Source organism: Oncorhynchus nerka, unplaced genomic scaffold (assembly GCF_034236695.1).
Source record: "Oncorhynchus nerka isolate Pitt River unplaced genomic scaffold, Oner_Uvic_2.0 unplaced_scaffold_1557, whole genome shotgun sequence".
Taxonomy (NCBI): domain Eukaryota; kingdom Metazoa; phylum Chordata; class Actinopteri; order Salmoniformes; family Salmonidae; genus Oncorhynchus; species Oncorhynchus nerka.
This window is the reverse complement of record NW_027039758.1, coordinates 14,666-86,498: the sequence shown is the minus strand read 5'-3', so window position 1 is coordinate 86,498 and position 71,833 is coordinate 14,666. Positions and strand designations below refer to the sequence as shown.

The 71,833-nt window shown below is 41.9% G+C and overlaps 2 protein-coding genes, 1 long non-coding RNA gene and 5 other non-coding genes across 8 annotated transcripts in view; 2 read left to right on the top strand and 6 right to left on the bottom strand.

Moving 5' to 3' along the window:
- LOC135568484 (uncharacterized) overlaps nucleotides 1-1,064 on the bottom strand; it is a 1,342-nt gene extending 278 nt beyond the window's left edge. The window contains exon 1 of the long non-coding RNA XR_010462644.1: nucleotides 1-1,064. This exon is cut by the window's left edge and continues 51 nt beyond it. This is a non-coding gene — a long non-coding RNA (uncharacterized LOC135568484).
- Nucleotides 1,065-14,551: 13,487 nt separating this feature from the next.
- Nucleotides 14,552-20,237, top strand: LOC135568486 (cilia- and flagella-associated protein 251-like). Its single transcript, XM_065015272.1, has 2 exons — nucleotides 14,552-15,245; nucleotides 18,053-20,237. The coding sequence occupies exons 1-2, from the start codon at nucleotides 14,825-14,827 to the stop codon at nucleotides 18,061-18,063; spliced, it is 432 nt and encodes a 143-aa protein (XP_064871344.1). The 5' UTR covers nucleotides 14,552-14,824; the 3' UTR covers nucleotides 18,064-20,237.
- A 15,739-nt stretch (nucleotides 20,238-35,976) lies between these two features.
- On the top strand, nucleotides 35,977-40,799 carry LOC135568485 (gastrula zinc finger protein XlCGF17.1-like). The gene is made up of 2 exons (XM_065015271.1): nucleotides 35,977-36,555; nucleotides 39,668-40,799. Exons 1-2 carry the CDS (start codon nucleotides 36,231-36,233, stop codon nucleotides 40,513-40,515), a joined length of 1,173 nt encoding a protein of 390 aa, XP_064871343.1. The 5' UTR covers nucleotides 35,977-36,230; the 3' UTR covers nucleotides 40,516-40,799.
- Nucleotides 40,800-43,518: 2,719 nt separating this feature from the next.
- Nucleotides 43,519-43,600, bottom strand: trnal-uag (transfer RNA leucine (anticodon UAG)). Its single transcript has one exon. It is a non-coding gene; the product is annotated as a tRNA-Leu (tRNA).
- Nucleotides 43,601-44,326: 726 nt separating this feature from the next.
- On the bottom strand, nucleotides 44,327-44,408 carry trnal-aag (transfer RNA leucine (anticodon AAG)). Its single transcript has one exon. It is a non-coding gene; the product is annotated as a tRNA-Leu (tRNA).
- A 727-nt stretch (nucleotides 44,409-45,135) lies between these two features.
- trnal-aag (transfer RNA leucine (anticodon AAG)) lies at nucleotides 45,136-45,217 on the bottom strand. Its single transcript has one exon. It is a non-coding gene; the product is annotated as a tRNA-Leu (tRNA).
- A 732-nt stretch (nucleotides 45,218-45,949) lies between these two features.
- On the bottom strand, nucleotides 45,950-46,031 carry trnal-aag (transfer RNA leucine (anticodon AAG)). Its single transcript has one exon. It is a non-coding gene; the product is annotated as a tRNA-Leu (tRNA).
- Nucleotides 46,032-46,754: 723 nt separating this feature from the next.
- Nucleotides 46,755-46,836, bottom strand: trnal-uag (transfer RNA leucine (anticodon UAG)). Its single transcript has one exon. It is a non-coding gene; the product is annotated as a tRNA-Leu (tRNA).
- Nucleotides 46,837-71,833: the final 24,997 nt, after the last annotated feature.

Below are 71,833 nucleotides of genomic sequence, written 5' to 3'. Positions count from 1 at the left end.
AATTGTAAATATGAATTATCAAAACCAAATGTACACCGCTTTGTTAATATGTATTGGCAATACTTCACTTAATGGTGAGGCATGAAATAATAAACATGTATCTTTTGTCAGGCTGAATGTTTGAAATATGAGGTGATTTGAGACATGCTTCTTCAGTAGTGGAATAAAGACAATTAGCACTTGAATGTTGTCAAAAAATACTGGAGTGATGTCAGATTGTTAATAAAATTGATTATAGACTCAATTTATTATACTGCGTCCAGGCTGCAAGTACGTTGAAATTAAGTTGTTTTCAAGTCATTGAAAAAAAAAACGACCTGAAAAGACATCTTAACTTTCACTTTCAACCGAACATATATTGGACTTCGGGCATCTTTTTAATGACATTTTGGGGTGTCCAAATCAATAACCAATATGCATTAACAGTTTGATGAATTGAGAATCATAAAATTTAAACAAACGTGCAACAATAATCATTTTACTTCTTAAAACAAGCTCCACAAGCACCAGAACACTGTTGTTTTGACAGTAGCAATAAATCACTGATATCGATTAGAAATCAGGTTGTACATGATGTTGGAACTGACACATACAAAAAACACCTGGAAATGGGAGATATCTTTTACCTCACTGGTTAGAGGACAACCTGCAGAAGACAGTCAGCTACATTTTGGAGTGTTGCATTTAAATGTAGGGGTCGCTAAACAAAGGAACGCAACACTTATTTGTCATCACTCATCGATATCACGTTGAAATCAATTGTGCCGAGAGGGGGGAGATGAGGCTGCAAGACCTGTTAAAACTAACGCAGCAAAAACCACACGGAATCTGGGAATAATGTGCACACACTGGTTAGAGGACAATTAGGAGAAAACAGACAGATACATTTTGAAGTGTTGCATATTGAATGAGGTGGGTCACCAACGTGGTAAGTGGAACAACTCTTTTTTTGTTAGTCACTTTTTGTGACCAATTCAGGCCTAGATTTCCCCCTGAGGCTAATATCCATATCATGTTGAAATCAATAGAACAGAGGACAAACATTTAGGGTTCTACATTGTGACGTCATTTGGATGAACGCAGTGCCCTTGTTTGGGTGTAGGGCCTGATCAGAGCCTGGAGGTACTGAGGTGCCGTTCCCCTCACAGCTCCGTAGGCAAGCACCATGGTCTTGTAGCGGATGCGAGCTTCAACTGGAAGCCAGTGGAGAGAGCGGAGAAGCGGGGTGACGTGAGAGAACTTGGGAAGGTTGAACACCAGACGGGCTGCGGCGTTCTGGATGAGTTGTAGGGGTTTAATGGCACAGGCAGGGAGCCCAGCCAACAGCGAGTTGCAGTAATCCAGACGGGAGATGACAAGTGCCTGGATTAGGACCTGCGCCGCTTCCTGTGTGAGGCAGGGTCGTACTCTGCGGATGTTGTAGAGCATGAACCTACAGGAACGGGCCACCGCCTTGATGTTAGTTGAGAACGACAGGGTGTTGTCCAGGATCACGCCAAGGTTCTTAGCGCTCTGGGAGGAGGACACGATGGAGTTGTCAACCGTGATGGCGAGATCATGGAACGGGCAGTCCTTCCCGGGAGGAAGAGCAGCTCCGTCTTGCCGAGGTTCAGCTTGAGGTGGTGATCCGTCATCCACACTGATATGTCTGCCAGACATGCAGAGATGCGATTCGCCACCTGGTCATCAGAGGGGGAAAGGAGAAGATTAATTGTGTGTCGTCTGCATAGCAATGATAGGAGAGACCATTATTATTGATAATTATTATTATCATTATTATTATTATCATTATTAACATAAGTTAGGGAACTCAACAGTCCAGTTCATTAAGAAGTCAATAGTAATCATCCGCGAGTCATTTAGGCTCGTAACTATTTATCATAAATCATGAAAGACTACAAACAGTGAATGGTTATACAATCTATAATCCCCATGATCAAAGTCAATCAGTTAGCAAACAATGACGTTTCTCATTTCACTCTTTCAATTGTCTTCATGTGTACATATAATTAATTTCAATACACATGAACCATATCGATTACATAATTGGCCTATGAGGATCCTACCAATCAGGTGTTTGACGAAATTATTCTTCAGACGTCATTGATCACGTGCTGCTGATAAAGTGAGACTGCTTTGAATTATACCGCTTAGCGACTTCAGTACATGCCTCAGCTAGCTCCAGTCTCAAACTTAACCACGTTCCTGCTGAAGAAGAGACGGTCTCTGGATGGAGAAAGAAGCTCTCGTGAAAGAGGTGGAGGAAGAGGAGGCTGTTACAATACAAAAACAAGTAGAGGTTGAGGCTGTTACTGTGAAAGAAGAAGAAAATGACGTCTCAGTTAAAGAAGAGGAAGACTACGTTTCAGTGGAAGAAGAAGAAGAAGTTTCAGAGGAGGGAGGGGAGGTGACGGTCTCATCGAACAATGAAGAAGAGGAGGAAACTGGATATCTGGGCCCGGTTTCCCAAACGCATCTTAAGGCGTCCGATGGTTCTAACGATGAACCGGCCCTGATTAACACTAGTAAGTACTGTCTTAACAGAATAGTACTGTCTTAACAGAAGCACAAACTCTGCAGTTGTTGAACTGATGTGTGGTGTTAAAGGGGAAATTTGCAATTGCTACATCCATATTTTGACTTTTAAATTTATTTATAGGCATTGATTCTTGGAGAATATAACGCATGCCTTATGAGCTTAGTTCAACTGTTTACCCCATCAGATCACCAAATAAGCTTTTTTACTCCAATGTTTAGAAACAATGTAAACCAACACTGTATAGCCTCAACATGGTTAAAACTATAATGTTGATATCATGGATGGTCAGTCCTTTTATCCATAGGTCTGTCTATGAATTTGAGAGTAGTTACATTTCCCATCATCTTATTACCAAAATAGTGGTGGAATTACAGCTTTGTTATTGGTTGAACTGCAGATTGGTTGATTGATTGTTGTGTTGCTTTTTTAAAGGGGCAACCTAGTTTTTAAAAAACAAAATGGCTGCCCAGAGACCTGAGCTGTGTTAGAATACTCATACTAACTGTACTATTTGTGATGTTAATGGTATAGTATGATGTAGTTAGTATCCTTACAAAACGCATAGCATATCTTTCAGCAAATGTATATGTTAACTAACTACCTAACGTTAGTTGGCTAATGCATTCATCAAAATGGTACTAAATTCACCAAATTTTCAGATATAAGAAAATGAAGTACTTTAGGGCCCGTAAAATGCAATTCTTCAAAAATGGGCGTGACTTCAACGTTTTCAGATTTGAAGAAAATGACTTTTCAATATATGCATACGTTACACGTTATGTTAGCTACACTATCCTTACAAAACGCATAGCATATCTTTACAGCAGTATGTATCGGTATGTTAACTAGCTACCTAACGTTAGTTGGCTACTTATACATCAAACTTGCCAGTTTAGTAACTATATTCTAACTAACTACCCAATGTTTATTGACTTGATTAGAGAGCAGAATACCTGATGAATTTAATAACGCTATGGCAAAAATCAAAAAAGCTCAAATTAATTTGTTGCCAATTAGTCACCAACACTCTGGATTGAAAACAGCCTATAGCTCTGCTAAATAAAATGGTAAGTGAGTTTTTCTTTTTGTGTCTATAAACTTAGCCAGTGTAGATTTCTTTACTGTTGTGAGGTCAAATTGTTAGAGCTGTTAAGTCATTTTATAACATTTTTGGTTTCTGACAAACAGTTAATTTATGTTCTATTCAAAATTACATTAAAGGGAAAGATTGTCTTTTTCTTAGCAAGGTGTTGCTCAAATAATGTTAGCTGCTAATCGCTAGTTAGCGGGCTCGCTAGCTGCTAAATGTATGAAGAGTCAGAGCAAACGTAGCTAGCTAATACTGCCTGGTACCAGTGCTGTTGTAGGCCTAGATAAGCATGTTTGTGCAGCGGTATCTTATCAGAAAGGAGTAGGCAAAGTATGAATATGTTGGCTAGCTAGCCAGGCTACATGAAGTAAGAAAACAACATGTAATGTAACATCTAATTAGGGTCAACTGGAAACAATGACCAACACTTTGGTTCCTACCATGTCTTCTTCTCTGAGGTTTGTCAGACTACACTCATCAGGTGTATTGCTGCCACCTACTGTAACCAAAAAAATAACAAAACAAAAAAATGGGATTAACAAATCATACTAATTACCTAAAATAAACACAAACCAAATTCACTCCACTACCCTGAATTTCAAAAAAAATGGTACTATTCAGATCCCCACACAGGTTCATGAACCTGAGAGGGCTGGAACTTCATTCAGTTCTCCCTGTAACATTTTGTCTGAAGTCCTGGAGATGGAGATCCAGAAATCCATTTGCCGCCTTCACAATGATGTCTAGCTTCTTAGATGTTTTATTAGTTTAGTATTAATGCAATTTATCCATGTGGCAGTGAGGGCAATGCAAACACAATTTTGTTGTAGAAACTCCTCCAAGCTAATGCGGAAACTGCTAGTTTTAGACAAAGGTTGCTAATAATTTATTAATGCAATTTATCACTTGCTGCTATAAACACAACAAAGTCCACCTTGTTCACTATTAGTGTGTTGGGATCCTTCTCCTGCATGGCTTCACTGCAGACTGTGGGACATCCACTACCTTCTCCTTCCTACTCCTTCAGCTATTTTCACTGCCTCCACATAGGATACCTGCTGGATGGGCCTGATCATCCTAGCTACTGTGACATCATTCATCCGTACAGTTGCACTCAACGGGAACTCGGGAACGTGATTCCTGATCACAATTACAACATGCTTCATCTGACTACGACATATTTATTCCTTCAACAAACACTTGCCACATGTCCAACCTCCAACCATCGTAAGTCTCACCAACTGCAGCACGCTTCAAGATAATCCCTCAATGCTTCCTCCATTGCTTTTTTACAATTGTTTCCAACACTGCAGCAGCTTCTGTATATCTCACTTACCCAGGTTTTACACAAGATGGGAGAACCACTTCACCAAACCACAGTAAAACCTTCAGTCTATCATTTGTTTTAATCAACATGCATCTTCCTGAAATGTTATCCCTAAACCACAATAAGCTTTCTCCTTTTGCGCTGTTGACACACAATCAGCATCATACCGCTCCTGGTCACTCGGTGATTCCACTTCACCATCTTTGAGACCGCAAACCATCACTGTGGATCTGTGATAATTCCCACTCTGACCATAAACTGGTGTTCATTACCAACTTTAGCCCTTTTCACTCCACTGTTCTTCACCATCGTCCACTCAGTATCGGTAGTCATTTAGGCAGATTACCTTAGTGTTCCATGTGCACAGGGACTATGGTGTTCTGCTTGAAGCATATTGGTATTAGACTCAGACAGGGGATGAAAATGTCAGTGAAGACCCTTGCCAGTTGGTCAGCGCATGCTTGGAGTACACATCCTGGTAATCCGTCTGGCCCTGCGGCCTTGTGAATGTTAACCTGTTTAAAGGTCTTACTCACATCGGCTGCGGAGAGCGTGATCACAAAGTCGTCTGGAACAGCTGATGCTGTCATGCATGTTTCAGTGTTACTTTCCTCGCTCTGCGAGCATAGAAGTAATGTTGCTCGTCTGGTAGGCTTGTGTCACTAGGCAGCTATCGGCTGTGCTTCCCTTTGTAGTCTGAATGTTTGCAAGCCCTGCCACATCCGACGAGGTTGGAGCCGATGTTCAAGGGGTATATCAATCTCCCCAGGGTAGCAGTAATACATTGAGATATTTGTCCACAAGGGGATACCCCTCCCATAGGTGGCTCATTATTGGGATTCATTGCTGATTCCTACCTGTAGCTCACTATGAAGTGTCTATTGATACAGGTAAAGGGCCCTGTTGGAGATTGGTGGTTGGTAGCTGAGTCGAGGGAACAAGCAGGGTTGGACACGGCCATGTTATTATCCCACACAGTCTCTGTGGTTCATATGAACCCCGTTCCTGGGAATTAGATTTGATTACAAATCGTCCCAGTCTGTTACCACAGAAGGGGGTCCGTTTGTCCCATTTCCAGCTAGGTTACGAGGTGCTTTGTCATTTCCAGAGTCAGTTTATTTTGGTACTGTCCATATGTAGCTTGTTTTTGGTCACAGAATGGCTGAATAAGTGCAACATTTTACCTGGAGCTAACTATGCAGAGCATAGGACATATTGAATGACTAGCTTCCCTCCAGGCCTGAGGGCACACGCTCTCCAGTAGGCTTAAATTAAAGATACGGAAAATAGGAGTGGCAATATAGTCCGCTATTATCCTCAGTAATTTTCCATCTAGATTGTCAGACCCTGGTGGCTTATCATTGTTGATAGACAACAATAATTTTTTCACCTCTTCCACACTGACTTTACGGAATTCTAAATTACAATGCTTGTCTTTCATAATTTGGTCAGATATACTTGGAAGTGTAGTGTCAGCATTCGTTGCTGGTATATCATGCCTAAGTTTGCTAATCTTGCCAATGAAAAAAATCATAAAAGTAGTGGGCTTTGTGATGAATGAGCCATCTGATTCAGTTAATGATGGAGCAGAGTTTGCCTTTTTCCCAACATTGTATGTAAGGTTCTCAAAAGCTTTTTACTATCATTCTTTGTCATTTATCTTTGTCTCATTTTGTCTTTTTTTTTTATTCAGTTTAGTCACATGATTTCTCAATTTGCAGGACGTTTGCCAATCGGTTGTACAGCCAGACTTATTTGCCATTCCTTTTGCCTCATCCTTCTCAACCATGCCATTTTTCAATTCCTCATCATTCCACTGGGATTTAACAGCTTTTACAGTCATTTTCTTAATGGGTGCATGCTTATTAGTAACTGGAATAAGCAATTTCATAAATGCGTCCAAGTGTCTGGTTGCTCCTCATTACACACCACAGAGCAGCAAATATTTTCTACATAATCAACATATTAATCACCCGTTTTTATTAAATAATTGAGACACACAAATGACTCGAGGGAACCAGAGATCAAAATAGCCTAACCATAAGAAAAAAAAACTCTTCCTCCTCCTGCTGCTGCTGGCCTTAAATTCTGACGTTATGCTCCTGAAGTTTTCAGTAATAGACTACAACAGCAGTCGGCAACCTTTTCCATTTGGAGTGCAAATTTATCTGACCATTTCTACTGATCTGGTGCCAGTTATGATTTTCATATTCACATTTTACTGGAACAGTTTAATTTATAATCTTATCTCAAAATCATTGTCTGTGACTAATCTATATTCTATATAAATAGAAATAAACATTATTTAGATTTATATAATGTTTTATTGCCATTGCCAACTATGTAAAAATAGCCTACCTAAAGCCAACAAATAAAAACATCTAGAAAATATCCAGATAAAAATAAATCACATTGGCTGAGCATGGCCTGTCTACATAGTTGATACACTGTTTAAAGTTCTATCACCTAGGTCTGTCTGAAACAACATGATAGCAACATTGTATAAAATATTCTGGGCTCTCAGTTTCCTGCACCAGTGAGTTTGGGACAGACACAGCTGTAGGCTATTTGTGAAAGGGATAAGAAGTAATCAGGTATTGTATGACATTTCCGCTGGATCAGAGCATTACATTTTTTCCCTTTCATGTCGAGTGGTTATCAAGAGTGAGAGCTGGAAATATTTTACTCTAATCAATAGTTCCTCAAAGTATTTGTAAGACTTTGTTTACTTGCTGTTTGAGGTGAAGAAAAATTACTTTGAGAAGCTCCACAAATCATTAGTGGTGGTGCGTAAATACTATCAGACATCCCCAAATAGGTGCATCGCTCTCTGCATCGCCCTCTGTTTGCTAAAATGCAATTTGGTTGCAGAAACTCCTCCATGCTAATGTGGAAACCGCTAGTTATCCCAATACCATAGACCTACTGTAGACTCATAACTTCACCTAACAACAACCATAGACCTACTGAAAGGTGCCTATATTGGAGACCAAAAGTTGTCTGGCACACTGCTTAGGATTTCAACAACTTCAAAAACGTATTTCTTGCATACAATCATCGATGTTACCACTAATGGGAAAACAAGACAAAATATGACTGTTGTTCACTTGACTGTCTTAAGACAAATGTCAAATAATTCACATTCATTCCAGACATCATTGTTTGAACAACATAATGGCTACGCTGTTGGCATCACCTTTTTACAGTGTATTTTTGCTGTTGTGGGCCTTAAACCACCTGTCTGACTTTTTGTTCACACAGGAGAGAGACCTGACTATCGTGGATCCTCTGGGGGGCCTCAACAACCTCATGATGCTGACAGGGCAGAGAAGAGTCTCTCCAAATCAAAACACCTCAAGAAACACCAGCAGAGACCCACAGGGAAGAAATCTCATTGCTGCTCTGACTGTGGGAAAGGTTGCAAATCTTCATCAGAACTTAAAATACACCAGAGAACACACACAGGAGAGAAACCTTATAGCTGTGATCAATGTGGGAGGAGTTTTGTTCAAGCTAGCCATCTGACTCAACACCAGAGAACACACACAGGAGAGAAACCTTATAGCTGTGATCAATGTGGGAGGAGTTTTACTACATCTAGCCAGCTGACAGTACACCAGAGAACACACACAGGAGAGAAACCTTATAGCTGTGATCAATGTGGGAGGAGTTTTACTACATCTAGCATTCTGACTAAACACCAGAGAACACACACAGGAGAGAAACCTTATAGCTGTGATCAATGTGGGAGGAGTTTTGCTACATCTAGCCATCTGACATCTACACCAGAGAACACACACAGGAGAGAAACCTTATATGCTGTGATCAATGTGGGAGGAGTTTTGTTACATCTAGCATCTGACATTACACCAGAGAACACACACAGGAGAGAAACCTTATAGCTGTGATCAATGTGGGAGGAGTTTTGTTCAAGCTAGCCATCTGACTCAACACCAGAGAACACACACAGGAGAGAAACCTTATAGCTGTGATCAATGTGGGAGGAGTTTTGTTCAAGCTAGCCATCTGACTCAACACCAGAGAACACACACAGGAGAGAAGCCTTATAGCTGTGATCAATGTGGGAGAGTTTTACTACATCTAGCCAGCTGACTTCACACCAGAGAACACACACAGGAGAGAAGCCTTATAGCTGTGATCAATGTGGGAGAGTTTTACTACATTTAGCCAGCTGACATCACACCAGCACACACAGGAGAGAAGCCTTATAGCTGTGATCAATGTGGAGGAGTTTTAACACACCAGAGAACACACACAGGAGAGAAGCCTTATAGCTGTGATCAATGTGAGAAGAGTTTTACTACATCTAGCCAGCTAACTTCACACCAGAGAACACACACAGGAGAGAAACCTTTTAGCTGTGATCAATGTGACAAGAGATACTCTGATAAAAGATCTCTGATCAAACATCAGAAAATACATACATGAAGAAGTTGTTTCATGATATCACTGAAATAATGTCACAATGTAAAATGTTTTAACATTGTAGTAGGAGTATTTTAATGATGTCACAATGTAGAATGTTTTAACATTGTAGTAGGAGTGTTTTAATGATGTCACAATGTAGAATGTTTTAACATTGTAGTAGGAGTGTTTTAATGATGTTCTACCTTATCGTTTACCCTGTTCAATTGATTGCAGCATGATATGGATATTAACCTCAGGGGGAAATCCAGGCTCTGAATTGAAAGAGTATTATTAAACAAAAAGTGACTAACAAAAAAAGCTGTGTTCCACTTCCTGTGTTGGTGACCCACTTTAATCAACATGCAGCACTTCAAAATGTAGTGAGCTGTTTTCTTCAAGTGGAAGAAAAATGCATGTAATATGATAATTGTTGCAGATGTTTGTGTATATATATGTGTATATATATATATACACACACACATGAAAGCAGTATAATAAATTGGTCTATAATCAATTTTATTAACAATCTGACATCACTCCAGTATTTCTTGACAACATTTAAATTCTAATTGTCTTTATTCCCGTACTGGGCAGTCAAAAATGTTTGCGTTTAGTCAGTGAGTTGCCATGGATCACAATTTATTTTGACTGCACGTTTTTCCTGTATTGGAGATTTAGTTTTGTTTGGGCTCGTTCCAAGGGGACGAGAGTTCTAGAAGCTAGTGAGTTTTAGGATTCTATAGAAAGAAAAATGAGAAACGATACGATTGTTTATTATTATTTAGAAATACGTGTTTTTTCTTTTTAATTGTTGACAGCCAGTAGACACCATGTTTATATTGATGAAGGTGAAGCATTGTAGTTGATTATTATGTAAAATGGGAGTTGTTTTCTGGGGGTGAGCAACACAAATATAGGATAGTGGTGGTGGAATGACAGATTTGTTATTGTTTGAACTGCAGATTTCTGGGTTGTGTGGGTTTTTTAAACGGCAACAAAATGGCTGCCCAGAGGCTTGGTTTGGTTAACTGCTGAGGGATGGGGGAAGCAGAAGTGTTTCCACTCTCACATTCTTAGAGAAACCGTAACCCAACACCCAGCGACCTCGTCAAGAAGTTCAGAAATCTTGGCGTAACAGTTCTAAGGTGTTGGCTTGACAGTTGCTGGACCCAGGTTTGAGTTCAGCCCAGGGCTACCCCCTGAATTCACTACACTATGAATACAAGGACTGGCCATCCATGAGGTCAAAATTATTTTTTAAACAGATTTTGAGGCTACATAGTATGTTCTATAATTGCCAGTGTAGATTTCCTGTGAGGGCAAATTATTAGAGCTGTTGATAAGTCATTGTCAGCCATTTTTTTCATGCCCTTACATTAAAGGCAAGACATACCTAGATTCAATTACATTCATGAATTGGTTTGAAACCTTTGTTTTGGTGCCTTGACGGATTTGTAAAATATGGTTTGTCAATGAATCACTTTTTTAAATTATTTAAATGTAACCTTTATTTAACTAGGCAAATCAGTTAAGAACAAAATCTTATTTACAATGACTGCGTTCCCTGGACGACGCTGGGCCAATTGTGCGCCGCCCTATGGGACTCCCAATCACGGCCGGTTATGATACAGCCTGGATTTGATCCACGGTCAACCAAGAGTCATCTGTAATTTCTATCAATCGCCCCACTTGTTTTTATAAAATCTATATGTACTGAACATATGATGCTTTAAGCACGCTGTTTGATTAAATAAATAAGACACACTAGTGACTAGAGGGAGGCAGTCGTCAATATACTATCTGACTAGGAGGGAGCCGGTCATCAACACAACCTGACTAGGAAGGAGGGTCATCGACACAACCTGACTAGGAGGGAGCCGGTCATCAACACAACCTGACTAGGAGGGAGCCGGTCATCGACACAACCTGACTAGGAGGGGAGGGAACCGGTCAGACCCGGTCGTCGACACAACCTGACTAGGAGGGAGGGTCGTCGACACAACCTGACTAGGAGGGAGCGGTCATGACTAGGACACAACCTGACTAGGAGGGAGCCGGTCATCGACACAACCTGACTAGGAGGGAGCCTGACCTGACTAGGAGGGAGCCGGTCGACACAACCTGACTAGACCGGTCACACACAACCTGACTAGGAGGGAGCCGGTCGTCGACACAACCTGACTAGGAGGGAGCCGGTCGTCGACACAACCTGACTAGGAGGGAGGGAGCCGACACAACCTGACTAGGAGGGAGCCAACCTGACTAGGAGGGAGCCGGTCGTCGACACAACCTGACTAGGAGGGAGCCGGTCGTCGACACAACCTGACTAGGAGGGAGCCGGTCGTCAACACAACCTGACTAGGAGGGAGCCGGTTTTTTAAAATTTTATTTTTATTTTACTCTGCAAGGCAGTTAAGAACACATTCTTATTTTCAATGATGGCTTAGGAACAGTGGGTTAACTGCCTTGTTCAGGGGCAGGACGAACGATTTGTACCTTGTCAGCTCGGGAACCGATCTTGCAACCTAAGGGTTTAGTATCCTGTTACCCTCTTCCTGTCAAACCAGAAGATGTAAGCATTGCAGAGGAGGATTGTCCAAAGTGGGGTATATATGTGGGGCATGCTGTCCGGTCCTCTGGCAGTCTCTATGGGGGTGCCACAGGGTTCAATTCTCGGGCCGACTCTTTTCTCTGTATATATCAATGATGTTGCTCTTGCTGCGGGCGATTCCTGATCCACCTCTACGCAGACGACACCATTCTATATACTTCCGGCCCGTCCTTGGACACTGCTATCTAACCTCCAAACGAGCTTCAATGCCATACAACACTCCTTCCGTGGCCTCCAACTGCTCTTAAACGCTAGTAAAACCAAATGCATGCTTTTCAACCGTTCGCTGCCTGCACCCGCACGCCTGACTAGCATCATCACCCTGGATGGTTCCGACCTTGAATATGTGGACATCTATAAGTACCTAGGTGTCTGGCTAGACTGTAAACTCTCCTTCCAGACTCATATCAAACATCTCCAATCGAAAATCAAATCTAGAGTCGGCTTTCTATTCCGCAACAAAGCCTCCTTCACTCACGCCGCCAAACTTACCCTAGTAAAACTGACTATCCTACCGATCCTCGACTTCGGCGATGTCATCTACAAAATTGCTTCCAACACTCTACTCAGCAAACTGGATGCAGTTTATCACAGTGCCATCCGTTTTGTCACTAAAGCACCTTATACCACCCACCACTGCGACCTGTATGCTCTAGTCGGCTGGCCCTCGCTACATATTTGTCGCCAGACCCACTGGCTCCAGGTCATCTACAAGTCCATGCTAGGTAAAGCTCCGCCTTATCTCAGTTCACTGGTCACGATGGCAACACCCACCCGTAACACGCGCTCCAGCAGGTGTATCTCACTGATCATCCCTAAAGCCAACACCTCATTTGGCCGCCTTTCGTTGCCTGTGACTGGAACGAATTTCAAAAATCGCTGAAGTTGGAGACTTTTATCTCCATCACCAACGTCAAACATCTGCTATCTGAGCAGCTAACCGATCGCTGCCGCTGTACATAGTCTATCGGTAAATAGCCCACCCATTTTTACCTACCTCATCCCCATACTGTTTTTATTTATTTTATTTTCTGCTCTTTTGCACACCAATATCTCTACCTGTACATGACCATCTGATCATTTATCACTCCAGTGTTAATCTGCAAAAAATTTTCTACTGTATTATTGACTTGTTAATTGTTTACTCCATGTGTAACTCTGTGTTGTCTGTTCACACTGCTATGCTTTATCTTGGCCAGGTCGCAGTTGCAAATGAGAACTTGTTCTCAACTAGCCTACCTGGTTAAATAAAGGTGAAATAAAAAAATAAAATGAGGTGAAGCTTGAGTTAGATATCGACCTAGTGTGACCATCCTGGTCCCTCAAGTCAGTGAGTCAACACAGGAAGGAGCAATGAATGGATAGTTAATTTATTTCCAAAGCTGCAATGATGGGACACACACAGTATGGATGAATGATCAGTAGTGACGGGATATAAATACCACTCCCACAGCAATTCTACATTCATCTGCCCTGTAATATACTAACAAAAAAAACAGTTTAAATGTCTATCAAAGTCATTGTGATCGTATAGTGGATTTAACAATTCCTACTAATTCCTAATTTACTATATTAAATTAATCAATTGTTTCCATGTGTCTCATATTCACTACATCAGAATAAACTCTCAACCATTTTAGTATCAAAAAATTATCAAATCAACCTGAAATATTACTCAATGTCTCCCTCCCCTCTGGTGGCAAAGAAGTATAATACACCTAAACTAACAAAACCGGGCTGATAAACTCGCTGGTGTTCATGAGTTTATAAAACATGTACTTTATACATTTGTTATAAATGACCTGCATTGATGAGACACACAGTGTGGATGAATGATCAGTAGTCGACAGGGTAAAAATAGCACTCCTAAAAGAAGATGCATTTTCCAGTTAGATACCAATTTGAAAGAGGGATCTTTAGCATAAAACCCACATGGAAAACAGAGATTTGGCAAATAACATATAAAGAGAGGCTGACTTGACGCCAAACCAACAACAGTAGTTACTAAAACATAAATTGCTAATGTGTGATTTAAAACGTGGATTTAATGATGTAATGTCAATTTTATACATTTCTATCCCAGGACCACTCAATTTTCAAATTCTCCATAAATCTGCTGTGGATTACCCAGAATCCTATACCTTTATCACACGAGCGGGGCAGCGGTCTAAGGCACTGTTCTTAAATGAATTGCCTCGTTAAATAGAGGATACAAATATTTTAAACATGTTCGTTACACCGTTACACTGGCAAACAAACTCAGTAGCACAGAGAAGATCATCCATATGACGTTGAGAAATACTGCATTGTGTGTAGTTTGGAAGAGTCACAAAATAAGTTAATAAATATGTAATAACGCAAAAACATTGTTTGTACTTATAGGTAACCATATCGTGATTACAATTAGCTTACTATGTCTTTAACCACACTGTATTGTTACACTGGTGAGTAAAAACTCATGCTTCGTACACTTTAACTTGTTATCTGTAGATAAAATCTACATTTTACTCAACTGCGTTACCCACTCCAGTCAGCAGATGCGGTCTGGGAATTTAAGGCGATTCTGCTGGTGTGACGTATAATCTAGTGGACGGAACGCTTCTTTCAACAGCAGCGACAGCTCGTCAGCCACCTCGGTAGCTTGATAGACAAAATAGACGAACCAATAAAGCTCTTTAGACGCTTTCGTGTTTATTAGCCACTGTATTTTAAACTCACTACTGTCGTCTAGTTAGTTATCCGATTTAATTTCATATTTACGGTGTTGTTATTAGTCAGCTAGCGGGCTGGTTAAGTTAGCATTAGCCTAGCTAGCTAACATCTCTGACCATGAGTTCACTAAGCTGCTCTCCTCCTGATAAAGAAGAGGAAGTCTGCTGGATGGAGAAAGAAGCTCTGGTGAAAGAGGAGGAGGAAGTTACAATACAAAAACAAGTAGAGGGTGAGGCTGTTACGGTGAAAGAAGAAGAGAAAGACGTCCCAGTTAAAGAAGAGGAAGATGCGTTCAGAGTGAAAGAGGAGGAGGATGTTACAGTAAAAGAAGAGGAGAAAGAGAAAGAGGAGGATGCGGTTTTTGGAGTGAAAGAGGAGGAGGAGGAGGTGACTGTCACATCCAAAAAGGAGGAGGAAGAAGACGAGGAAACTGGATATCTGTGCCCGGTTTCCCAAAAGCATATTCAGGCGTCCAATGGTTCTAACAATGTACTTAGCCTTAAGATGGTTTTGAGAAACCGGGCCCTGATTAACACTAGTAAGTACTGTCTTAAAAACAGAGGCACAAACTCTGCAGTTGTTGGACTGATGTTTGGTGTTAAATGGGAAATCTGCAATGCTACATCCATTTTTTTACTTTAAAATTATTTATTTATAGTCATTGACTCTTGAAGAATATAACACATGCCTCATGGGCTTAGTTCAACTGTTGTACCCTATCAGGACCCTAATAATACAAAGACTGGCCATCCATGAGGTCAAAATTATAGTTTAATTTCGAGGCTATATAGTATATTCTAGAATTCATCCATGATGTCATAATGATTGTTTAACCAGGTTTCTAGGATATATAGTATATTCTAGAATTCATCCATGATGTCATAATGATAGTTTAACCAGGTTTCTAGGATATATAGTATATTCTAGAATGACCAGTGTAGATTTCCTGTGGAGGTCAAATTGTTAGAGCTGTTGATAAGTCATTGTATAATATTCAACCAGATTATTTTCATGCCATTGCATCAATATAGTCTAACCAGAAGAGAAAAGACTCTAACCGAACCACCTACTCCTGGTGGCCTTTGTAAATTCTGACATTGCCGGTAATAGGCAACACAAGTAGTCGGCAACCTACATTTGGAGTGCAAATTTATCTGACCATTTCTACCAATCTGCGTGCCAGTTATGGTTTTCATATGCACATTTTCGTGGAACAGTTTCATTTAATTTATAATAGTATCTCAAAATCATTGTCTGTGATTAATCTACATTCTATCTAAATTAAAATTATAAGTAACTTTTATTGCCATTGCCAACTATGTAAAAACAAATAGTCTACATAAAGCCAACAAATAAAAGCATTGCAAATAAATATACTATAAATGGCCAGTCTACAATGAACTTGAAACATTGTATAAAATATTCTGGGCACTCAGTTTCCCGTGCCAGTGAGTTCTGGACAGACACAGTTGTCGGCTATTTGTGAAAGGGGCTATGAAGTAATCAGGTATTTTATGACATTTCCACTGGATCAGAGCATTACATTTTTCCCTTTCATGCCGAGTGGTTATCAAAAGGGCGAGAGCTGGAAATATTTTTCAAATACTTTGAGGAACTATTCTCATTTGCAATTGATTTTGATTAGACTTTGTTTACTTGCTGTTTGAGGTGAAGATACATTTGCTTTAAGAAGCTCCACAACTCATTAGTGTTGGTGCGTTAAGACAATCAGAAATACTATCAGACATCCCCAAATGGGCACATTTATAGGCCTACATTTGTGCGCAGGCCAGGTAGACTCGTCCTACTTCTATATGCCTAATTAGGTGTGTGTCCTTACTCAACATTGACAGGAGTGTTTCAAACGAAAGACAATGAATAAATTGACAAAACTGACTCATCTTGCGGGGTCAGTTCTGGGTGGTCTGCCATGGGCCTTTTCATTTAGTATCCGTTTGGGTCAGCATGAGGAAGGATTGTATTTCCCCATGGTATGTTGAGTAAGTAGAGGGAACATTAGTTATAGTCATAACGTTAAGCTTGTCATGTGAGGAACTTAAATACTGGATCTCGCTGTCGGACAGTTTTTTGTATTCAGATCTCTGAAATGCACTCTACCTACGTAACATTTAGTGTCTCCTTATGTTACGCTGGGAAAACAGTTTTCATTGGCACAGATCCTAAATCATTTCAGAGTTTGCAAAATCCAGTGGTTCTAACCGAGAGTCACCTTAACTATATTGACAACACCCAAATCAATACTGTCATTAATGTGGTTCTTCAATAATTACAAATAATTCTTAATACTGTAGCTGTTTAGTTACAGTGACATGTTCAACTATCATCAGCTGATCCAGGAAATCATTTTCTGAATGACAGTCACATGACAAACATCACAACATGCAACAACAACCAAAGTGCTTCTTCATTCATTACTCTGGTAAAGACAGTTATGCCGTGCTCCACTTTGGATCCAACATCCCTAACAAATTGATGTTTATAATGTGTTATTGTCTGCTTGATTTACTGTAGGGTCTCGTTAGTCTGTTTGGACAGAGATACTTAGCTCATAATTTGTGGAGAAGTGTTCCTTGATGGATAGGCTATTGTACAACACACACGTGCTCCAGTATGTCTGTAGTTATTGTGGTTCGGGGAAGTTATGGGTCCTACAGTAGGTCTATGTTATTGTTAGGTGAAGTTATGGGCCAATTTGTTAAACACTTAATGTACAAACCCTCATTGTCAGGCTGATGGCAAAGCTAGCTAAAGAGCATTTTACTGGTTGAAGTGTTTTATAAGTATAAAGCAGTTTATTTGTGACGATAATACAAACATATTAAGCAGGAGATTCAAGCGAGCCTTACAATTATATTCCAAAAGTAATGTGAAATGCACTTATAAGCAACCTGTAAATGGAGGCTATTTTTGCTGTCAGCCTTTGAGAACTCCCCTGGGTTTTCCCCCACGGTGGTGAATTAGTGAATAGACACAGAACTTAATGTGAGTTTCCTTCAGTAGCTCTCCTGATCTTGCACTGTAATCTTCAGAATACATTGTGAAAAAGAAAATGCTGCTCACCATTTTTGCTCCAGGCAGATATACTACATCGGTTTCCTCATTAGCATGGAGGAGCTTCTGCAATCAAATTGTGTGTGCGTCGTCCTCATGCCGCAATTGCCGCAAACACAGAAAGGGGCCTTTTTTGGAGACCAAAGGTCGTCTGCCACACTGCTTAAGTTGTGACTGTCTTAAGACAATTGTAAAATAATTTAACAGACGTCAACAGTGGAGTTCTGGTGTTGTGGTCCTTTAACCATCTGTCTGACCTTGTTGTTCACACAGGAGAGATGTGACTATGGTGGATCCTCTGGGGAGCCTCAACAACATCATGAGGGAGAGAAAAGTCTCTCCAGATCAGAACTCCTCAAGAAACACCATCAGAGAACCACAAGGAAGAAATCTCACTTCTGCTCTAACTGTGGGAAAGGTTGCAAATCTTCATCAGAACTTATAATACGCCAGCGAGTACACACAGGAGAGAAATCTCACTGCTGCTCTGACTATGGTAAAATATTCAACTCTTCAGTAAAACTTAAAATACATCAAAGATTACACAAAAGAGACAAACCATATGGCTGTGCTCAATGTGGGAAGAGTTTTTCTTCATCTAGCTATCTAATTGTACACAAGAGAACACACACAGGAGAGAAACCTTATAGCTGTGATCAATGTGGGAAGAGTTTTACTTCATCTGGCCAGCTGACTTTACACCAGAGAATACACACAGGAGAGAAATCTTATAGCTGTGAACAATGTGGGAAGAGTTTTACTAGATCTGACCATCTGACTTTACACCAGAGAATACACACAGGAGAGAAATCTTATAGCTGTGATCAATGTGGGAAGAGTTTTACTAGATCTGACCATCTGACTTTACACCAGAGAATACACACAGGAGAGAAGTCTTATAGCTGTGAACAATGTGGGAAGAGTTTTACTAGATCTGACCATCTGACTATACACCAGAGAATACACACAGGAGAGAAATCTTATAGCTGTGATCAATGTGGGAAGCGTTTTACTAGATCTGACCATCTGACTATACACCAGAGAATACACACAGGAGAGAAACCGTTTAGCTGTGATCAATGTGGGAAGAGTTTTACCACATCTAGCTATCTGACTATACACCAGCGGACACACACAGGAGAGAAACCTTATAGCTGTAATCAATGTGGGAAGAAGTACTCTGATAAAAGATCTCTGATTAAACATCAGAAAATACATGAAGGAGTTGTTTCATGATATCAATGAAATAATGTCACAATATAGAATGTTTTAACATTGTAGTAGGAGTATTCTGTACATTGCTGGATTATTTTAATGATGTCACAATGTAGAACCCTAAATGTTTCTCCCCTGTTCTATTAATTTCAACATTAAATGGATATTATCCTCAGGGGGAAAAATCTAGGCTCTGAATTGAAAGAGTACTATTTATGTGATTTAACAAAAAGTGACCCACGTGAATCAAAGTGAAACACTTCAAAATGTAGCTAGCTGTTTTCTACAAATTGTCCTCTAACCAGGGATGTACACATTACTCCCAGATTCCGTGTGGTTTTTGCTGCGTTAGTTTTAACAGGACGTGCAACCTCATCTCCCTCCTTTCGCACAATTGATTTCAACATGATATCGATGAGTGATGACAAATAAGTGTTGTATTCCTTTGTTTATCGACCCCTACATTTAAATGCATCACTCCAACATGTAGCTGACTGTCTTCTGCAGGTTGACCTCTAACCAGTGAGGTGAAATATATCTCCCATTTCCATTTGTTTTTTTAGTTGTGTTCGTTTCAACAGCACGTACAACCTGATTTCCCCCCTAATCGATATCATTGATTTATTGCTACTTGTCAAAACAACAGTGTTTCTGGTGCTTGTGCAGTTTATTTCAGGTGCTTGTTTAAGAAAAATTCAAGTAATATGATTATTGTGGCAGATGTTTGTGTATATAGCACATTTTATGTTTAGGCTTTTAATATATCACAAACTGTTTCTGCATATTGGTTATTGAAAATGGAATGTCTAAGTTTAAGGTAATGACTAAAGGATTCCACCCTGAAACGTATAACTGTGTAAAGAATTAGAATTAATAGTCTGTAATTCTCTAATGTGTGTGCGTAGGACAAGTTAAGACTTTACTATTTAGCAATTCAAGTGAGACATTCAAAGGAAAAGAGGAAGTGTTAACAGACAGCTTGTGACAGACAACTTGTGACCACTGTAAAACTGATAACAGGAAGGAGGTCTCCCCACCCAGGGAGGGGAGAAACCGTTAGGCTTGCAGTAGACTATGTAACATGTTTCAGGATATGATAAGCAATGTATGTGTTGGAGAAGACTTGTAACCAGCATTGACAGTGTTTGAGAAGAGTAGAGGTATTTATATGACCAAATGTGAGGTATAAAAGGCTGTGTGCTTGTATGAGCTCTCTGAATAAAGAACTTACCCTTTGCAGAAATTCTGGGACTTTGTCCAATTCATCTATGAAGGGGCCTTACAACCCCCAGCAGTCTGACTGGGGAATTGGTCAAAGTAGATTGTGAGTTTTGAGTTCATATCATTGGAACTAGACATTCTTGTGACAGTTATTGATTTGGAAACTTGGAGAAAAAAAATAATAATTGGAAAGACATTGAAAAGAAGGCTATGCCCAACGTCCAATATGCGTTCGGTTGTAGTTGAATGTGAAAGTTGAAAATGTTGTTTTGGGTTGTTTTTTTCAACGACTTTAAAACAACTTAATTTCAAGGTACTTGCAGCCTATACACATGGTCGCAGTATAATACATTGGTCTATAATGAATTTTATTAACAATCCTACATCACTCCAGCATTTCTTGACAACACTCAAGTGCTAATTGTCTTTATTCCACTACTGAAGAAGCATGACTCAAATCACCTCATATTTCAAACATTCAGCCTGACAAAAGATACATGTTTTATTATTCCATGCCTCACCATTATGTTACTTATTACATATCAACAAAGGGGTGTACATTTGGTTTTCATATTTATAATTAATGTAACATTTAGTATTCAAAATTATTTATGCAACCAATTGACATTTTTTGGGTACAATTATATTGACATTGTTGCCCTGCTTTTATAATATCAGGGATCATTCTCAGATGTGCCAACCCAAATGTACTAGAGCATGATATTGGAGACTGGGCCCCGATCCTACAACATGCCTATTGAGTGAACCCTGAGAAGAGAGAGAGAAGCTCTGCAGTGAGGTAGAAAGTTATTACGGATATTACAGGAGTTTCTCTCTTGAACTCAGTGCGTGGTAAGTCCGTGGTAAGGACAACTTGGTTGCTGATTGTTTCAAGGGTGGGCAGTCAAAAATATTTGTGTTTTGCGTTTAGCCAGTGCTTTTCCATGGATCACAATTTATTTTGACACGTTTTTCTGTATTGGAGATGAGTTTTGTTTGGACTCGTTCTAAGGGGTCAAGAGTTCTAGAAGGGAGTGAGTTTTAGGAAGACGAGAGTTCTAGAAGCTAGTGGGTTTTAGAAGACGAGAGTTCTAGAAGCTAGTGAGTTTTAGGAAGATGAGAGTTCTAGAAGCTAGTGGGTTTTAGGAAGATGAGAGTTCTAGAAGCTAGTGAGTTTTAGGAAGATGAGAGTTCTAGAAGCTAGTGGGTTTTAGGAAGACGAGAGTTCTAGAAGCTAGTGTGTTTTTAGGAAGACGGGAGTTCTAGAAGCTTGTGGGGGAAAATATATGTATTTTTCTTGTTTTTAATTGTTGACAGCCAGTCTACACCATGTTTATATTGTAGAAGGTGAAGCATTGTAGTTGATTATTATGTGAAATGGCAGTTGTTTTCTTTTGGTGGTAAGCAAACTTGTCCAACAAAATTATAGGACATAAACTCAGCAAAAAAAGAAACATCCTCTCACCATCAACTGCATTTATTTTCAGCAAACTTAACATGTGTAAATATTTGTATGAACATAAGATTCAACAACTGATACAAACTGAACAAGATCCTCAGACATGTGACTAACAGAAATTGAATAATATGTCCATGAACAAAGAGGGGGTCAAAATCAAAAGTAACAGTCAGTATCTGGTGTGGCCACCAGCAGCATTAAGTACTGCAGTGCATCTCCTCCTCATGGATTGCACCAAATTTGCCAGTTCTTGCTGTGAGATGTTACCCCACTCTTCCACCAAGGCACCTGCAAGTTCCCAGACATTTCTGGGGGGAATGGCCCTAGCCCTCACCCTCCAATCGAAACAGGTCCCAGGCGTGCTCAATGGGATTGAGATCCGGGCCCTTCGCTGGCCATGGCAGAACACTGACATTCCTGTCTTGCAGGAAATCATGCACAGAACGAGCAGTATGGCTGGTGGAATTGTCATGTCAGGATGACTGGCAGAGATGCAAGGAAAAAGCCATATCTCAGACTGGCCAGTAAAGAGAAAAGTTTAAGATGGGCAAAATAACAGACACTGGACAGAGGCACTCTGCCTAGAAGGCCAGCATCCCGGAGTCTCCTCTTCACTGTTGACGTTGAGACTGGTGTTTTGCGGGTACTATTTCATGAACGCTGCCAGTTGAGGACTTGTCTGTTTCTCAAAAAAAGTTAACGGGTCTGAATACTCTCCAAAATATATGACCAAGCTGGAAGTGGAAACGCCAGCCCAGCCACAATCCTAGAGGTTCACTGATGATCAACCTCCTCCTTCACATCTGACTCCTGATGATCAAACTCCTGCTTCACATCTGACTCCTGATGATCAACCTCCTCCTTCACATCTGACTCCAGTGATCAATCCAGAGAGTCTTCTTTCTTGGGGGGAATCCCGATGGACGACATCATCTAATAGGCCGTCATCACCACCACCACCCACAAGTTAATTGTCATTCAGGTTATCAATGGGAAGAGCATCAGCAAAATGTCCTGTCTGGTAACTTGTCTCATTTAATGGATTTACATTGGCAGGTGCACAGGGAGAATCCCCATGAATTAAAACGCAGTTGATCTTAAACTGCGAAACACTTTTGGAAGTATTTATCATTTATCAAATGGTGCAGTTTGAGGCCATGTGGCGGAGAGTGATGCAGGAGCTGGAGATGGGGGTGTGTCAGTGGCGACCTGTCATTCAGGGCAGAGCCCCAGATTTTTTTGCCCCAAGAAATCAAATATATATAAACATGTGGGGGGGCTTGCCTGTTTGCATGTTATTTTGGCATTAATAAGTGTTGCACATCAGTTGCAAACAATGTCAAAATATATATATATATATATCATTGAGTTAATACATTTGCATCCACACATGGTATATTTTTGTTTTCTTGAGTAAGGTAGCTCCAAAGTGCAGGTGTTTCAGCTTAGCTCAGTGCTTTCTGTGGTGTTGGTGCGAGCCAGCAAAAAATAGGAGCATTGCGCTGTAATTGGCTCAGTGTTCTGTCACTCATGGGGACACTACGTCGTGGTGAAGTTTATGCCTTAGTAAAGGTAGACATCCAAAATGTCAGCCCTTTGCATCCTGCCATAGAGTTAATATTACAAGTGGCCTTCCAAGAAGGCTCAAGGTCATTGGCCACAGATAAAATTACGTCAGATCACGTTATATGTACGGTAGCTTTGATTGGACTGATCATGCCAACATCTTACTGTTGTGTTGTGTCTTGCAGGCATGCATCTAAAACAATATTGAGGAGACCCCACCAAGATTGACATGCTAAAATCGGGTCTGGGCAGGTGTGATGTAGTTCATGGAGATGGAGGTGTGTTCTAGTGGGTTTGGGCAGGTGTGATATAGTTAATGGAGATGGAGGTGTGTTCTAGTGGGTCTGGGAAGATGTGATGTAGTTAATGGAGATGGAGGTGTGTTCTAGTGGGTCTGGGCAGGTGTGATGTAGTTAATGGAGATGGAGGTGTGTTCTAGTGGGTCTGGGCAGGTGTGATGTAGTTAATGGAGATGGAGGTGGGTTCTAGTGGGTCTGGGCAGGTGTGATGTAGTTAACCTGTTGCTTCTACTCGGGACGCTTGCGTCCCAACTAGAGCTCTGGAAATGCAAATGCACTACGCTAAATGCTAATAGTATTAGTTAAAACTCAAAAGTTCATTAAAATACACATGCAGGGTATCGAATTAAAGCTACACTCGTTGTGAATCCAGGCAACAAGTCAGATTTTTAAAATGCTTTTCGGCGAAAGCATGAGAAGCTATTATCTGATAGCATGTAACACCCAAAAAGACCCACAGGGGACGTAAACAAAATAATTAGCATTTCAGCGTTACACAAATCGCACAATAAAATAGAAAACATTCATTACCTTTCACCATCTTCTTTGTTGGCACTCCTAGATGTCCCATAAACACGATTTGGGTCTTTATTTCGATTAAATCGGTCCATATAAAGCCTAGATATCGTTATATGTAGACTGTGTGATAAACTAAAAAAACATCGTTTCAAAATGTAACGTCATTTTTTAAAATTCAAAAAGTCGACGATAAACTTTCACAAAACACTTCGAAATACGTTTGTAATGCAACTTTAGGTATTAGTAAACGTTAATAAGCGATAAAATTCATCAGGAGGCGATGTAAAGATCATTAGCTGTCCGTCTGGAAAAATGTCCGGCTAGAAACTCAACGAAAATATCCGGTCCTAGACCATAGGAGATACGGTGCCCTGCATGTGTTTGACCAAGAAAAAACTCGAAGGGAAATGACAAGACTCTAGACACCGTGTGGAAGCTGTAGGTACTGCAACCTCAGTCAATTAATTGTGGTTCACCTTTATCAATGGGTTCAAGTAGCGCATGGATATATTTTCCCATTTTCAGTGATCAGTTTTTCCTGTGCTTTTCGATGTAAATGCCGTTCTGGTAAAGCCACAGCAGTGATTTAACCAGTTTTATAAACGTCTGAGTGTTTTCTATCCACACAGACTAAGCAAATGCATATACTATATTCCTGGCATGAGTAGCAGGGTGCTGAAATGTTGCGCGATTTTTAACAGAATGTTCAAAAAAGTAGAGGGTCGACTTAAGAGGTTAATGGAGATGGGGCTGTGTTCTAGTGGGTCTGGGCAGGTGTGATGTAGTTAATGGAGATGGGGGTGTGTTCTAGTGGGTCTGGGCAGGTGTGATGTAGTTAATGGAGATGGAGGTGTGTTCTAGTGGGTCTGGGCAGGTGTGATGTAGTTAATGGAGATGGAGGTGTGTTCTAGGGGGTCTGGGCAGGTGTGATGTAGTTCATGGAGATGGAGGTGTGTTCTAGTGGGTCTGGGCAGGTGTGATGTAGTTAATGGAGATGGAGGTGTGTTCTAGTGGGTTCTAGGCAGGCAGGTGTGATGTAGTTAATGGAGATGGAGGTGTGTTCTAGTGGGTCTGGGCAGGTGTGATGTAGTTAATGGAGATGGAGGTGTGTTCTAGTGGGTCTGGGCAGGTGTGATGTAGTTAATGGAGATGGAGGTGTGTTCTAGTGGGTCTGGGGTCAGGTGTGATGTAGTTAATGGAGATGGAGGTGTGTTCTAGTGGGTCTGGGCAGGTGTGATGTAGTTAATGGAGATGGAGGTGTGTTCTAGTGGGTCTGGGCAGGTGTGATGTAGTTAATGGAGATGGAGGTGTGTTCTAGTGGGTCTGGGCAGGTGTGATGTAGTTAATGGAGATGGAGGTGTGTTCTAGTGGGTCTGGGCAGGTGTGATGTAGTTAATGGAGATGGAGGTGTTCTAGTGGGTCTGGGCTAGTGGGGAGATCTGGGCTGGGCAGGTGTGATGTAGTTAATGGAGATGGAGGTGTGTTCTAGTGGGTCTGGGCAGGTGTGATGTAGTTAATGGAGATGGAGGTGTGTTCTAGTGGGTCTGGGCAGGTGTGGGTGTGTTCTAGTGGGTCTGGGCAGGTGTGATGTAGTTAATGGAGATGGAGGTGTGTTCTAGTGGGTCTGGGCAGGTGTGATGTAGTTAATGGAGATGGAGGTGTGTTCTAGTGGGTCTGGGCAGGTGTGATGTAGTTAATGGAGATGGAGGTGTGTTCTAGTGGGTCTGGGCAGGTGTGATGTAGTTAATGGAGATGGAGGTGTGTTCTAGTGGGTCTGGGCAGGTGTGATGTAGTTAATGGAGATGGAGGTGTGTTCTAGTGGGTCTGGGCAGGTGTGATGTAGTTAATGGAGATGGAGGTGTGTTCTAGTGGGTCTGGGCAGGTGTGATGTGTTAATGGAGATGGAGTTGTGTTCTAGTTCTAGGTCTGGGCAGGTGTGATGTAGTTAATGGAGATGGGGCAGGTGTGTAGTTAATGGAGATCTAGTGTGTTCTAGTGGGTCTGGGCAGGTGTGATGTAGTTAATGGAGATTCTAGTGGGTCTGGGCAGGTGTGATGTAGTTGGAGATGGAGATGGAGGTGTGTTTAATGGAGATGGAGGTGTGTTCTAGTGGGTCTGGGCAGGTGTGATGTAGTTAATGGAGATGGAGGTGTGTTCTAGTGGGTCTGGGCAGGTGTGATGTAGTTAGTGGAGATGGAGGTGTGTTCTAGTGGGTCTGGGCAGGTGTGATGTAGTTAATGGAGACGGAGGTGTGTTCTAGGGGGTCTGGGCAAGTGTGATGTAGTTAATGGAGATGGAGGTGTGTTCTAGTGGGTCTGGGCAGGTGTGATGTAGTTAATGGGGAAGGAGGTGTGTTCTAGTGGGTCTGGGCAGGTGTGATGTAGTTAATGGAGATGGAGATGGAGGTGTGTTCTAGTGGGTCTGGGCAGGTGTGATGTAGTTAATGGAGATGGAGGTGTGTTCTAGTGGGTCTGGGCAGGTGTGATGTAGTTAATGGAGATGGAGGTGTTCTAGTTCTAGTGGGTCTGGGATAGGAGGTGTGTTCTAGTGGGTCTGGGCAGTGATGTAGTTAATGGGGAAGGAGGTGTGTTCTAGTGGGTCTGGGCAGGTGTGATGTAGTTAATGGGGAGATGGAGGTGTTTCTTGGGGACGCTTGCGTCCCAACTAGAGCTCTGGAAATGCAAATGCGCTACGCTAAATGCTAATAGTATTAGTTAAAACTCAAAAGTTCATTAAAATACACATGCAGGGTATCAAATTAAAGCTACACTCGTTGTGAATCCAGGCAACAAGTCCGATTTTTAAAATGCTTTTCGGCGACAGCATGAGAAGCTATTATCTGATAGCATGCACCAATACACTACAACAGAAAAGCACAGCAGGGGACGTAAACAAAATAATTAGCATTTCGGCGTTACACAAACCGCACAATAAAATAGAAAACAGTCATTACCTTTCACCATCTTCTTTGTTGGCACTCCTAGATGTCCCATAAACACTATTGGGTCTTTATTTCGATTAAATCGGGCCATATAAAGCCAAGATATCGTTATATGTAGACTGTGTGATAAATGAAAAAAACATTGTTTCAAAACGTAACGTCATTTTTTAAAATTCAAAAAGTCGACGATAAAGTTTCACAAAACACTTCGAAATACGTTTGTAATGCAACTTTAGGTATTAGTAAACGTTAATAAGCGATAAAATTCATCAGGAGGCGATGTAAAGATCATTAGCTGTCCGTCTGGAAAAATGTCCGGCTAGAAACTCAACGAAAATATCCGGTCCTAGACCATAGGAGATACGGTGCCCTGCATGTGTTTGACCAAGAAAAAACTCGAAGGGAAATGACAAGACTCTAGACACCGTGTGGAAGCTGTAGGTACTGCAACCTCAGTCAATTAATTGTGGTTCACCTTTATCAATGGGTTCAAGTAGCGCATGGATATATTTTCCCATTTTCAGTGATCAGTTTTTCCTGTGCTTTTCGATGTAAATGCCGTTCTGGTAAAGCCACAGCAGTGATTTAACCAGTTTTATAAACGTCTGAGTGTTTTCTATCCACACAGACTAAGCAAATGCATATACTATATTCCTGGCATGAGTAGCAGGGTGCTGAAATGTTGCGCGATTTTTAACAGAATGTTCAAAAAAGTAGAGGGTCGACTTAAGAGGTTAATGGAGATGGGGCTGTGTTCTAGTGGGTCTGGGCAGGTGTGATGTAGTTAATGGAGATGGAGGTGTGTTCTAGTGGGTCTGGGCAGGTGTGATGTAGTTAATGGAGATGGAGGTGTGTTCTAGTGGGTCTGGGCAGGTGTGATGTAGTTAATGGAGATGGAGGTGTGTTCTAGGTGGGTCTGGAGATGGAGGTGTGTTCAGGTCTGTGATGTAGTTAATGGAGATGGAGGTGTGTTCTAGTGGGTCTGGGCAGGTGTGATGTGGAGTTAATGGAGATGGAGGAGATGGAGGTGTTCTAGTGGGTCTGGGCAGGTGTGATGTAGTTAATGGAGATGGAGGTGTGTTCTAGTGGGTCTGGGCAGGTGTGATGTAGTTAATGGAGATGGAGGTGTGTTCTAGTGGGTCTGGGCAGGTGTGATGTAGTTAATGGAGATGGAGGTGTGTTCTAGTGGGTCTGGAGATGGAGGTGTGTTCAGGGGTCTGGGCAGGTGATGTAGTTAATGGAGATGGAGGTGTGTTCTAGTGGGTCTGGGCAGGTGTGATGTAGTTAATGGAGATGGAGGTGTGTTCTAGTGGGTCTGGGCAGGTGGTGTGATGGAGATGGAGTTAGTGGGTCTGGGCATGGAGATGGGAGATGGAGGTGTGTTCTAGTGGGTCTGGGCAGGTGTGATGTAGTTAATGGAGATGGAGGTGTGTTCTAGTGGGTCTGGGCAGGTGTGATGTAGTTATGTATGGAGATGGAGGTGTGTTCTAGTGGGTCTGGGCAGTGTGTGATGTAGTTAATGGAGATTAATGGAGATGGAGGTGTTCTAGTGGGTCTGGGCAGGTGTGATGTAGTTAATGGAGATGGAGGTGTGTTCTAGTGGGTCTGGGCAGGTGTGATGTAGTTAATGGAGATGGAGGTGTGTTCTAGTGGGTCTGGGCAGGTGTGATGTAGTTAATGGAGATGGAGGTGTGTTCTAGTGGGTCTGGGCAGGTGTGATGTAGTTAATGGAGATGGAGGTGTGTTCTAGTGGGTCTGGGCAGGTGTGATGTGTGGATATGGATGTGTTCTAGTTCTGGGCATGGTTAATGGGGAAGGAGGTGTGTTCTAGTGGGTCTGGGCAGGTGTGATGTAGTTAACCGGTTGCCTCTACTTGGGACGCTTGCGTCCCAACTAGAGCTCTGGAAATGCAAATGCGCTACGCTAAATGCTAATAGTATTAGTTAAAACTCAAAAGTTCATTAAAATACACATGCAGGGTATCAAATTAAAGCTACACTCGTTGTGAATCCAGGCAACAAGTCCGATTTTTAAAATGCTTTTCGGCGACAGCATGAGAAGCTATTATCTGATAGCATGCACCAATACACTACAACAGAAAAGCACAGCAGGGGACGTAAACAAAATAATTAGCATTTCGGCGTTACACAAACCGCACAATAAAATAGAAAACAGTCATTACCTTTCACCATCTTCTTTGTTGGCACTCCTAGATGTCCCATAAACACTATTGGGTCTTTATTTCGATTAAATCGGGCCATATAAAGCCAAGATATCGTTATATGTAGACTGTGTGATAAATGAAAAAAACATCGTTTCAAAACGTAACGTCATTTTTTAAAATTCAAAAAGTCGACGATAAAGTTTCACAAAACACTTCGAAATACGTTGTAATGCAACTTTAGGTATTAGTAAACGTTAATAAGCGATAAAATTCATCAGGAGGCGATGTAAAGATCATTAGCTGTCCGTCTGGAAAAATGTCCGGCTAGAAACTCAACGAAAATATCCGGTCCTAGACCATAGGAGATACGGTGCCCTGCATGTGTTTGACCAAGAAAAAACTCGAAGGGAAATGACAAGACTCTAGACACCGTGTGGAAGCTGTAGGTACTGCAACCTCAGTCAATTAATTGTGGTTCACCTTTATCAATGGGTTCAAGTAGCGCATGGATATATTTTCCCATTTTCAGTGATCAGTTTTTCCTGTGCTTTTCGATGTAAATGCCGTTCTGGTAAAGCCACAGCAGTGATTTAACCAGTTTTATAAACGTCTGAGTGTTTTCTATCCACACAGACTAAGCAAATGCATATACTATATTCCTGGCATGAGTAGCAGGGCGCTGAAATGTTGCGCGATTTTTAACAGAATGTTCAAAAAGTAGAGGTCGACTGTAAGAGGTTAATGGAGATGGGGCTGTGTTCTACTTAAGAGGTTAATGGAGATGGGGCTGTGTTCTAGTGGGTCTGGGCAGGTGTGATGTAGTTAATGGAGATGGAGGTGTGTTCTAGTGGGTCTGGGCAGGTGTGATGTAGTTAATGGAGATGGAGGTGTGTTCTAGTGGGTCTGGGCAGGTGTGATGTAGTTAAGATGGAGATGGAGGTGTTCTAGTGGGTCTGGGCAGGTGTGATGTAGTTAATGGAGATGGAGGTGTGTTCTAGTGGGTCTGGGCAGGTGTGATGTAGTTAATGGAGATGGAGGTGTGTTCTAGTGGGTCTGGGCAGGTGTGATGTAGTTAATGGAGATGGAGGTGTGTGGGTCTGGGCAGGTGTGATGTAGTGGAGATGGAGGTGTGTTCAGGTGGGCAGGTGTGATGTAGTTAATGGAGATGGAGGTGTGTTCTAGTGGGTCTGGGCAGGTGTGATGTAGTTAATGGAGATGGAGGTGTGTTCTAGTGGGCAGGTGTGATGTAGTTAATGGAGATGGAGGTGTGTTCTAGGGTCTGGGCAGGTGTGATGTAGTTAATGGAGATGGAGGTGTGTTCTAGTGGGTCTGGGCAGGTGTGATGTAGTTAATGGAGATGGATGTAGTTAATGGAGATGGAGGTGTGTTCTAGTGGGTCTGGGCAGGTGTGATGTAGTTAATGGAGATGGAGGTGTGTTCTAGTGGGTCTGGGCAGGTGTGATGTAGTTAATGGAGATGGAGGTGTGTTCTAGTGGGTCTGGCAGGTGTGAGGTGGAGATGATGTCTGGGCAGTTAATGGAGATGGAGGTGTGTTCTAGTGGGTCTGGGCAGGTGTGATGTAGTTAATGGAGATGGAGGTGTGTTCTAGTGGGTCTGGGCAGGTGTGATGTAGTTAATGGAGATGGAGATGTGTTCTAGTGGGTCTGGGCAGGTGTGATGATGGAGATGGAGGTGTGTTCTAGTGGGTCTGGGCAGGTGTGATGTAGTTAATGGAGATGGAGGTGTGTTCTAGGGGGCAGGTGTGATGTAGTTAATGGAGATGGAGGTGTGTTCTAGTGGGTCTGGGCAGGTGTGATGTAGTTAATGGAGATGGAGGTGTGTTCTAGTGGTGTGATGTAGTTAGGAGATGGGTCTGGGGGTCTGGGCAGGTGTGATGTAGTTAATGGAGATGGAGGTGTGTGGGTCTGGGCAGGTGTGATGTAGTTAATGGAGATGGAGGTGTGTTCTAGTGGGTCTGGGCAGGTGTGATGTAGTTAATGGAGATGGAGGTGTGTTCTAGTGGGTCTGGGCAGGTGTGATGTGTTAATGGAGATGGAGGTGTGTTCTAGTCTGGGCAGGTGTGATGTAGTTAATGGAGATGGAGGTGTGTTCTAGTGGGTCTGGGCAGGTGTGATGTAGTTAATGGGGAAGGAGGTGTGTTCTAGTGGGTCTGGGCAGGTGTGATGTAGTTAATGGAGATGGAGGTGTGTTCTAGTGGGTCTGGGCAGGTGTGATGTAGTTAATGGATATGGAGGTGTGTTCTAGTGGGTCTGGGCAAGTGTGATGTAGTTAATGGGGAAGGAGGTGTGTTCTAGTGGGTCTGGGCAGGTGTGATGTAGTTAACCGGTTGCCTCTACTTGGGACGCTTGCGTCCCAACTAGAGCTCTGGAAATGCAAATGCGCTACGCTAAATGCTAATAGTATTAGTTAAAACTCAAAAGTTCATTAAAATACACATGCAGGGTATCAAATTAAAGCTACACTCGTTGTGAATCCAGGCAACAAGTCCGATTTTTAAAATGCTTTTCGGCGACAGCATGAGAAGCTATTATCTGATAGCATGCACCAATACACTACAACAGAAAAGCACAGCAGGGGACGTAAACAAAATAATTAGCATTTCGGCGTTACACAAACCGCACAATAAAATAGAAAACAGTCATTACCTTTCACCATCTTCTTTGTTGGCACTCCTAGATGTCCCATAAACACTATTGGGTCTTTATTTCGATTAAATCGGGCCATATAAAGCCAAGATATCGTTATATGTAGACTGTGTGATAAACGAAAAAAACATTGTTTCAAAACGTAACGTCATTTTTTAAAATTCAAAAAGTCGACGATAAACTTTCACAAAACACTTCGAAATACGTTTGTAATGCAACTTTAGGTATTAGTAAACGTTAATAAGCGATAAAATTCATCAGGAGGCGATGTAAAGATCATTAGCTGTCCGTCTGGAAAAATGTCCGGCTAGAAACTCAACGAAAATATCCGGTCCTAGACCATAGGAGATACGGTGCCCTGCATGTGTTTGACCAAGAAAAAACTCAAAGGGAAATGACAAGACTCTAGACACCGTGGGAAGCTGTAGGTACTGCAACCTCAGTCAATTAATTGTGGTTCACCTTTATCAATGGGTTCAAGTAGCGCATGGATATATTTTCCCATTTTCAGTGATCAGTTTTTCCTGTGCTTTTCGATGTAAATGCCGTTCTGGTAAAGCCACAGCAGTGATTTAACCAGTTTTATAAACGTCTGAGTGTTTTCTATCCACACAGACTAAGCAAATGCATATACTATATTCCTGGCATGAGTAGCAGGGCGCTGAAATGTTGCGCGATTTTTAACAGAATGTTCAAAAAAGTAGAGGGTCGACTGGAGGTTAATGGAGATGGGGCTGTGTTCTAGTGGGTCTGGGCAGGTGTGATGTAGTTAATGGAGATGGAGGTGTGTTCTAGATCTGGGCAGGTGTGATGTAGTTAATGGAGATGGAGTTGTTCTAGTGGGTCTGGGCAGGTGTGGTGTAGTTAATGGAGATGGAGGTGTGTTCTAGTGGGTCTGGGCAGGTGTGATGTAGTTAATGGAGATGGAGGTGTGTTCTAGGGGGTCTGGGCAGGTGTGATGTAGTTCATGGAGATGGAGGTGTGTTCTAGTGGGTCTGGGCAGGTGTGATGTAGTTAATGGAGATGGAGGTGTGTTCTAGTGGGTCTGGGCAGGTGTGATGTAGTTAATGGAGATGGAGGTGTGTTCTAGTGGGTCTGGGCAGGTGTGATGTAGTTAATGGGGATGGAGGTGTGTTCTAGTGGGTCTGGACAGGTGTGATGTCGTCGTTTGTATGTTTTGTATTGTTTATAAAAGATCAACATTTCTTTTTAAAGTCCCAATTCAAAGTTACACCTCACTGTTCTATTTTTAGAGTTGTTACATAAAACTCATCAGAATTCATTAGAATGATAAAGTCAGGAGTGATGTCATATGGAGGACCAGCCTATTTCCTATGATGGTGTGATGTAATATGGAGGACCAGCCTATTACCTATGATGGTGTGAAGTAATATGGAGGACCAGCCTATTACCTATGATGGTGTGATGTAATATGGAGGACCAGCCTATTACCTATGATGGTGTGAAGTAATATGGAGGACCAGCCTATTACCTATGATGGTGTGATGTAATATGGAGGACCAGCCTATTACCTATGATGTAAACTACAACAGAAATAACTTCAAATGTTTTACTTCAAATTTAACCAATCGTTTGCAATCATGACTTGAGTGATTAAAGTAAACCAATGTTTTGGAAATACATAACGCCATCTAACCAAATAATCAAAGCTATACAGTATGCAGTTATCTTAACCAGCCAGCTAACGTTAGCTATTTAGCCAAATAGCAATTAGCCTAACAAGTGTAGCCAACCAGCACGGAGACCATTTTACAACCAAACTAACAAAACTGAAACGTGTTTGCAGATCAAAAGATCAGAGACATAGAGAATGATGGGAGAAAATTAATATTCAGACGTCATTGATCAATGCTGATAAAGGGACACACTGCTTAAATAATAATGAGTCGTTATTTATGATGTAAGGTGATTTGAAGATCCGTCAGTTGGCAGTCGCCTGCAGTGTCAAACAAGCACAAACCAATCAGGTGGTTGTTCGATGAAACGAAGCCTCAGACGTCATTGATCACGTGCTGCTGATAAAGTGATACAGGCATCAGCACACTGCTTTGAAGTTTACTGCTGAGCGATTTGGACGCATGGCCTCGTACCTCCGGTATCAAACATAACATCCCCATTGAAAAGTTGACAAAACAAAACGGAGCAAGCAGGTTGATTTCCTCTGTCGTTTTGATCCCACGGCAAGAAAGCACCAGAGCCTACCATGCTAACGCGTTCCACACAGTTCATATGAGATGAAGCTTGAGCTCGATATCAACCTATCGAGCTAGTGTGACCTTCCTGGTCTCTCAAGTCAGTGAGTCAACACAGGAAGGTGCAATGGATGGATAGTTAATTTATTTCCAAAGCTGCAATGATGGGACATACACAGTATGGATGAATGATCAGTAGTGACGGGATATAAATAGCACTCCCACAGCAATTCTACATTAATTTGCCCTATAATATACTAACAAAAAAAACAGTTTAAATGTCTATCAAAGTTATTGTGATCGTATAGTGGATTTAACAATTCCTACTAATTCCTAATTTACTATAATAAATATAAATACATTATTTCCATGTGTCTCATATTCACTACATCAGAATAAACTGTCATCCATTTTAGTATTAAAAAAAATTCAAATTAAACCTGAAATATTACTCAAAGTCCCCATCTGGTGGCAAAGAAGTATAATACACCTAAACTAACAAAACCGGGCTGATAAACACGCTGGTGTTCATGAGTTTATAAAACAATGTACTTTATACATTTGTTATAAATGACCTGCATTGATGAGACACACAGTGTGGATGAATGATCAGTAGTCGACAGGGTAAAAATAGCACTCCTAAAAGAAGATGCATTTTCCAGTTAGATACCATCTTGAAAGATAGCATAAAACCCACATGGAAAACAGATTTGGCAAATAACATAAATCAAATCAAATCAAATCAAATTTTATTTGTCACATACACATGGTTAGCAGATGTTAATGCGAGTGTAGCGAAATGCTTGTGCTTCTAGTTCCGACAATGCAGTGATAACCAACAAGTAATCTAACTAACAGTTCCAAAACTACTGTCTTATACACAGTGTAAGGGGATAAGGAATATGTACATAAGGATATATGAATGAGTGATGGTACAGAGCAGCATACAGTAGATGGTATCGAGTACAGTATATACATATGAGATGAGTATGTAGACAAAGTAAACAAAGTGGCATAGTTAAAGTGGCTAGTGACATAAGAATGCAGTCGATGATCTAGAGTACAGTATATACATATGCATATGAGATGAATAATGTAGGGTAAGTAACATTATATAAGGTAGCATTGTTTAAAGTGGCTAGTGATATATTTACATCATTTCCCATCAATTCCCATTATTAAAGTGGCTGGAGTTGGGTCAGTGTCAATGACAGTGTGTTGGCAGCAGCCACTCAATGTTAGTGATTGCTGTTTAACAGTCTGATGGCCTTGAGATAGAAGCTGTTTTTCAGTCTCTCGGTCCCAACCACACATATAAAGAGAGGCTGACTTGACACCAAACCAACAACAGTAGTTACTAATACACAAATCGCTAATGTATGATTTAAAACGTGGATTTAATGATGTAAGGTCAATTTTATACATTTCTATCCCAGGACCACTCAATTTTCAAATTCTCCATAAATCTGCTGTGGATTACCCAGAATCCTATACCTTTATCACACGAGCGGGGCAGCGGTCTAAGGCACTGTTCTTAAATGAATTGCCTCGTTAAATAGACGATACAAATATTTTAAACATGTAACTTCGTTACACCGTTACACTGGCAAACAAACTCAGTAGCACAGAGAAGATCATCCATATGACGTTGAGAAATACTGCATTGTGTGTAGTTTGGAAGAGTCACAAAATAAGTTAATAAATATGTAATAACGCAAAAACATTGTTTGTACTTATAGGTAACCATATCGTGATTACAATTAGCTTACTATGTCTTTAACCACACTGTATTGTTACACTGGTGAGTTAAAACTCATGCTTCGTACACTTTAACTTGTTATCTGAAGATAAAATAAACATTTTACTCAACTGCGTTACCCACTCCAGTCAGCAGATGGCGGTCTGAGAATTTAAAGCGATGCTGTTGGTGTGACGTATAATCTAGTGGACGGAACGCTTCTTTCAACAGCAGCAACAGTTCGTCAGCCACCTCGGTAGCTTGCTAGACAAAATAGACGAACCAATAAAGCTCTTTAGACGCTTTAGTGTATATTAGCCACTGTGTTTTAAAACCTACTTCTGTGGCATAGTTAGTTATCCGGTTTAATTTCATATTTAGAGTGTTGTTATTAGTCAGCTAGCGGGCTGGTTAAGTTAGCATTAGCCTAGCTAGCTAACATCTCCAACCATGAGTTCACTAAGCTACTCTCCTTCTCATGAAGAGAAGGATATCACAGTAAATCAAGAAGTAGGGAGTGGGGCCGTTACTGTGAAAGAAGAGGAGGACGCGTTCAGAGTGAAAGAGGAGGATGGTGTTACAGTGAAAGGAGAGCATGTAGTTTATGGCTTGAAAGAGGAGAAGGAGGAGATGACTGTTACATCGAAAAAGGAGGAAGAGGAGGAACCTGGATATCTGGTTCCGGTTTCCCAAACGCATCTTAAGGCATCCAATGGTTCAAACGAAGAATTTAACCATAAGATGGTTTTTAGAAACCGTTCCCTGATTAACACTAGTAAGTACTGTCTTAACAACAGAGGCACAAACTCTGCAATTGAACTGATGTTTGGTGTTAAGGTGGAAATCTGCAATCGCTACATCCATATTGTGACTTTTAAATTATTTATTTACAGCCATTGATTCTTGAAGAATATAACACATGCCTCATGAGCTGAGTTCAACTGTTGTACCCCATCAGAACCCCAAATAAGCTTGTTTTACTATAATGTTTATAAACAATGTAAATCAACACTGTATAGCAGTTAAGACAGATTTGTACCATGTCAGCTCGGGGATGTGAACTTGCAACCGGTTACTATTCCAACGCTCTAACCACTAGGCTTCCCTTCTGCCTCAACATGGTTAAAACTATAATGTTGATATCATGGATGGTCAGTCCTTGCATCCATAGGTCTGTCTAGTTACATTTATCCAAACCCATAATTTTATTACCAAAATAGTGGTGGAATGAGAGATTTGTTATTGTTTGAACTGCAGATTGCTGGGTAGTGTGGGTTTTTTAAACAGCAACAAAATGGCTGCCCAGAGACTTGGTTAACAGCTGAGGGATGGGGGAAGGAGAAGTGTAACCACTCTCAAATTCATAGAGAACGATATTGTAGAAACCTTAACCCAACACCTAGCGACCTCGTCAAGAAGTTCAGACATCTTGGCGTAACAGTTATAAGGTGTTGACTTGACAGTCGCTGGACCCAGGTTTGAGTTCAGCTCAGGGCCTCCCCCTGAATTCACTACACTATGAATACAAGGACTGGCCATCCATGATGTCATAATGATAATTTAACCAGTTTTCTGGGCTATATAGTATATTCTAGAATTCATCCATGATGTCATAATAATAATTTAACCAGTTTTCTGGGCTATATAGTATATTCTAGAATTCATCCATGATGTCATAATAATAATTTAACCAGTTTTCTGGGCTATATAGTATATTCTAGAATTAATCTATGATGTCATAATGATAGTCGCTGACTTTTGCAAATGCCTCTACCCCGTCTTCTGGCTGGGCAGAGTACTTTAGGATTTTAGTTCCTGCGGTGTAACAAGGGCCTAGCCGTGCGGCCCTACCAACCCTTCTATTTCTTCGTAATGGCCCTTCGCGTGAGTTGGGTTTGTTTCTTCGTTCATGTTGTCACTCCCTTATTTTCCGGTATGAGGTCTTGGATAGATATACTCCTATTTAAATATTCTGAGTGTTATGGATTCCTCCTATATTTCCTTACCTTCGAGTTTCTTTTACCTCTGTATATATCAATACCTAATAACTTCTTGTATGGGTTATAATGCGCGTCAGCTAGTAGTCACTTGGAAACTAGTATTGGTATATATTTTGACACACAATTAAATGTTTTAATTTTACCTTTATTTTACTAGGCAAGTCAGTTAAGAACAAACTGTTCAGTGAGAGTGTTAAAGGCGTTTGCTCTCCAGATCTGGCCAAGTTGTCAAAGTTTCAAAGCTTTTGTTAAGTAACTCTGTTTTCTGTCTTATACACATTATTACAATTAAATGGTTCTACAGTTTCCTAATACATCAATAATGATCAATCAATCCTTAATGCTTTAAGCTATGCCAGATAATATTGCAAAACTTGGCTGTGTCCTTGTATTGCTAATCACATCTGTACCTGATGTCTCACTGTGTGACTGCCGCTTTGTCTGTGATCAAGAGGTGTCAAGACCCCTGTGTTTCAAATATTGTACTCACTTCCAACTCTATGCATAGTCTAAAGTTTCAAAAATTATATCCTAATACTATTCATTCAACTCTATTACATTAGACTCAATATATGTAACTGGTACTTGGCTGTTTCCTTGTATTGCTAATCACATCTGTACTTGATGTCTCACTGTTTGACTGCCGCTTTGTCTGTGATCAAGAGGTGTCAAGACCCCTGTGTTTCAAATATTGTTCTAGTCTAACAAAAAGCATATATCCTAATACTATTCACTTCCAACTCTATGCATAGACTCAATATATTGTAACTGGTACTTGGCTGTTTCCTTGTATTGCTAATCACATCTGTACTTGATGTCTCACTGTTTGACTGCCGCTTTGTCTGTGATCAAGAGGTGTCGAGACCCCTGTGTTTCAAATATTGTTCTAGTCTAACAAAAAGCTTATAGTGCAATAGTAAATTTACCTATGATGATTCTCCATATGAAGTCTGTCTCATATGTCAGTGAGGATCATGCCTCTCTTATGATCTCTGTTCTCTTTATATACATTTTTACAGGGGAAGTTCGCAAGTTTCTGGAGCTGTGGCTAAACCACACTTTCACACTGACACTGCCCTGCTGCTTGCACCGGCCGCTTACTCGGGGACTGTAGATTGCTTACACTGAGTGCTTACTCGGGGACTGTAGATTGCTTACACTGAGTGCTTACTCGGGGACGGTAGATTGCTTATTATGTCATCTTAGACCTGTGTCTAAATGGAAGCTTCTTATTCTAAATCTAGGTCATGCACTACTAACTCCCATTCTGCTGCTTCCGTGTTACTGTTGGCTGATTCTACTTAATGATACCAGCTTGTTGTTTCTACCACTTGAGGCGGCGTAGGTGGCATGTCAAGCGTCAGCTGGGAGAAGTCTGTGATAGGTATCTCCTCTGCTTCCCCCTGTTGTCCAGTTTCTGCAGGTGTGGTCCATGGTTCCATGAGGTCCCGTGAATGCCCTGTGTTGCTGTCCCCATTGCTTGATGGAGTGGGCAGATTCTTTTCATCTCTTGTCACACCAGATATTCGACATCCATAACTAGTGGTTTCCTCATTAGCATGGAGGAGCTTATGCAATCAAATTGCCCTCGTGCCGCAATTTTAGAAAACACAAAGGGGCCTGTATTGTAGACCAAAAGTATTCTGCCACACTGCTTAGAGTTTCAACAACATGAATAACTTATTTCTAGTCTACAATCTTAGATGTTACTACTAATATGAAAACAAGACAAAATATGACTTCTTGCTAATTTTAAGACAATAATTGTAACATTCATTACAGACATCAATTGTTGTACAACATCATGGCTATGCTGTTGGCATCAACTTTTACACTGGATTACCGCTGTTGTGGGCCTTTAATCATCTGACTTTGTTGTTCACACAGGAGAGAGACGTGACTATCGTGGATCCTCTGGGGAGCCTCAACAACCTCATGATGCTGAGGAGACAGAGAAGAGTCTCTCCAGATCAGAACACCTCAATAAACACCCGCAGAGAACCACAGGGAAGAGAACTCACTGCTGGTCTGACTGTGGGAAGAGATTCACATCATCAGGCATTAAAATTGATCAGAGAACACACACAGGAGAGAAATCTTATAGCTGTGGTCAATGTGGGAAGAGTTTTTGTCGATCTGGAGAGCTGACAGTGCACCAGAGAACACACACAGGAGAGAAACCTTACAGCTGTGGTCAATGTGGGAAGAGTTTTACAACATCTCGCTCTCTGACTCAACACCAGAGAATACACACAGGAGAGAAACCCTATAGCTGTGATCAATGTGGGAAGAGGTTTGGTCGATCTTGCCATCTGACTCTACACCAGAGAATACACACAGGAGAGAAACCTTACAGCTGTGGTCAATGTGGGAAGAGTTTTACAACATCTCGCTCTCTGACTCAACACCAGAGAATACAAACAGGAGAGAAACCATATAGCTGTGATCAATGTGGGAAGAGATTTGCTACATCTGGCCACCTGACTCTACACCAGAGAACACACACAGGAGAGAAACCTTATAGCTGTGGTCAATGTGGGAGGAGTTTTAGTCAATCTGGAATGCTGACAGTTCACCAGAGAACACACACAGGAGAGAAACCTTATAGCTGTGGTCAATGTGGGAGGACTTTTACTACATCTAGCGGTCTGACTAAACACCAAAGAACACACACAGGAGAAAATCTTATAGCTGTGATCAATGTGGGAGGAGTTTTGTTCAATCTAGCCAGCTGACTTCACACCAGAGAACACACACAGGAGAGAAACTTTATATCTGTATTCAATGTGACAAGAGATACTCTGATAAAAGATCTCTGATCAAACATCAGAAAATACATACATGAAGAAGTTGTTTCAAGATATCAATGAAATAATGTCAGAATGTAGAATTTTTTGAAAACATTGTAGTAGGTGTATTTTAATGATGTCACAATGTAGAATGTTTTAACGTAGTAGGAGTATTTTAATGATGTCACAATGTAGAATGTTTTAACATTGTAGTAGGAGTATTTTAATGATGTCATTGTAGTAGGAGTATTTTAATGATGTCACAATGTAGAATGTTTTAACATTGTAGTAGGAGTATTTTAATGATGTCACAATGTAGAATGTTTTAACATTGTAGTAGGATTATTTTAATGATGTTCTACCTTATTGTTTGTCCTGTTCAATTGATTGTAGATATGGATATTAACCTCAGGGGGAAATCCAGGCTCTGAATTGAAAGAGTATTATTTTACGAAAAAAGAGCTGCGTTCCACTTACTGTGTTGGTGACCCACTAATCAAAATGCAGCACTTCAAAATGTAGCCAGCTGTTTTCTACAAGTTGAAAAAGCTGCTTGTTTAAAAAATATGATAATTGTTGCAGATGTTTGTGTATATACACACACATGAAAGCAGTATAATAAATTGGTCTATAATCAATTTTATTAACAATCTGACATCACTCCAGTATTTTTTGACAACATTCAAATGCTAATTGTCTTTATTCCACTACTGAAGAAGCATGTCTCAAATCACCTCATATTTCAAACATTCAGCCTGACAAAATATACATGTTTTATTATTCCATGCCTCACCATTAAGTGAATACATATTAACAAAGGGGTGAACATTTGGTTTTGATTTTCATAATTATTTATGCAACCAGCTGACCCTTTTTGGGTTTTTATTGGTAAAATTATATTGATGTTGTTGCCCTGCTTTTAGAATATCAGGATTCATTCTCAGATGTTCCAACCCAAATGTACTGGAGCACGACATTGGGGACTTGGCCCCGATCCAACATGCCCATCAAGTGAACCCTGAAAAGAGAGCGAGAAGTAAGGTGGAAAGTTACTACGGATATTGCAGGAGTTCGTTGCTGATTGTCTCAAGGGTGGGCAGTCAGCAAGTTTTGCATTTAGCCAGTGCTTGGCCATGGATTACAATTTATTTTGACTGCATGTTTTTCCGTATTGGAGATTAGAATTACAATTGATTTTGTTCCAAGGGAACGTGAGTTCTAGAATCTAGTGGGGGGAAATATAGGATATATTTGTTGTCTTAACGGGGAAGTTGTTACAGGCTTTGGATTTGAGGTTGGACTTTCACACACAGGACGCACTGATTGGTGTCACCTCGTTAGTATGTGTTACACCTGTGCTGGCTTGTCCATCTGTTTCAGTGTTTACCTTCAGCAGGATCCATCTGTTTCAGTGTTTACCTTCAGCAGGATCCATCTGTTTCAGTGTTTACCTTCAGCAGGATCTATCCATCTGTTTCAGTGTTTACCTTCAGCAGGATCTATCCATCTGTTTCAGTGTTTACCTTCAGCAGGATCTATCCATCTGTTTCAGTGTTTAGGGATCTATCCATCTGTTTCAGTGTTTACCTTCAGCAGGATCCATCTGTTTCAGTGTTTACCTTCAGCAGGATCCATCTGTTTCAGTGTTTACCTTCAGCAGGATCCATCTGTTTCAGTGTTTACCTTCAGCAGGATCTATCCATCTGTTTCAGTGTTTACCTTCAGCAGGATCTATCCATCTGTTTCAGTGTTTACCTTCAGCAGGATCCATCTGTTTCAGTGTTTACCTTCAGCAGGATCTATCCATCTGTTTCAGTGTTTACCTTCAGCAGGATCTATCCATCTGTTTCAGTGTTTACCTTCAGCAGGATCTGTTTCATCCATCTCTGTTTCAGTTTTACCTTCAGCAGGATCCATCTGTTTCAGTTTTACCTTCAGCAGGATCCATCTGTTTCAGTGTTTAGTTCCATCTGTTTCAGTTTTCAGTTGTTGAATCCTTTGACGTATTGTTGATTTAAACATGTTTCAGGTTCAACAAATGCACTGTGTTGGTTGAAAAGTGATACTAAAATGACAAACCATAGTAGAGATATACTGAATTTACACTAAGATGGATCAAGATAGTTTCTCATTGGGTTCATAATGTTTAAATCAAGCTTTATTTATACAGCACATTTCAGACATGGGTGCAACACAATGGATTCACAGGAAAAAACACAAATATTTAAAACAAACATAAGAGAAAAAACTGAAGACTAATGAGCAAGTAAATGTCATCTATTAACAATTCACTGCAATATGCAACCCAAAATATCCTGTCATTGTTGGATGTTACGTTCTCCAGCAAGAAAACCAAAAATGTCCCTCAAACAGAAGATTGAACTAACAACCACAACTAAACATGTTTTAGGAGGAGCTCTGAAAGACACTATGGGGGTGTCCACTGAAAGGTGACTAGTAACAACAACTGGGACATAAAAGACACCCACCATGAGACCAACTAATTCTGCCCAAGAAGAGGCAAACAAAAGAAAAACCGACAACAAACTTAAAGACAGGAAGCAAACCAAAAAGGTGGAGCAACTAAAGGTGTTGACTCTCCACATCTATCAAGACAACTGGAGCACTGGGCCAGACACTCTTAAATAGAACCTGGACCAGCTCAGGCGAAACACCTTACCACTAACAAGATGGACAGGTGTACCACATACTGGGACGTTTCTCCCCTCCCTGCGGTGGACTTTGAACCGACACCTCCGAAAGACTGGGTCCTTAAATCCAGTTCTCTGGACAGCTCGGCCACAGTGGTTAAGGCGATGTATTGATTTGGAACCCCATCCGTGACACACAACATTGCTTCTTTTCTCCCTTGCATGGCCCTACATGAAAGTAAAAACGCTGAAATAAAGCAGAACATGTGATAGCTTGCGCAAACAAACTCAATAAAGATGGCAGTGGTGGGATTTGAACCCACGCCTCCTTAGAGACTGGAGCCTAAATCCAGCGCCTTAGACCGCTCGGCCACACTACCCAGCTCTGCCAAACAATTCACACTTTCTCGTCAGTTACCTAGAGCGTCTGCACTTCCTTGTATTTTAGTCTTCTTTTTCATTTTCTTCTTTAAAATCTTTATGTATCTCATGTTGCTCTTGCGTCCTTCATCTTTTTTTGATTCTCTTTTTAAAAATCTTAATTTATCTGATGTTGCTCTTTCTTCCATCGTATAAACTTAGAATTAGTTTCTGCTTTTATGTCTGAAGCAGATTGAATTAGAAAAACACGGCAGATAATTGCAATAACAGACGTGGGATTTAGGGTAAAGGCTGGATTCCCTTTATTTGTCCGGTGTCCTTGGTGGCCTTGTTTGAAATTACATTACAGTTTTCTGTTGAGAAAAAGTTGCAGCGGTGGACTTTGAACCGAAAGACTGGGTCCTTAAATCCAGTTCTCTGGACAGCTCGGCCACAGTACCCACTGTTAAAATGGACTGCTTGGTCGTCGCACAGACCATCACAACTTTCCTTTTTTCCAATCAAGGATTTGACGTGAACAACCACCGGTAGGAGGTGCAACTGCCACCGCGGGGCACAGGACTTGGTGGCTGGTTGGTTAAGGCGATGGACTACACTATTGAGTTGGAACCCCATCCGTGACACACAACATTGCTTCTTTTCTCCCTTGCATGGGTGACATGAAAGTAAAAACCCTGAAATAAAGCAGAACATGTGATAGCTTGCGCAAACAAACTCAATAAAGATGGCAGTGGTGGGATTTGAACCCACGCCTCCTTAGAGACTGGAGCCTTAATCCAGCGCCTTAGACCGCTCGGCCACACTACCCAGCTGTGGCAAACTATTCACACTTTCTCGTCAGTTACCTAGAGCGTCTGCACTCCCTTGTATTTTAGTCTTCTTTTTCATTTTCTTCTTTAAAATCTTTATGTATCTCATGTTGCTCTTGCGTCCTTCATCTTTTTTTGATTCTCTTTTTAAAAATCTTAATTTATCTGATGTTGCTCTTTCTTCCATCGTATAAACTTAGAATTAGTTTCTGCTTTTATGTCTGAAGCAGATTGAATTAGAAAAACACGGCAGATAATTGCAATAACAGACGTGGAAATTAGGGTAAAGGCTGGATTCCCTTTATTTGTCCGGTGTCCTTGGTGGCCTTGTTTGAAATTACATTACAGTTTTCTGTTGAGAAAAAGTTGCAGCGGTGGACTTTGAACCGAAAGACTGGGTCCTTAAATCCAGTTCTCTGGACAGCTCGGCCACAGTACCCACTGTTAAAATGGACTGCTTGGTCGTCGCACAGACCATCACAACTTTCCTTTTTTCCAATCAAGGATTTGACGTGAACAACCACCGGTAGGAGGTGCAACTGCCACCGCGGGGGCACAGGACTTGGTGGCTGGTTGGTTAAGGAGATGGACTACACTATTGAGTTGGAACCCCATCCGTGACACACAACATTGCTTCTTTTCTCCCTTGCATGGGTGACATGAAAGTAAAAACCCTGAAATAAAGCAGAACATGTGATAGTTTGCGCAAACAAACTCAATAAAGTTGGCAGTGGTGGGATTTGAACCCACGCCTCCTTAGAGACTGGAGCCTTAATCCAGCGCCTTAGACCGCTCGGCCACACTACCCAGCTGTGGCAAACTATTCACACTTTCTCGTCAGTTACCTAGAGCGTCTGCACTCCCTTGTATTTTAGTCTTCTTTTTCATTTTCTTCTTTAAAATCTTTATGTATCCCATGTTGCTCTTGCGTCCTTCATCTTTTTTTGATTCTCTTTTATAAAATCTTAATATATCTGATGTTGCTCTTTCTTCCATCGTATAAACTTAGAATTAGTTTCTGCTTTTATGTCTGAAGCAGATTGAATTAGAAAAACACGGCAGATAATTGCAATAACAGACGTGGGAATTAGGGTAAAGGCTGGATTCCCTTTATTTGTCCGGTGTCCTTGGTGGCCTTGTTTGAAATTACATTACAGTTTTCTGTTGAGAAAAAGTTGCAGCGGTGGACTTTGAACCGAAAGACTGGGTCCTTAAATCCAGTTCTCTGGACAGCTCGGCCACAGTACCCACTGTTAAAATGGACTGCTTGGTCGTCGCACAGACCATCACAACTTTCCTTTTTTCCAATCAAGGATTTGACGTGAACAACCACCGGTAGGAGGTGCAACTGCCACCGCGGGGGCACAGGACTTGGTGGCTGGTTGGTTAAGGAGATGGACTACACTATTGAGTTGGAACCCCATCCGTGACACACAACATTGCTTCTTTTCTCCCTTGCATGGGTGACATGACATGAAAGTAAAAACCCTGAAATAAAGCAGAACATGTGATAGCTTGCGCAAACAAACTCAATAAAGATGGCAGTGGTGGGATTTGAACCCACGCCTCCTTAGAGACTGGAGCCTTAATCCAGCGCCTTAGACCGCTCGGCCACACTACCCAGCTGTGGCAAACTATTCACACTTTCTCGTCAGTTACCTAGAGTGCACTCCCTTGTATTTTAGTCTTCTTTTTCATTTTCTTCTTTAAAATCTTTATGTATCTCATGTTGCTCTTGCGTCCTTCATCTTTTTTTGATTCTCTTTTCAAAATCGTAATTTATCTGATGTTGCTCTTTCTTCCATCGTATAAACTTAGAATTAGTTTCTGCTTTTATGTCTGAAGCAGATTGAATTAGAAAAACACGGCAGATAATTGCAATAACAGACGTGGGAATTAGGGTAAAGGCTGGATTCCCTTTATTTGTCCGGTGTCCTTGGTGGCCTTGTTTGAAATTACATTACAGTTTTCTGTTGAGAAAAAGTTGCAGCGGTGGACTTTGAACCGAAAGACTGGGTCCTTAAATCCAGTTCTCTGGACAGCTCGGCCACAGTACCCACTGTTAAAATGGACTGCTTGGTCATCGCACAGACCATCACAACTTTCCTTTTTTCCAATCAAGGTTTTGACGTGAACAACCACCGGTAGGAGGTGCAACTGCCACCACGGGGGCACAGGACTTGGTGGCTGGTTGGTTAAGGCGATGGACTACACTATTGAGTTGGAACCCCATCCGTGACACACAACATTGCTTCTTTTCTCCCTTGCATGGCCCTACATGAAAGTAAAAACGCTGAAATAAAGCAGAACATGTGATAGCTTGCGCAAACAAACTCAATAAAGATGGCAGTGGTGGGATTTGAACCCACGCCTCCTTAGAGACTGGAGCCTAAATCCAGCGCCTTAGACCGCTCGGCCACACTACCCAGCTGTGGCAAACTATTCACACTTTCTCATCAGTTACCTAGAGCGTCTGCACTTCCTTGTATTTTAGTCTTCTTTTTCATTTTCTTCTTTAAAATATTTATGTTTCTCATGTTGCTCTTGCGTCCTTCATCTTTTTTTGATTCTCTTTTTTAAAATCTTAATTTATCTGATGTTGCTCTTTCTTCCATCGTATAAACTTAGAATTAGTTTCTGCTTTTATGTCTGAAGCAGATTGAATTAGAAAAACACATAATTGCAATAACAGACGTGGGAATTAGGGTAAAGGCTGGATTCCCTTTATTTGTCCGGTGTCCTTGGTGGCCTTGTTTGAAATTACATGACAGTTTTCTGTTGAGAAAAAGTTGCAGCGGTGGACTTTGAACCGAAAGACTGGGTCCTTAAATCCAGTTCTCTGGACAGCTCGGCCACAGTACCCACTGTTAAAATGGACTGCTTGGTCGTCGCACAGACCATCACAACTTTCCTTTTTTCCAATCAAGGATTTGACGTGAACAACCACCGGTAGGAGGTGCAACTGCCAACACGGGGGCACAGGACCTGGTGGCTGGTTGTTTAAGGAGATGGACTACACTATTGAGTTGGAACCCCATCCGTGACACACAACATTGCTTCTTTTCTCCCTTGCATGGCCCTACATGAAAGTAAAAACGCTGAAATAAAGAAGAACATGTGATAGCTTGCGCAAACAAACTCAATAAAGATGGCAGTGGTGGGACAGATAACACTGCTACTCCTACTGCTCTCTCTTCGTCCGCCCACGTGTTCTCGCACACCCCGAGAGCTTCTGGTCAGCGGGGTGGTGGCACCGGGATCCTCATCTCTCCCAAGTGGTCATTCTCTCTTTCTCCCCTTACCCATCTGTCTATCGCCTCCTTTGAATTCCATGCTGTCACAGTTACCAGCCCTTTCAAGCTTAACATCCTTATCATTTATCGCCCTCCAGGTTCCCTCGGAGAGTTCATCAATGAGCTTGATGCCTTGATAAGCTCCTTTCCTGAGGACGGCTCACCTCTCACAGTTCTGGGCGACTTTAACCTCCCCACGTCTACCTTTGACTCATTCCTCTCTGCCTCCTTCTTTCCACTCCTCTCCTCTTTTGACCTCACCCTCTCACCTTCCCCCTCTACTCACAAGGCAGGCAATACGCTCGACCTCATCTTTACTAGATGCTGTTCTTCCACTAACCTCACTGCAACTCCCTCCAAGTCTCCGACCACTACCTTGTATCCTTTTCCCTCTTGCTCTCATCCAACACTTCCCACACTGCCCCTACTCGGATGGTATCGCGCCGTCCCAATCTTCGCTCTCTCTCCCCCGCTACTCTCTCCTCTTCCATCCTATCATCTCTTCCCTCTGCTCAAACCTTCTCCAACCTATCTCCTGATTCTGCCTCCTCAACCCTCCTCTCCTCCCTTTCTGCATCCCTTGACTCTCTATGTCCCCTATCCTCCAGGCCGGCTCGGTCCTCCCCTCCTGCTCCGTGGTTCGACGACTCATTGCGAGCTCACAGAACAGGGCTCCGGGCAGCCGAGCGGAAATGGAGGAAAACTCGCCTCCCTGCGGACCTGGCATCCTTTCACTCCCTCCTCTCTACAGTTTCCTCTTCTGTCTCTGCTGCTAAAGCCACTTTCTACCACTCTAAATTCCAAGCATCTGCCTCTAACCCTAGGAAGCTCTTTGCCACCTTCTCCTCCCTCCTGAATCCTCCTCCCCCCCCCTCCTCCTCTCTGCAGATGACTTCGTCAACCATTTTGAAAAGAAGGTCGACGACATCCGATCCTCGTTTGCTAAGTCAAACGACACCGCTGGTTCTGCTCGCACTGCCCTACCCTGTGCTCTGACCTCTTTCTCCCCTCTCTCTCCAGATGAAATCTCGCGTCTTGTGACGGCCGGACGCCCAACAACCTGCCCGCTTGACCCTATCCCCTCCTCTCTTCTCCAGACCATTTCCGGAGACCTTCTCCCTTACCTCACCTCGCTCATCAACTCATCCCTGACCGCTGACCCTTCTGTCTTCAAGAGAGCGAGAGTTGCACCCCTTCTGAAAAAACCTACACTCGATCCCTCCGATGTCAACAACTACAGACCAGTATCCCTTCTTTCTTTTCTCTCCAAAACTCTTGAACGTGCCGTCCTTGGCCAGCTCTCCCGCTATCTCTCTCAGAATGACCTTCTTGATCCAAATCAGTCAGGTTTCAAGACTAGTCATTCAACTGAGACTGCTCTTCTCTGTATCACGGAGGCCCGCCGCACTGCTAAAGCTAACTCTCTCTCCTCTGCTCTCATCCTTCTAGACCTATCGGCTGCCTTCGATACTGTGAACCATCAGATCCTCCTCTCCACCCTCTCCGAGTTGGGCATCTCCGGCGCGGCCCACGCTTGGATTGCGTCCTACCTGACAGGTCGCTCCTACCAGGTGGCGTTGCGAGAATCTGTCTCCTCACCACGCGCTCTCACCACTGGCGTCCCCCAGGGCTCTGTTCTAGGCCCTCTCCTGTTCTCGCTATACACCAAGTCACTTGGCTCTGTCATAACCTCACATGGTCTCTCCTATCATTGCTATGCAGACGACACACAATTAATCTTCTCCTTTCCCCCTTCTGATGACCAGGTGGCGAATCGCATCTCTGCATGTCTGGCAGACATATCAGTGTGGATGACGGATCACCACCTCAAGCTGAACCTCGGCAAGACGGAGCTGCTCTTCCTCCCGGGGAAGGACTGCCCGTTCCATGATCTCGCCATCACGGTTGACAACTCCATTGTGTCCTTCTCCCAGAGCGCTAAGAACCTTGGCGTGATCCTGGACAACACCCTGTCGTTCTCAACTAACATCAAGGCGGTGGCCCGTTCTTGTAGGTTCATGCTCTACAACATCCGCAGAGTACGACCCTGCCTCACACAGGAAGCAGCGCAGGTCCTAATCCAGGCACTTGTCATCTCCCGTCTGGATTACTGCAACTCGCTGTTGGCTGGGCTCCCTGCCTGTGCCATTAAACCCCTACAACTCATCCAGAACGCCGCAGCCCGTCTGGTGTTCAACCTTCCCAAGTTCTCTCACGTCACCCCGCTCCTCCGCTCTCTCCACTGGCTTCCAGTTGAAGCTCGCATCCGCTACAAGACCATGGTGCTTGCCTACGGAGCTGTGAGGGGAACGGCACCTCAGTACCTCCAGGCTCTGATCAGGCCCTACACCCAAACAAGGGCACTGCGTTCATCCACCTCTGGCCTGCTCGCCTCCCTACCACTGAGGAAGTACAGTTCCCGCGCAGCCCAGTCAAAACTGTTCGCTGCTCTGGCCCCCCAATGGTGGAACAAACTCCCTCACGACGCCAGGACAGCGGAGTCAATCACCACCTTCCGGAGACACCTGAAACCCCACCTCTTTAAGGAATACCTAGGATAGGATAAAGTAATCCTTCTCACCCCCACCCCCTTAAAAGATTTAGATGCACTATTGTAAAGTGGCTGTTCCACTGGATGTCTTAAGGTGAACGCACCAATTTGTAAGTCGCTCTGGATAAGAGCGTCTGCTAAATGACTTAAATGTAATGTAAATGTAGTCTGTTCATTATATACATCTACATGATGTATTGTTACACCATGTAGGAGCAGTATAGACCTAGTCTGTTCATTATATACATCTACATGATGTATTGTTACACCATGTAGGAGCAGTATAGACCTAGTCTGTTCATTATATACATCTACATGATGTATTGTTACACCATGTAGGAGCAGTATAGACCTAGTCTGTTCATTATATACATCTACATGATGTATTGTTACACCATGTAGGAGCAGTATAGACTTAGTCTGTTCATTATATACATCTATGTGATGTATTGGTACACCATGTAGGAGCAGTATAGACTTAGTCTGTTCATTATATACATCTACATGATGTATTGTTACACCATGTAGGAGCAGTATAGACCGAAAGTAGCTAGCTACTTATTTAGATTTAGTTTGATTTAATGAAAATGCCTTTAATGTGCTGTAGTAAACATGTTTTATTTGCACTAATCAATCAACACATGCAGGTCTTTGTATGTCTCAATATAATAGTATTATTTAATTAAATCCATGTAAATCCTTTGTCTCAAAGGATTTAAATCCAGGCGGCGATGTGCGTCTTTCAGGCGACGCTGCCAGCGTGACGTATAATCTAGTGGACGGTTCTTCAGAAACAGCTCGTCAACCACCTCGGTAGCTTGCTAGCCAATATAGCCGAAAGATTCAAGATATTTATACGATTTCGGTGTATATTAGCTACTGTGTTTCAGACACACTTCTGTGTCTAAACTTGTTAACCTGTTTAATTTAATATTACGTTATTTTGTATTAGTCAGCTTTAGTAGCTGGCTGGTTTAAGTTAGCAGGAGCCTAGTCGCTAATGATAGCTAGCTAGCTAACATCCCCGACCATGAGCTCCCTAAACTACTCTCCTCCTGTTAAAGAAGATGAGGTCTGCTGGACGGAGAAAGAGGGTCTGTGGCTGAACATTGTTGTGAAAGAGGAGAAGGAAGAGGGGGATGTTACAGTAAAACAAGTAGGAGGTGAGGCTGTTACAGTGAAAGAAGAGGAAGACACGTTCAGAGTGAAAGAGGAGGAGGATGAGAAGGAGGAGGGGGAGATTTCTGTCACATTGGAGGAAGAAGAGGAGGTTGGTGATCTGTTTAACACCAGTAAGTACCGTCTCTGCAGTCGTTGAACCAATATGCAGTAAAAGGGTTCTACACTTTAATGTTGTTCTGTAGGAATGGCTGAAGCTTCACTGTAACGTGTAGAACATCAAGAGTGGACCATCAACAAAACGTTAACAATTGATCAAATGCATCCAATGACAATGTCTGAAATACTGTACTCCCCAATATCTCCTATTAGATTAGCCCAGGAGGGGCTATCAGCAGTTGTTACATCCATTTTGGGACTTATACATTAATGATTTGTACCCATTGTTTCTTGAAGAAATCACTTATAAATGCCTCATGAGCTTAGGTCAACTGTCGTACCCCATCAGAACCCAAAATATAAGCTTTTTTTCACGACAATGTTCATTAGTAAATGTAAACACACTGTATATCCTCAAAACATGATTCATTAATTTGAGTCTCAAGCATTTCTAAAACATTTAACATTTTCATTTAATTCTTTAAAACAAATCTAATTTAGAATAAGTAACGTAACAAAATGTGTAAAAAGGGAAGTGGTCTGAACTTAATGAATGCACTAGGGCCCCAACTAAAACAAATCTTGGGTCAACCAAGAATCATCTTTTCTTTCTACCAACCGATTTGGAGAAATGTTATAAACGTGTATTTTTCCATATATAGACACATCCCATGTGGTTTTTAATAAAAATAAACTGTATGTACTGAACTGGTCTGATGCTTTGAGCACGCAGTTTGATTAAATAATTAAGACACACATATGACTCGGGAACCAGAGATCAAGATAGCCTAACCATCAGAAAAAACCTCTTCCTCCTCCCGCTGGCCTACGTAAATTCTGACGTTATGCTCCTATAGTTTCTGGTAATAGACTACACCAGCAGTCGGCGACCTTTTCCATCCATCCTTTGAGTTCCTTTTGGCAAACTCCAAGCAGGCTGACATGTGTCTTTTACTGAGGAGTGGCTTCTGTCTGGCCACTCTACCATAAAGGCCTGATTGTTGGAGTGCTACAGAGATGTTTGTCCTTCTGGAAGGTTCTTCCATCTCCACAGAGGAACTCTGGAGCGCTGTCAGAGTTACCATCAGGTTTTTGGTCACCTCCCTGACCAAGGCCCTTCTCCCCCAATCGCTCATTTTGGCCGGGTGACCAGCTCTAGGAAGAGTATTCCATTTAAAAATGATGGAGGCCACTGTGTTCTTGGGGACCTTCAATGCTGCAGAATTTTTTTGGTACCCTTCCCCAGATCTGTGCCTCGACATAATCCTGTCTTGGAGCTCTACGGACAATTTCTTCGACCTCATTGCTTGGTTTTTGCTCTGACATACACTGTCAGCTCTGGGACCTTATATAGACAGGTGTATACCTTCCAAATCTTACCCAATCAATTGAAATTACCACAGGTGGACTCTGAACAAGTTGTAGATACATTTCAAGGATGATTAATGGAAACAAGATGCACCTGAAAGCAATTTCGAGTCTCATAGCAAAGGGTCTGAATACTTATGTAAATAAGGTATTTCTGTTTATTATCTGTTGTCATTATGGGCTATTGATGACACTCCTCTGAAACAAGATAGTCTAACCATCAGAAAAAAACCTCTTCCTTAGCCTACACCTCCCGCTGCTGCTGGCCTTCGTAAATTCTGATGTTATGCTCCTATAGTTTCTGGTAATAGACTACACCAGTAGTCGTTATGCTCCTATAGTTTCTGGTAATAGGCTACGACAGCAGTCGTTATGCTCCTATAGTTTCTGGTAATAGCAGTCGTTATGCTCCTATAGTTTCTGGTAATAGGCTACACCAGCAGTCGTTATGCTCCTATAGTTTCTGGTAATAGGCTACACCAGCAGTCGTTATGCTCCTATAGTTTCTGGTAATAGACTACATCAGCAGTCGTTATGCTCCTATAGTCTCTGGTAATAGACTACACCAGCAGTCGTTATGCTCCTATAGATTCTGGTAATAGACTACACCAGTAGTCGTTATGCTCCTATAGATTCTGGTAATAGACTACACCAGTAGTCGTTATGCTCCTATAGATTCTGGTAATAGACTACACCAGCAGTCAGCAACCTTTTCCATTTGGTGCCAAAGTTTGCTGTATCCAATGTTTTTTAACTGAGTCATCTTGCAATTCAAGATGGCGTAGCAGTGATGGCTGTTGTAAATGTTATGGGGTTTTTTTCCTCATTTTTTGTATATATTGCAAAATATTCCAATCTCTTTTTCCATGTTTAAATTAAATATACCTTCCGGCATCCCGCCTCACCCAATGTGATACGGATCTGCTTATTTTTAGACTTTATAGCTAGAACCTCCATCAGCAGCTAGCCATCAGAAGCTAACCAGCTGATTAGCTACTAGCTATTTAGTCATTGTTAGCCACTGCTAGCGGCCTTTACCTTTTTAGCTCAGACACCAGCCGCTTTTAGCCTGGATAATACCTGCCAGTCTGCACAGCGTAATATCAACCCTGAGCATATCAGACTGTTTTTCTCCACTACATCACCGTATTCTTGCCGTATTCCCGCTCTGGACCATTACACCGGATAATCGCAGCTAGCTTGCTGCCACCAAGTGGCCCAGTCTCGAAGCTAGCCGTGAGCCAGGCTCATCTCCCAGCCCGCTCAGTGGACCCTATGATCACTCGGCTACACAGCTGTTGCCTCCCAGACTCTTCACTAAGACGACTAGAAGCCACTACATCACCGGATTCCTGCCGTAAGCTCTGGATCTTTGCACCAGTGTGGCTATAGTGGCTAACGCCCTTGTTCCGAAGCTAGCACCAGTTAGCCTCGAGCCAGGTGCATCTCCCGGCTAGCAAACAAAATTACTCCAGCTACAGTACCTCTTTTGCCAATTGGCCTGGACCCTTTGTCAACACGGAGCCCCGCCGATCAATCACGACTGGTCTGCCGACGTAATTCTGTCCGATGTGCCCTCAACCGGCCTTTGCAGGACGTCCGTGACGCCCTTGTCCCGAAGCTAGCACCAGTTAGCCTCGAGCCAGGCGCATCTCCCGGCTAGCGTAGTAATGACTACCTAACGGCGGCTTCCCTGGTTCATATATTCCTGTTCACTGGACCCTATGATCATTTGTCTACATAGCTGATGCCTGCTGGATTGTTCATTAATCACGGGTCTCCATTTTGTTTTTTGTTTATCTGTCGGCCACAGTCTCGAACTCAGGCCCTGTGTGTAGTTAACTGACCCTCTCTGCCCATTCATTGGCATTTTACCTGTTGTCTTAGATGATTAACTGTTGTTGTCTTACCCGTTGTTGTCTTAGCTAGCTCTCCCAATCAACACCTGTGATTGCTTTATGCCTCGCTTTATGTCTCGCTTTATGTCTTTATGTTAAGTACAACCCTAAATCCGTAAACATGGGCACCCTCATAGATATTATCCTGACCCACTTGCCCTCCAAATACACCTCTGCTGTTTTCAATCAGGATCTCAGCGATCATTGCCTGCATCCGTTATGGGTCCGCGGTCAAACAACCACCCCTCATCACTGTCAAACGCTCCCTAAAACACTTCTGCAAGCATGCCTTTCTAATCGACCAGGCCTGGGTATCCTGGAAGGATTTTGACCTCATCCCGTCAGTAGAGGATGCCTCGTTGTTCTTTAAAAATAATTTCCTCACCACCTTAAATAAGCATGCACCTTTCAAAAATGTAGAACTAAGAACAGATATAGACCTTGGTTCACTCCGGACCTGACTGCCCTCGACCAGCACAAAAACATCCTGTGGCGTACTGCACTAGCAGCGAATTATCCCCGCGATATGCAAGTTTTCAGAGAAGTCAGGAACCAATACACACAATCAGTTAGGAAAGCAACGGCTATCTTTTTCAAACATACATTTTTATCCTGTAGCTCTAATTCCCAAAAGTTTTGTGACACTGTAAAGTCCATGGAGAATAAGAGCACCTCCTCCCAGCTGCCCACTGCACTGAGGCTAGGAAACACTGTCACCACCGATAAATCCACGATAATTGAGAATTTCAACAAGCATTTCTCTACGGCTGGCCATGCTTTCCTCCTGGCTCACAGCCAACAGCTCCACACACCCCGCAGCTACTTGCCCAAGCCTCCCCAGCTTCTCCTTCACCCAAATCCAGATAGCTGATGTTCTGAAAGAGCTGCAAAACCTGGACCCATATAAATCAGCTGGGCAAGACAATCTGGAACCTCTCTTTCTAAATTGATCTGCCTCCATTGTGACAACCCCTATTACTAGTCTGTTCAACCTCTCTTTAGTTTTTTTCAGAGGTTCCTAAAGATTGGAAAGGTTCCGCGGTCATCCCCCTCTTCAAAGGGGGTGACACTCTAGACCCAAACTGTTAGACCTAGGTCCATCCTGCCATCCTGCCCTGCCTTTCTAAAGTCTTCGAATGCCAAGTTAATTAACAAACAGATCACTGTCCATTTCGAATCCCACTGTACCTTCTCCGCTGTGCAATCCAGTTTCCGAGCTGGTCACGGGTGCACCTCAGCCACGCTCAAGGTACTAAACGATATCATTACCACCATCGATAAGACAGTACTGTGCAGCAGTCTTCATCGACCTGGCCAAGGCTTTCGACTCAATCAACAACCGATCGCTGCCTGCACCCCCCGGACTAGCACCACTACTCTGGACGGTTCTGACTTAGAATACGTGGACAACAACAATTACCGAGGTGTCTGGTTAGACTGTAAACTCTCATTCCAGACTAATATGAATCATCTCCAATCCAAAATTAAATCTAGAATCGGCTTCCTATTTCTCAACAAAGCCTCCTTCACTCACGGTGCCAAACATACCCTCGTAAAACTGACTATCCTACCGATCCTTGACCTTGGCGATGTCATTTACAAAATAGCCTCCAACACTTTACTCAGCAAACTGGTTGCAGTCTATCACAGTGCCATCCGTTTTGTCACCAAAGCCCCATATACCACCCACCACTGCGACCTGTCGGCTGTCCGCTGGCCCTCGCTACATATTCGTCGCCAAACCCGTTGGCTCCAGGTCATCTCTAAGTCTTTGCTAAGTAAAGCTCTGCCTTAACTCAGTTCACTGGTCACCATAGCAACACCCACCCGTAGCACGCGCTCCAGCAGGTTTATCTCACTGGTCATCCCCAAAGCCAACACCTCCTTTGGCCGCCTTTCCTTCCAGTTCTCTGCTGCCAATGACTGGAACAAATTGCAAAAATCGCTGAAGTTGGAGACTTATTTCTCCCTCAATAACTTTTAAGCATCAGCTATCTGAGCAGCTTACCGATCGCTGCAGCTGTACACAGCCCATCTGTAAATAGCCCATCCAACTACCTACCTCGTCCCCATGTTTTTATTGACTTTTTTGCTCTTTTGCACACCAGTATTTCTACTTGCACATCATCATCTGCACATCTATCTCTCCAGTGTTAATTTGCTAAATTGTTATTACTTCGCTACTATGGCCTATTTATTACCTTTCCACCCTACACCATTTGCAGACACTATATAGATATTTCTATTGTGTTATTGACTGTTCCTTTGTTAATCCCACGTGTAACTCTGTTTTTTGTCGCACTGCTTTGCTTTATCTTGGCCAGGTCGCAGTTGTAAATGAGAACTTGATCTCAACTGGCCTACCTGGTTAAACTATCATTATGACATCATGGCCACCTGGTTAAATAAATAACATTAAGAAAAATTATAAATATCGTAACTTTATTGACAACACCCAAATGGATACTGTCATTAATGTGGTTCTTCAATAATTAAACATCATTCTTAATACTGTAGCTGTTTAGTTAGTCACATGTTCATCTATCATCAGCTGATCCAGGAAATAATTTTCTGAATGATTGTCACATGACAAACATCACAACATGCAACAACAACCAAAGTGCTTCTTCATTCATTACTCTGGTAAAGACAGTTATGCCGTGCTCCACGTTGGATCCAACATCCCTACTTTGGTCATAATTTGTAGAGAACTGTTCCTTGTTGGATAGGCTATTGTACAACACACAGAGCTATTTTCCTTCATTTGTTGTTAGGTTAAGTTATGGGCCAATTTGGCAAACCGTGTACAAACCCTCAGCCAAAGAGCATTTTACTGGTTGAAGTGTTTTTTAAGTACGAAGCGGTTGATTTGCGATGATGACACAAACATTATATTAAGCAGGACGTTCAAACGAGCATTACATTTATAATCCAAAGTAGTGTGAAATGCTCTCATAAGCAACCTGAACATGGAGGTTACTCCCCTGAGTTTTCCCCATTCACATTCAGAATACTGAAAAACTAAAATCTTTGCCCACCATTTTTGCTCCAGGCAGATATACTACGTCCATAACTATCGGTTTCCTCATTAGCAGGGAGGAGTATCTGCAATCAAATTGCATGTGCATCGCCCTCATGCTGCAAGTTTAGCAAACACAGAAAGGTGCCTTGGAGACCAAAAGTCGTCTGGCACACTGTTTAGAGTTTCAACAACATGAATATCCTATTTCTAGCCTACAATCATCGATGTTACTACTAATGTGAAAACAAGAAAAATATGACTTTTCTTGCTAATTTTAAGACAATTGTCAAATAATGTTAACATTCATTACAGACGTCAATTGCTGTACAACATCATAGCTACGCTGTTGGCATCACCTTTTACAGTGGACTTCTGCTGTTGTGGGCCTTTAATCATCTGTCTGACTTTGTTGTTCACACAGGAGAGATACGGGACTATCGTGGATCCTCTGGGGAGCCTCAACAACCTCATGATGCTGAAGAGGCAGAGGAGAGTCTCTCCAGATCAGAACACCTCAATAAACACCTGCAGAGACCCACAGTGAAGAGAACTCACTGCTGCTCTGACTGTGGGAAGAGATTCACCTCATCAGGCATTACAATTCATCAGAGAATACACACAGGAGAGAAATCTTACAGCTGTGATCAATGTGGGAAGAGTTTTGGTCAATCTGGAGAGCTGACAGTGCACCAGAGAACACACACAGGAGAGAAATCTTACAGCTGTGGTCAATGTGGGAAGAGTTTTACAACATCTGGCTCTCTGACTCAACACCTGAGAACCCACACAGGAGAGAAACCTTATAGCTGTGATCAATGTGGGAAGATGTTTGGTCGATCTTGCCATCTGACTCTACACCAGAGAATACACACAGGAGAGAAACCCTATAGCTGTGATCAATGTGGGAAGAGGTTTGGTCGATCTTGCCATCTGACTCTACACCAGAGAATACACACAGGAGAGAAACCCTATAGCTGTGATCAATGTGGGAAGAGTTTTGGTCAATCTGGAGAGCTGACAGTGCACCAGAGAACACACACAGGAGAGAAACCTTACAGCTGTGGTCAATGTGGGAAGAGTTTTACAACATCTGGCTCTCTGACTCTACACCAGAGAACACACACAGGAGAGAAACCCTATAGCTGTGATCAATGTGGGAAGAGTTTTACAACATCTGGCTCTCTGACTCTACACCAGAGAACACACACAGGAGAGAAACCCTATAGCTGTGGTCAATGTGGGAAACCTTATAGCTGTGATCAATGAAGAGATTGACTCTACACCAGAGAACACACACAGGAGAGAAACCCTATAGCTGTGGTCAATGTGGGAAGAGATTTGCTTCATCTGGCCACCTGACTCTACACCAGAGAACACACACAGGAGAGAAACCCTATAGCTGTGATCAATGTGGGAAGAGTTTTGGTCAATCTGGCCATCTGACTCTACACCAGAGAACACACAGGATTGAAATCTCATAGCTGTGACCAGAGATCATCTGATAAGAGATCTCTGATCAAGTATTAGTTAATACATACATGAAGGAGTTGTTTCATGATTTCAGTGAATTAATGTCACAATGTAGAATTTTTTAACATTGTAGTAGGAGTATTGTAATGATTTCACAATGTAGAAGCCTAAACGTGTGCCCCCTTATGAATTGATTTCAACATGTTGTGGATATTAGCCTCATGGGGAAAATCCAGGCTCTGAAATGGAAGAGTACTATATCGGATCAAATCAAATGTATTTATATAGCCCTTCTTACATCAGCTGATATCTCAAAGTGCTGTACAGAAACCCAGCCTAAAACCCCAAACAGCAAGCAATGCAGGTGTAGAAGCACGGTGGCTAGTATAAACTCCCTAGAAAGGCCAAAATCTAGGAAGAAACCTAGAGAGGAACCAGGCTATGAAGGGTGGCCAGCCCTCTTCTGGCTGTGCCGGGTGGAGATTATAACAGAACATGGCCAAGATGTTCAAATGTTCATAAATGACCAGCATGGTCAAATCATAATAATCACAGTAGTTGTCGAGGGTGCAACAGATCAACACCTCAGGAGTAAATGTCAGTTGGCTTTTCATAGCCGATCATTAAGAGTATCTCTTCCGTTCCTGATGTCTCTAGAGTTGAAAACAGCAGGTTTGGGACAGGTAGAACATCCGGTGAACAGGTCAGGGTTCCATAGCCGCAGGGAGAACATTTGAAACTGGAGTAGCAGCACGTCCAGGTGGACTGGGGACAGCAAGGAGTCATCATGCCAGGTAGTCCTGAGGCCTGATCCTCCGAGAGAAAGATGGAGAGAATTAGAGAGAGCATACTTAAATTCACACAGGACACCGGATAAGACAGGAGAAGTACTCCAGATATATCAAACTGACCCTAGCCCCCTGACACATAAACTACTAAAGCATAAATAAATAAATACTGGAGGCTGAGACAGGAGGGGTCAGGAGACACTGTGGCAGATGATACCCTCGGACAAGGCCAAACAGGAAGGATATAACCCCACCCATTTGCCAAAGCACAGCCCCCACACCGCTAGAGGGATATCTTCAACCACCAATTTACCATCCTGAGACAAGGCCGAGTAAAGCCCACAAAGATCTCCGCCACGGCACAACCCAAGGGGGAGCGCCAACCCAGACAGGAAGATCACGTCAGTGACTCAACCCACTCCAGTGATGCACCCCTCCTAGGGACGGCATGAAAGTGCACCAGTTTGCCAGTGACTCAGCCCCTGTAATAGAGTTAGAGGAAGATAATCCCAGTGGAGAGAGGGGAACCGGCCAGGCAGAGACAGCAAGGACGGTTCGTTGCTCCAGAGCCTTTCCGTTTACCTTCACACTCCTGGGCCAGACTACACTCAATCATATGACCTACTGAAGAGATGAGTCTTCAGTAAAGACTTAAAGGTTGAGACCGAGTCTGCGTCTCTCACATGGATAGGCAGACCATTCCATTCAAATGGAGATCTACAGGAGAAAGCCCTGCCTCCAGCTGTTTGCTTAGAAATTCTAGGGACAATTAGGAGTTGTGTTACACTTACCACGTTGGTGACCCACTTGAATCAAAATGCAACACTTCAAAATGTGGCGTGCTGTTTTCTACAAATTGTCCTCTAACCAGGGATGTACTCCCAGGGATGTACTCCCAGATTCCGTGTGGTTTTTGAGCTGTTAGTTTTAACAGGACGTGCAACCTCATCTCTCTCCTCTCTCAATTTTTTTTTGCATGATATCGATGAGTGATGACAAATAAGTGTTGCATTCCCTTGTTTAGCGACCCCTAAATTTAATGCATCACTCCCAAATGTAGCTGACTCTTCTGCAGGTTGTCCTCTAACCAGGGAGGTAAAATATATCTCCCATTTCCATGTGTTTTTTTTGTTGTGTCAGTTTCAACAGCACGTACAACCTAATTTCCCCCCTAATCGATATCAGTGATTTATTGCTATTTGTCAAAACAACAGTGTTTCTGGTGCTTGTGCAGTTTATAAGGAGCTTGTTTAAAAAATACAAGTAATATGATTATTGTGGCAGATGTTTGTGTATATAGCACATGTTATGTTTAGGTTTTCAATTTATCCCCAAACTGTTCCTGCATATTGGTTATTGATTTGGACACGTTAAAACTGTGTTTTGACATTGGGCTATCCCACCAAGCAAAATTATATTGAAAAGACGTTGAAAATATGACTATGCAATCAAATATTTCATATTTACATTTCATGTAACATTTGGTAGTGATATTTATTCATGCAACCAACATGACAATTTTTTGGTACAATTATATTGACATTGTTGCCCTGTTTTTAGAATATCAGGGTTAATTCTCACATGTGCCAAACCAAATGTTCTAGAGCATGATATTGGGGACTGGGCCCAGATCCAACAACATGCCTATCTAGTGAACCCTGAAAAGAGAGAGCTCCCGCAGTGAGGTGGAAAGTTATTACGGATATCGCAGGAGTTTCCTCTTGAAATCAGTCCGTGGTAAGGAAAACTTGGTTGCTGATTATCTCTGGGGTGGGCAGTCAAAAAGATTTGTGTTTTGCGTTGAGCCAGTGTGTTTATTTGGAGTTTTATCTCTTATTCTTTTCCGTATTGAAACTGCACTGTTGGTTAGGGGCTCATAAGGAAGCATTTCACTGTTGTATTCGGTGCATGTGACTAATACAATTTGATCTGAGTTTTGTTTGGGCTCGTTCCAAGAGGACGAGAGTTCTAGAAGCTAGTGAGTTTTAGGAAGACGAGAGTTCTAGAAGCTAGTGAGTTTTAGGAGATAGAAAGAAAAAAGAAAAAAAAAAACATGATTGTTTATTATTATTTAGGAATAGGTGTTTTTTCTTGTTTTTAATTGTTGACAGCCAGTAGACACCATGTTTATATTGGTGAAGGTGAAGCATTGTAGTGGATTATAATGTGAAATGGAAGTTGTTTTCTGTTGGTGGTGAGCAAACGTGTCCAACAAAAATATAGGATATGTTTGTTGTCTTAAGGGGGAAGGTGATACAGGCTTTGGTTTTTCCATTAATGTTTTGAGGTTGGACTTTAGCACGTCTATCTCGTTAGCACGTAGGACGCACTGATTGGTGTCACCTCGTTAGTCAGTATGTGTTACACCTGTGCTGGCTTGTCCATCTCGTAAGCGGGAAGGTGTTTCACCTGAGCTGGTCCAGGTTCTATTTCAGAGTGTCTGGCCCAGTGCTCCAGTTGTCTTGATAGATGTGACAAATCAACACCTTTAGTTGCACTACCGTTTTCGTTTGCTTCCTGTTTTTAAGTTTGTTGTGGGTTTTTCTTTTGTTTGCCTCTTCTTGGGCAGATTTAGTGGGTCTCATGGTGGGTGTCTTTTAGGTCCCAGTTGTTGTTACTAGTCAACTTTCAGTGGACACTGAGAGCAAAACTTCAACATTATGTTATAATACTTTTATTGTATCAAATGGTTGTTTTATGCAACAGAATAGAGGGTTCTTAGAACTATTGCGTCTGTGTGTTCTACTGAAGATGGGCCTCTGGGAGAAAACACTGACAGGAAATTTACAATGTCTTTTGTGTGATTAAAACCTAAAGAGACAGTATTCCAGTTAATGTTTCTGTTCTATATGGTACCAGGGAGAGATGACCTCAGGGCCAGACCCTGGTTTCTACACAGAGTACTGTTTTTACAGCAGATACTGTCTGCTGTGAATTATAAGTATCTTTCATACAAATCTTAACCTTGTGACCTGTTCTATACATGTTGTTCGTCATGTAGGTTGAAAGGGGTGTATCTTAGCTGTAAAAGACCTCTGTACTTTTGTCTCGTGGCTCTCAACGAATCATCTGGGGGATTTGTTGACCAGCCATATTATCGTAGAGCACTCAATTGATTCACTTTATATGTGTGTGTTGTATTGACCTGCTCCCTTATTAATACACGAATAAAGATTTAGTTTAAGAATAAATCTGACTTGTGTGATAAGTTTGTTTCTCATTTGATATTAAAGAAATTAACAACCACATTTGGCAATGTTAATCTTGACTTGGTGACCGCTCCTGACCTGGGTAAATGGTCACTCGAGGATCCCTCAAACTTGGGATCTCAGGGAGACCACACTTTAGGAATGGAGCAGATGGACCCACCTTTCCTGAGATGCAGCGAGCAGATTCTATACACATCTCAAACCTTTTTTAAATAAAAAGAGTTTTTAGAAAATCACGTAGGCTCTGAGTGTTTCCTAGAAAAACACCTTGGAGGCGTAAACAGGGCCGAGGCAGGCTCTGAGTGTGTTTCCTGTGTGGGGGGAACCTTGGAGGTGTAAACAGGGCCCAGTCAGTAGGCTCTGAGTGTGTTTCCTGTGTGAGGGGGAACGAGGTATAAACAGGGCCCAGTCAGTAGGCTCTGAGTGTGTTTTCCTGTGTGAGGGGGCACCTTGGAAGTGTAAACAGGGCCCAGTCAGTAGGCTCTGATTAGGTATGTTTGTTTTCCTGTGTGAGGGGGAACCTGTGGAAATGAAACAGGGCCCAGTCAGTAGGCTCTGAGTGTGTTTTCCTGATTATGAGGGGGACCTTGGAGGTGTAAACAGGGAAGGTCTATAGGCAGTGGAAGATGATCTGAGAGTTAGTCGACTCAAAGACGCCTATCATTGGTCATTGCAGGCGACCTAAAGCCGTTTTTTTACACTGAATTGATCACAGTGGGGAGCTGGTGCAGTCTGTAGGGGGAGGGGCCAGGGCAAATGACTGGGTTCTGTGTGAAACACGGTACCTGGTGAAACTCTATTGGAAGAAGGACCTCATTCTGAAAAGTGTCTGTGTCCCTAAGATTACTGGTGAATTCCTATTTTAAATGTGCTGGCCAGCTATGCCCTGGATAATCATTTAGTGTTAAATATCTAGAGTCTTTGTGAACTAGATGACAACTTTATCAACTCAAATTTGATAAATAGGAGGTTTAAGCATTAATTAACAGTCTACAAAGTCTGGGCAGTTGTCTCAGAAACTGGTGGGAGTGTGTCCACTCTAGGTAAGTTACCCTAACGATGAAACTATAAAACGCTTACTGGATTTTCTCCATCTGGGTACGACATTTGAAATAAAACTGCCCTTAAGGCCTGAAAATTCCACTTTTGGTTCTTCCCAGTATGAGAGAAGTTGCTGTATTTATTGAATAAACATTTTTACATCAAGTTAGAGTGAAACAAGGTGACTGACTAGCTGTTGATGTTGAAGAAGCATCCCGTCCACAAGATTATACACCTACATATTCGTCGCCAGACCCACTGGCTCCAGGTCATCTACAAGTCCATGCTAGGTAAAGCTCCGCCTTATCTCAGTTCACTGGTCACGATGGCAACACCCATCCGTAGCACACGCTCCAGCAGGTGTATCTCACTGATCATCCCTAAAGCCAACACCTCATTTGGCCGCCTTTCGTTCCAGTACTCTGCTGCCTGTGACTGGAACGAACTGCAAAAAATCGCTGAAGTTGGAGACTTTTATCTCCTCACCAACTTCAAACATCAGCTATCCGAGCAGCTAACCGATCGCTGCAGCTGTACATAGTCTATTGGTAAATAGCCCACCCATTTTCACCTACCTCATTCCCATACTGTTTTTATACTGTTTTTTTATTTATTTATTTACTTTTCTGCTCTTTTGCACACCAATATCTCTACCTGTACATGACCATCTGATCATTTATCACCCCAGTGTTAATCTGCAAAATTGTATTATTCGCCTACCTCCTCATGCCTTTTGCACACATTGTATATAGACTGCCCATTTTTTTCTACTGTGTTATCGACTTGTTAATTGTTTATTCCATGTGTAACTCTGTGTTGTCTGTTCACACTGCTATGCTTTATCTTGGCCAGGTCGCAGTTGCAAATGAGAACTTGTTCTCAACTAGCCTAGCTGGTTAAATAAAGGTGTTCTCAACTAGCCTACCTGGTTAAATAAAGGTGTTCTCAACTAGCCTAGCTGGTTAAATAAAGGTGTTCTCAACTAGCCTAGCTGGTTAAATAAAGGTGTTCTCAACTAGCCTAGCTGGTTAAATAAAGGTGTTCTCAACTAGCCTAGCTGGTTAAATAAAGGTGTTCTCAACTAGCCTAGCTGGTTAAATAAAGGTGTTCTCAACTAGCCTACCTGGTTAAATAAAGGTGTTCTCAACTAGCCTACCTGGTTAAATAAAGGTGTTCTCAACTAGCCTAGCTGGTTAAATAAAGGTGTTCTCAACTAGCCTACCTGGTTAAATAAAGGTGTTCTCAACTAGCCTAGCTGGTTAAATAAAGGTGTTCTCAACTAGCCTAGCTGGTTAAATAAAGGTGTTCTCAACTAGCCTAGCTGGTTAAATAAAGGTGTTCTCAACTAGCCTAGCTGGTTAAATAAAGGTGTTCTCAACTAGCCTAGCTGGTTAAATAAAGGTGTTCTCAACTAGCCTAGCTGGTTAAATAAAGGTGTTCTCAACTAGCCTACCTGGTTAAATAAAGGTGTTCTCAACTAGCCTACCTGGTTAAATAAAGGTGTTCTCAACTAGCCTACCTGGTTAAATAAAGGTGTTCTCAACTAGCCTAGCTGGTTAAATAAAGGTGTTCTCAACTAGCCTACCTGGTTAAATAAAGGTGTTCTCAACTAGCCTAGCTGGTTAAATAAAGGTGTTCTCAACTAGCCTAGCTGGTTAAATAAAGGTGTTCTCAACTAGCCTAGCTGGTTAAATAAAGGTGTTCTCAACTAGCCTAGCTGGTTAAATAAAGGTGTTCTCAACTAGCCTAGCTGGTTAAATAAAGGTGTTCTCAACTAGCCTACCTGGTTAAATAAAGGTGTTCTCAACTAGCCTACCTGGTTAAATAAAGGTGTTCTCAACTAGCCTAGCTGGTTAAATAAAGGTGTTCTCAACTAGCCTACCTGGTTAAATAAAGGTGTTCTCAACTAGCCTAGCTGGTTAAATAAAGGTGTTCTCAACTAGCCTAGCTGGTTAAATAAAGGTGTTCTCAACTAGCCTAGCTGGTTAAATAAAGGTGTTCTCAACTAGCCTAGCTGGTTAAATAAAGGTGTTCTCAACTAGCCTAGCTGGTTAAATAAAGGTGTTCTCAACTAGCCTACCTGGTTAAATAAAGGTGTTCTCAACTAGCCTACCTGGTTAAATAAAGGTGTTCTCAACTAGCCTACCTGGTTAAATAAAGGTGTTCTCAACTAGCCTAGCTGGTTAAATAAAGGTGTTCTCAACTAGCCTAGCTGGTTAAATAAAGGTGTTCTCAACTAGCCTAGCTGGTTAAATAAAGGTGTTCTCAACTAGCCTAGCTGGTTAAATAAAGGTGTTCTCAACTAGCCTAGCTGGTTAAATAAAGGTGTTCTCAACTAGCCTAGCTGGTTAAATAAAGGTGTTCTCAACTAGCCTACCTGGTTAAATAAAGGTGTTCTCAACTAGCCTACCTGGTTAAATAAAGGTGTTCTCAACTAGCCTACCTGGTTAAATAAAGGTGTTCTCAACTAGCCTAGCTGGTTAAATAAAGGTGTTCTCAACTAGCCTAGCTGGTTAAATAAAGGTGTTCTCAACTAGCCTAGCTGGTTAAATAAAGGTGTTCTCAACTAGCCTACCTGGTTAAATAAAGGTGTTCTCAACTAGCCTAGCTGGTTAAATAAAGGTGTTCTCAACTAGCCTAGCTGGTTAAATAAAGGTGTTCTCAACTAGCCTAGCTGGTTAAATAAAGGTGTTCTCAACTAGCCTAGCTGGTTAAATAAAGGTGTTCTCAACTAGCCTAGCTGGTTAAATAAAGGTGTTCTCAACTAGCCTAGCTGGTTAAATAAAGGTGTTCTCAACTAGCCTACCTGGTTAAATAAAGGTGTTCCTAACTAGCCTACCTGGTTAAATAAAGGTGTTCTCAACTAGCCTACCTGGTTAAATAAAGGTGTTCTCAACTAGCCTAGCTGGTTAAATAAAGGTGTTCTCAACTAGCCTACCTGGTTAAATAAAGGTGTTCTCAACTAGCCTAGCTGGTTAAATAAAGGTGTTCTCAACTAGCCTACCTGGTTAAATAAAGGTGTTCTCAACTAGCCTACCTGGTTAAATAAAGGTGTTCTCAACTAGCCTACCTGGTTAAATAAAGGTGTTCTCAACTAGCCTAGCTGGTTAAATAAAGGTGTTCTCAACTAGCCTACCTGGTTAAATAAAGGTGTTCTCAACTAGCCTACCTGGTTAAATAAAGGTGTTCTCAACTAGCCTACCTGGTTAAATAAAGGTGTTCTCAACTAGCCTAGCTGGTTAAATAAAGGTGTTCTCAACTAGCCTAGCTGGTTAAATAAAGGTGTTCTCAACTAGCCTAGCTGGTTAAATAAAGGTGTTCTCAACTAGCCTAGCTGGTTAAATAAAGGTGTTCTCAACTAGCCTAGCTGGTTAAATAAAGGTGTTCTCAACTAGCCTAGCTGGTTAAATAAAGGTGTTCTCAACTAGCCTACCTGGTTAAATAAAGGTGTTCCTAACTAGCCTACCTGGTTAAATAAAGGTGTTCTCAACTAGCCTACCTGGTTAAATAAAGGTGTTCTCAACTAGCCTAGCTGGTTAAATAAAGGTGTTCTCAACTAGCCTACCTGGTTAAATAAAGGTGTTCTCAACTAGCCTAGCTGGTTAAATAAAGGTGTTCTCAACTAGCCTACCTGGTTAAATAAAGGTGTTCTCAACTAGCCTACCTGGTTAAATAAAGGTGTTCTCAACTAGCCTACCTGGTTAAATAAAGGTGTTCTCAACTAGCCTAGCTGGTTAAATAAAGGTGTTCTCAACTAGCCTACCTGGTTAAATAAAGGTGTTCTCAACTAGCCTACCTGGTTAAATAAAGGTGTTCTCAACTAGCCTACCTGGTTAAATAAAGGTGTTCTCAACTAGCCTAGCTGGTTAAATAAAGGTGTTCTCAACTAGCCTAGCTGGTTAAATAAAGGTGTTCTCAACTAGCCTACCTGGTTAAATAAAGGTGTTCTCAACTAGCCTACCTGGTTAAATAAAGGTGTTCTCAACTAGCCTAGCTGGTTAAATAAAGGTGTTCTCAACTAGCCTACCTGGTTAAATAAAGGTGTTCTCAACTAGCCTAGCTGGTTAAATAAAGGTGTTCTCAACTAGCCTAGCTGGTTAAATAAAGGTGTTCTCAACTAGCCTAGCTGGTTAAATAAAGGTGTTCTCAACTAGCCTACCTGGTTAAATAAAGGTGTTCTCAACTAGCCTAGCTGGTTAAATAAAGGTGTTCTCAACTAGCCTACCTGGTTAAATAAAGGTGTTCTCAACTAGCCTAGCTGGTTAAATAAAGGTGTTCTCAACTAGCCTACCTGGTTAAATAAAGGTGTTCTCAACTAGCCTACCTGGTTAAATAAAGGTGTTCTCAACTAGCCTACCTGGTTAAATAAAGGTGTTCTCAACTAGCCTAGCTGGTTAAATAAAGGTGTTCTCAACTAGCCTACCTGGTTAAATAAAGGTGTTCTCAACTAGCCTACCTGGTTAAATAAAGGTGTTCTCAACTAGCCTACCTGGTTAAATAAAGGTGTTCTCAACTAGCCTAGCTGGTTAAATAAAGGTGTTCTCAACTAGCCTAGCTGGTTAAATAAAGGTGTTCTCAACTAGCCTACCTGGTTAAATAAAGGTGTTCTCAACTAGCCTACCTGGTTAAATAAAGGTGTTCTCAACTAGCCTACCTGGTTAAATAAAGGTGTTCTCAACTAGCCTAGCTGGTTAAATAAAGGTGTTCTCAACTAGCCTACCTGGTTAAATAAAGGTGTTCTCAACTAGCCTACCTGGTTAAATAAAGGTCTTCTCAACTAGCCTAGCTGGTTAAATAAAGGTGTTCTCAACTAGCCTACCTGGTTAAATAAAGGTGTTCTCAACTAGCCTCCCTGGTTAAATAAAGGTGTTCTCAACTAGCCTACCTGGTTAAATAAAGGTGTTCTCAACTAGCCTCCTGGTTAAATAAAGGTGTTCTCAACTAGCCTCCCTGGTTAAATAAAGGTGTTCTCAACTAGCCTCCCTGGTTAAATAAAGGTGTTCTCAACTAGCCTACCTGGTTAAATAAAGGTGTTCTCAACTAGCCTCCCTGGTTAAATAAAGGTGTTCTCAACTAGCCTACCTGGTTAAATAAAGGTGTTCTCAACTAGCCTACCTGGTTAAATAAAGGTGTTCTCAACTAGCCTCCTGGTTAAATAAAGGTGTTCTCAACTAGCCTCCCTGGTTAAATAAAGGTGTTCTCAACTAGCCTAGCTGGTTAAATAAAGGTGTTCTCAACTAGCCTACCTGGTTAAATAAAGGTGTTCTCAACTAGCCTACCTGGTTAAATAAAGGTGTTCTCAACTAGCCTACCTGGTTAAATAAAGGTGTTCTCAACTAGCCTCCTGGTTAAATAAAGGTGTTCTCAACTAGCCTACCTGGTTAAATAAAGGTGTTCTCAACTAGCCTACCTGGTTAAATAAAGGTGTTCTCAACTAGCCTCCCTGGTTAAATAAAGGTGTTCTCAACTAGCCTACCTGGTTAAATAAAGGTGTTCTCAACTAGCCTCCTGGTTAAATAAAGGTGTTCTCAACTAGCCTACCTGGTTAAATAAAGGTGTTCTCAACTAGCCTCCTGGTTAAATAAAGGTGTTCTCAACTAGCCTACCTGGTTAAATAAAGGTGTTCTCAACTAGCCTAGCTGGTTAAATAAAGGTGTTCTCAACTAGCCTACCTGGTTAAATAAAGGTGTTCTCAACTAGCCTACCTGGTTAAATAAAGGTGTTCTCAACTAGCCTCCCTGGTTAAATAAAGGTGTTCTCAACTAGCCTAGCTGGTTAAATAAAGGTGTTCTCAACTAGCCTACCTGGTTAAATAAAGGTGTTCTCAACTAGCCTCCCTGGTTAAATAAAGGTGTTCTCAACTAGCCTACCTGGTTAAATAAAGGTGTTCTCAACTAGCCTACCTGGTTAAATAAAGGTGTTCTCAACTAGCCTACCTGGTTAAATAAAGGTGTTCTCAACTAGCCTACCTGGTTAAATAAAGGTGTTCTCAACTAGCCTAGCTGGTTAAATAAAGGTGTTCTCAACTAGCCTACCTGGTTAAATAAAGGTGTTCTCAACTAGCCTAGCTGGTTAAATAAAGGTGTTCTCAACTAGCCTACCTGGTTAAATAAAGGTGTTCTCAACTAGCCTACCTGGTTAAATAAAGGTGTTCTCAACTAGCCTACCTGGTTAAATAAAGGTGTTCTCAACTAGCCTAGCTGGTTAAATAAAGGTGTTCTCAACTAGCCTACCTGGTTAAATAAAGGTGTTCTCAACTAGCCTACCTGGTTAAATAAAGGTGTTCTCAACTAGCCTACCTGGTTAAATAAAGGTGTTCTCAACTAGCCTAGCTGGTTAAATAAAGGTGTTCTCAACTAGCCTAGCTGGTTAAATAAAGGTGTTCTCAACTAGCCTACCTGGTTAAATAAAGGTGTTCTCAACTAGCCTACCTGGTTAAATAAAAGGTGTTCTCAACTAGCCTACCTGGTTAAATAAAGGTGTTCTCAACTAGCCTACCTGGTTAAATAAAGGTGTTCTCAACTAGCCTACCTGGTTAAATAAAGGTGTTCTCAACTAGCCTCCCTGGTTAAATAAAGGTGTTCTCAACTAGCCTACCTGGTTAAATAAAGGTGTTCTCAACTAGCCTAGCTGGTTAAATAAAGGTGTTCTCAACTAGCCTAGCTGGTTAAATAAAGGTGTTCTCAACTAGCCTACCTGGTTAAATAAAGGTGTTCTCAACTAGCCTCCCTGGTTAAATAAAGGTGTTCTCAACTAGCCTACCTGGTTAAATAAAGGTGTTCTCAACTAGCCTAGCTGGTTAAATAAAGGTGTTCTCAACTAGCCTAGCTGGTTAAATAAAGGTGAAATAAATAAATAAGTACAGTGACATTGATCTGATTAACACCAGTAAATACAGTGAGTATTGTCTTATAAAACAGGGACATTGATCTGATTAACACCAGTAAATACAGTGAGTATTGTCTTATAAAACAGGGACACAAACTCTGCAGTTGTTGAACCAATGTGTGATTTTACATTCTACACTTGAATATGTTTTTGTACTGTAGGAATCACGTCCTCCAGTGATTTTTAACCTTTTCTTGTTGAAAAGGGATATATAGATACAGTAAAGTATAAACACACTAAAGGGAAACAAATAAATGATTTGGGAAAAATAGTGTTTTTTTAGACAACTGCAAACTAGAAGGAGTGAGTCACAGTATTTTTGTTTTTATTTTACCTTTATTTAACCAGGAAAGTCAGTTAAGAACAAATTCTTATTTTCAATGACGGCCTAGGAACAGTGGGTTAACTGCCTGTTCAGGGGCAGAACGACATATTTGTACCTTGTCAGCTCGGGGGTTTGAACTTGCAACCTTCCGATTACTAGTCCAACGCTCTAACCACTAGGCAACCCTGCTGCCGCCCTGTAAGGCCTTCAAGGAGTTGGCTTGATGGGAAGTCGTTACGTCATCTAATAGGTGACAGACCTTCATGTGAATATTCATTATTCTTTTAAAAAT

Bases quoted from the DNA above. Each gene is read 5' to 3' on its own strand.
- LOC135568486 (XM_065015272.1), top strand. From the start codon at position 14,825: ATGAGTTCACTAAGCTGCTCTCCTCCTGATAAAGAAGAGGAAGTCTGC.
- LOC135568485 (XM_065015271.1), top strand. From the start codon at position 36,231: ATGAGTTCACTAAGCTACTCTCCTTCTCATGAAGAGAAGGATATCACA. The intron at 36,556-39,667 runs GTAAGTACTGTC...TTGTTCACACAG, and splicing joins CCGTTCCCTGATTAACACTA to GAGAGAGACGTGACTATCGT.